Below are 72,089 nucleotides of genomic sequence, written 5' to 3' on the forward strand. Positions count from 1 at the left end.
GTGCTACAATGAGAGAGCAGAATGTCTGTAGTTTTTTGTAGGCTCCTAACACCTACTAACACATAAGGCAAATGGAAAAACCATCACACCTTGTTATAGTAACACTCACTTGGTAGTAATTTATCTACCCCCTTTGGGGCAAATCTAACTCAGTTTACTTACGCAAGTAGTCCCACTGACTTCTGTGGGATGACACAAATGAATAAGATGATTACCATATTGGTCATTGGAATTCTCCAGATAATCACCCTCAATTTATTCAAGGCGCTATTTACACAGAATCTAACCTTTTTATAAAAAAACATCAGCTCCCCCTCTCCCGTATTTTCAACTCAAATACTTTGAGTTTTTTTAAGAAAAAAGTTATTCACAAGATTCAGACAGGCAGAGGTTTCATGCTCCTGCACTTCACTTTGAAAGTACTCCAAAATGAAAGTGAGGCCTATCAGATAAAACTAATACCAAATGATACATGGATAAGTTCAGAGGATACTATCTTTTGGATTTAATAGTGGCTCTCTTTATAGAGCATGGAACATTCACTAATGATAAGTTTAGACTGGTGACAACTGAAAAAGGATGATTTTGGTGATAATCTGCAAGATCTATTCCTGCAGCAAACACTACCACCATCCAAATCCATCATCTCATTTTACTCATGCAAGTGATTGCATTGAAAGCAATGCAATACTCATCTTAGTCAGGTGAGCAGAATGTTCCATTGCATATACTCTGAAGTCCTTTGTTTTCCCCGTAGAATGTTTTTCAGTAATTTCAGTCCATAAAGTTTGTTCTGGAATCTTTCAACAAACTCTCTGTACTGTTCGCAAAAAGAAAAGGAGTACTTGTGGCACCTTAGAGACTAACCAATTTATTTGAGCATGAGCTTTCGTGAGCTTTCACGAAAGCTCATGCTCAAATAAATTGGTTAGTCTCTAAGGTGCCACAAGTACTCCTTTTCTTTTTGCGAATACAGACTAACACGGCTGATCTCTGTACTGTTGTCATCATAGGCTAATAGAATGGGATGTGGGAATGGGCCAATTAAGGGGTCAGGAATAATCAGTGGTTGCATGATTATCCTGAAACACTTAGCCCCATACCCACCATGAAAGTGTTGCACAAGGGTTCTAGTCCCTATTCCATCCATAGGATGGTGTCATATTCTCTTCCCCACAACCCCATTATAGTCACCACACCATCCTGATTACTTAATTATGAATCATACTCTCTAAACCCTGACAATAGTCTCCTTTCAATTTATTGGTGTTTCTTGAGTGGAGCTGGGTGAATTTTTTTCAGCTAAGAGTAAATTAACTGAAAAATGCATTTTTCGGGCACTGAAACTTTTTGTGAATGTAGGTCAAATTTAGTGAATAGTTTTATCTGAATTTTTTTTCAGCATGTTGAAGTGAACTGTTTAAAAAAAAATCCCTTCAAATCTTTGTTTCAAAACTAACACTTTGTTTAGTTTCAAAATATAGTTTGAAGCATTTCATTTGACCTGCAAGAAATGTTTTTTGCTTTAAGAAAAATTGAAAAGATTCAGTTTTGAATTGAAAGGAACCAATCCCCCCAATTCCCAAGTTCAGCCACTGAATCAAAAAACAAAACAAAACACTCAAGAGTAGAACTGAGATAATTGGTGTAATTCATACTTGTTAAAATTTAAGCAAAGTTGTGTGTATATATATGTGTGTGTGTGTGTGTGTACACACACACACACAACACACAAATTATATCTGTTAGCGAATGGGCATAAACGTTTGACACAAATGTTTTTGTATTTGCATCCTACTTAGGATGGAGCAGAGTGGAAAATATGAGGTGAAGATGGAGAAGCCAGTGGCAGAATCGAAGACTAATACAGAGGGACTATAAGAGAAAGCAGCAGTGAGGAGCAGAGGGAAGAAGGTATAGTATATTTGTACGGCACTTTTTTGTGCCATTCTCGTTCTTGGGAAGTGTAAATCACCACACGCTCATGTATTTTGTTTTTGACACTGCTGTAAAAATGTGTTTATTTTCAGAGAAGGTAAACAAAACTATTGGCACTGCTATATCTTTCATACTTATCTGCCAATAAAGTCAAACTGTCTTAGCACCATGAGTCCAGATGTACACGCATCAGTGAAGCAGAAATATTAGTGGTAATAAATTAGAAGTAGGATATAAAATTATTTCACTTTGATATACAAGAATGTCTTAATTTTAAGATCTGCAAGTGCAGATACCTTATTTTGCACACAGTTGCGAAGTGGTTCTGTGTAGGGCATGCAGTTTTACACGTGGCCCTAGGATTCTGCCCTTTTCAAAAGTCAGGTCCCAGACACATAGGACTTGTTGCTTTACATGTTGTGGTACTAAGTACAATATTGTAAATTCTTGTATCAGCAGGGCTAATATGGTTTATAGATTGTGAGATCTCTAGTAAACCGCCCATTCTATCTGCACTAATAGTGCAAGAAACCTTGCATGCTCTCCATTTTAGAAAACAAATTGCATTTCAACTACCAGATTAACACCGCTTATAAATAAATAAAAATCTTCAATTTACTGTTAATAGAAGACCAGCTGGCAGCCTACTATGGAGGTGCTGTATGTGCTGACGGAAATTGGTGATAGGTCACTGACTCATTTTTCATTTACTTTATGGATTTTTTTAGCATAAAAAACTCACAAGCAATGGTGCAGATGCCTTCTTCTGAATGTTATCTCACTCTTATAACAGAAATCTGTAATTAAAGTTTAATATGCAACACAGACTATCTACATCTCTCAGGAGACCTCTAGAAGGAAACTGGCAAATAATGATGCAAGTTTTCTAGAAGTATTTGAAGCCAATTCTATTAACTTTACATGGGAAATTGAAGAGGTACCTCTAGGGGTACCAGCCATGTGTTTCCTGTAGGTTTTTCATTTAATAAAATAGGACACATGGAACCTGTGGACTTGCCCAGTGGAAACTCTATGTTTCCACTGATTTGCCTTGAAGTTATAGCTCTGTTTACGGAGCTATCAGGAACTTCTCAGCATCACCATGTCATGTAAACCTGATGCAGGTTGACTTGCTGACTAGGCATTTAGAAAGTGTGCAAAGTTAACGGTGATAGCACCCCCTAGCTGGGTATATCAGTTAATGAAAGGGGGGAAGCTGAGACATGGACCATCTTGCAGTATGCTATCTTTCGTGTAAGAGCTAGTGATGTTACTTTCCATGGTAGGCCCTCTGAGGATAGAACAGCAGCACACGAGTTCTCCTTTAGTTCTATTGGTAGAGCTTTGCAGAGGCATATATAATTTATGCATTAACTCTGGATGCTGTCTGTAGCTGGATTTGTGCTGGAAATGGCCCACCTTGATTATCATACACATTGTAAGGAGAGTGGTCACTTTAGATAAGCTATTACCAGCAGGAGAGTGGGGTGGGAGGAGGTATTGTTTCATGGTCTCTGTGTATATAATGTCTTCTGCAGTTTCCACAGTATGCATCCGATGAAGTGAGCTGTAGCTCACGAAAGCTCATGCTCAAATAAATTGGTTAGTCTCTAAGGTGCCACAAGTACTCCTTTTCTTTGTGCGAATACAGACTAACACGGCTGTTACTCTGAAACCTGTCATTATGCAAGGCACTGCATTTAGCCGTATGGAGTGGAAATCTATCAACTGCATGAAAAAACTTGTACAGATACAGACAGACATCACCTTCCTCTCCAAATGCAAACAGATGGACATCGTACCAAAAGGACTGAAGGTAAAAAATCCATTACAATCTACATACCACAAAGACTATGCTGACAGCTTGTGCCACACGCTCTCAAAGAAACTGCGGAACCACCTGATCAACATCCTCTACAGCAAACAGGGAAAGATTAAGAATGAGCTCTCAAAACTGGATACTCTCATAAAAAAACAACCTTCCACATAAACTTCCTCGTGGCTGGACTTTACTAAAACTAGACAAGCCATTTACAACACACACTTTACTTCTCTGCAAAAGAAAAAGGACACTAAACTTTCTAAACTACTACATGCCACAAGGGGCCACAACAATGGTCCCCTCAACCCACCCAGCAATATTGTTAACCTATCCAACTATACTCTCAGCGCAGCAGAAGCAGCTGTCCTATCTCGGGGCCTCTCCTTCTGCCCCTCCACCCACACGAACATGATACAGTTCTGTGGTGACCTAGAATCCTATTTTCGACGTCTCCGACTCAAGGAATATTTCCAACATACCTCTGAACAACATACTAATCCACAGAGACCTCCCTACCAACACTACAAAAAGGAGGATTCTGGGTGGACTTCTCCTGAAGGTCGAAACAACAGACTGGACTTCTACACAGAGTGCTTCCGCCAATGTGCACGGGCTGAAATTGTGGAAAAGCAGCATCTCTTGCCCCATAACCTCAGCCGTGTGGAACACAATGCCATCCACAGCCTCAGAAACAACTCTGACATCATAATCAAAAAGGCTGACAAAGGAGGTGCTGTTGTCATCATGAATAGGTCGGAATATGAACAAGAGGCTGCTCGGCAGCTCTCCAACACCCCTTTCTACAAGCCATTACCCTCTGATCCCACTGAGAGTTACCAAAAGCAACTACAGCATTTGCTCAAGAAACTCCTTGAAAAAGCACAAGATCAAATCCGCACAGACACACCCCTGGAACCCTGACCTGGGATATTCTATCTACTACCCAAGATCCATAAACCTGGAAATCCTGGGCGCCCCATCATCTCAGGCATTGGCACCCTGACAGCAGGATTGTCTGGCTATGTAGACTCCCTCCTCAGGTCCTACGCTACCAGCACTCCCAGCTACCTTCGAGACACCACTGACTTCCTGAGGAAACTACAATCCATCGGTGATCTTCCTGATAACACCATCCTGGCCACTATGGATGTAGAAGCCCTCTACACCAACATTCCACACAAAGATGGACTACAAGCCGTCAGGAACAGTATCCCCGATAATGTCATGACTAACCTGGTGGCTGAACTTTGTGACTTTGTCCTTACCCATAACTATTTTACAGCTGGGGACAATGTATACCTTCAAATCAGCAGCACTGCTATGGTTACCCACATGGCCCCAAAGTATGCCAACATTTTTATGGCTGACTTAGAACAACGCTTTCTCAGCTCTCGTCCCCTAATGCCCCTACTCTACTTGCGCTATATTGATGCCATCTTCATCATCTGGACCCATGGAAAAGAAGCCCTTGAGGAATTCCACCATGATTTCAACAATTTCCATCCCACCATCAGCCTCAGCCTGGACCAGTCCACACAAGAGATACACTTCCTGGACACTACAGTGCTAATAAGCGATGGTCACATAAACACTACCCTATACCGAAAACCTACTGACCACTATTCCTACCTACATGCCTCCAGCTTTCACCCTGACCACACCACACGATCCATCGTCTACAGCCAAGCTCTGCGATACAACCGCATTTGCTCCAACCCCTCAGACAGAGACAAACACCTATAAGATCTCTATCAAGCATTCTTACAACTACAGTACTCACCTTCTGAAGTGAAGAAACAGATTGATAGAGCCAGAAGAGTTCCCAGAAGTCACCTACTACAGGACAGGCCTAACAAAGAAAATAACAGAACGCCACTAGCCGTCACTGTCAGCCCCCAACTAAAACCCCTCCAACGCATTATTAAGGATCTACAACCTATCCTGAAGGATGACCCAACACTCTCACAAATCTTGGGAGGCAGGCCAGTCCTTGCCTACAGACAGCCCCACAACCTGAAGCAAATACTCACCAGCAACCACATACCACACAACAGAACCACTAACCCAGGAACCTATCCTTGCAACAAAGCCCGTTGCCAACTGTGCCCACATATCTATTCAAGGGACAGTATCACAGGGCCTAATAACATCAGCCACACTATCAGAGGCTCGTTCACCTTCACATCCACCAATGTGATATATGCCATCATGTGCCAGCAATGCCCCTCTGCCATGTACATTGGTCAAACTGGACAGTCTCTACGTTAAAGAATAAATGGACACAAATCAGATGTCAAGAATTATAACATTCATAAACCAGTCGGAGAACACTTCAATCTCTCTGGTCACGCGATTACAGACATGAAAGTTGCTATATTACAACAAAAAAAACTTCAAATCCAGACTCCAGTGAGAAACTGTTGAATTGGAATTCATTTGCAAATTGGATACAATTAACTTAGGCTTGAATAGAGACTGCGAGTGGCTAAGTCATTATGCAAGGTAACCTATTTCCCCTTGTTTTTTCCTACACCCCTCCCCCAGACGTTCTTGTTAAACCCTGGATTTGTGCTGGAAATGGCCCACCTTGATTATCATACACATTGTAAGGAGAGTGATCACTTTAGATAAGCTATTACCAGCAGGAGAGTGGGGTTGGAGGAGGTATTTTTTTCATGCTTTGTGTGTATATAAAAAGACCTTCTAAACTTTCCACAGTATGCATCCGATGAAGTGAGCTGTAGCTCACGAAAGCTTATGCTCAAATAAATTGGTTAGTCTCTAAGGTGCCACAAGTACTCCTTTTCTTGTAGCTTTTAAGTCACTTACAAGTTGTCAAGGGGTAATGGGCTCTTTGTTGGAGCTGGTCATTTCCTTTCTTTCCTCCCCATGTCTCTTCCCTCCCCTCAATATCTTCCTGTGCTCTTAATTTCTTTATTCTCAGTTTGTTACATGGGACTTTTTCCTATACCATGAAGTGAGAACATTGATCCAGATTCTTTGTGCTGGAGAGAAAGGGAGGGCAAAAGCTGTTTTATATTGGCTTTACATTGCCATAATACTGGGATCAGTTAAGTCCCTGGCATTAGAACCAAGCAGAATTTTTCAGCCACTCTTTTTTGGCATAAAAATGCAGATTCAGGTCTACTGCAACAATTCATGTCATTTGCACCACATTGTTTTGGTTAAAAAAATAAAAATAAAAATGTTTCATTTTGACATTTTCAAAATAAAATGTTTTGAGTTTTTATTCAAAATGACTTGTGAAATGTCCTTCAATGTAATTAAAAAAACATTGAGAGCTTAAAATCAAAACGAAAGGTTTTTTCAGGTTGAACAAAATGTTTTGTTTGACTCAAAATGAAGTTTAACTTTTTTATTTGCTAACTTAAAAAAAAAATAGTTTCAGGTCCACCTTAATTTTGATTTTTTGAAACCACCAGCAAACTGAAAAATCAGTTATTCACACAGTTTTACCTGGCATAACTGAGTTAGAGATGTTCTAATTTTAAAACATAGTGGACACATTAGCCATGCCCTTTTTGCTGGGACCTGGTAACTGGAGTAGCATAGAGTAGAGCCTCTATGTCAGAGGTGGGCAAGCTACGGCCCGCGGGACCATCCTGCCCGACCCCTGAGCTCCTGGCCCAGGAGGCTAGCCCCCGGCCCCTCCCCTGCTGCCTCAGCTCACTGCCCTGCTGGTGCAATGCTCTGGGTGGTGGGGCTGCAAGCTCTTGCTGGGCAGTGTAGCTGCAGAGCCTGGCCTAACCTGGTGCTCTGTGCTGTGTGGCTGCCTGTCCTGGTGGAGCCATGCCGTCAGTCACTGGTGCTCCAAGCAGCGCGGTAAGGGGGCAGGTAGCGGGGTGGGGAGGGGTTGGATAAAGGGCAGGGGAGTTCGGGGGGTGGTCAGGGGCCAGTGGTGTGGATAGGAGTTCCCCTGGTCAGAGGGCGGGGAACAGGGGGGTTGAATGGGAGCAGGGTCCTGGGGAGGCAATCAGGAAGGAGAGGAGGGGTTGGATGAGGCAGCGGGTCCAGGGGCGGTCAGGGAGAAGGGGTGGTTCGATGGGGCAGGGAACCCAGGGGGCAGTCAGGAAGGAAAGGGGAGGTTGGATGGGGCAGGGGGTCGAGGGGAAGTCAGGGGACTGAGAGTGGGGGGGCATGGATGGTGCAGGGGGAGTCAGGGGGCCATCAGGGAGTGAGAAGCAGTGGGGGTCGGATAGGGAGCAGGGTCCAGGCCATGCCTGGCTGTTTGGGGAGGCACAGCCTCCCCTAACTGGTCCTCCATACAATTTCAGAAACTCGATGAGGCCCTCAGGCCAAAAAGTTTGCCCATCCCTGCTCTATATGCTGAATCTGCTTCACACAGGTAAGCTTGCTTGCTGGCTGCTTTCTGTTGCCAGAGCAGCTAAACTGTAGAAGAAAATGGGGTCCAGATTTATATAATTATATTAATCTCTTACTTTAGTATAAACAGTAGTCATATTTGTTGAACTATTTCTGTTTATTCTAGGAAGTGCATGACATAATACAACAAATCAAAAGGCCCGGTTTCTTAGGTTTAAGCATTTTATTCTGTATCAGCCCATGGAAACTGAGGAACGCTACTCATGATGGCTAAAAGATTTGCTGAAACTTGGCTGGGCAAGATGTTGCAATATGAATTCTTGGCTGTGGAGGATCAGTGAGTAGCTTGAAGCTTTAAATCAGTAAGTCTTTACACTCCCAAGTAGCCCAAGGAAGTTTCAGGTGCCAGCTGTAAATCCACACAAATCAATAGTCATTTTGATTAGTTCCATGCAAATTTGAGAAACTGCCAGGTTAGCAAGTAAATTTTTCTCCCGAAGGCCCCCAAGTACATGAGCTTAGGTAAGTTTAGCTGAAGTCAATGGAAAACGTAAAGCTTAAAAACACAATAAAAGCACACTTGTTACAGCTAAATTAATGACTGTAATCAGTACAGTCGATCTTTTGAGATCAACCAAAGTGATGGTAGAGGGCCCTATGCCATTCATGGTTGATACAGTGATGGTGTATATAAAGGATAGTCCAAAGAGAAAACTTCATTGTTTTTAAATTTGACAGATACAGTTTTTCATAAAAATAGTTGCTTTCATTCTGAAGGGTAATTAAGTGCTTTACAGATTAATACATATTTCAAATCTAAGAAGTTTTCATGAATGCTGTATTAACATTCAGAAGTTGAGTTGGTTGAAAATGTCTAATTTAGGAAGAAAATTGAAAGAAATGTGTATGTTTTCTGTTCCTTTTATTAATTTTCCATGAAATGTTTAGTCATTTAAAAAACTTTGGAGTTCAAAAAAATTATGTTTGTTGGGAGAAAATTATTTTCCCCATCAAAATAATTTCCCTCCCCCTCCCTGCAAAAAAAATCTCAGAATTTATCATTGGAAAAAATGAATTGTCTTTATAATTCATTCATTTTTGAGGGGATCAACAAGCATGTGGACAAGGGATATCCAGTGGATATAGTGTATTTAGATTTTCAGAAAGCCTTTGACAAGATCCCTCATGAAAGGCTCTCAAGCAAGTAAGCTGTCATGGGATAAAAGGGAAAGTCCTCTCATGGATTGGTAACTGGTTAAAAGATAGGAAACAAAGGGTAGGAATAAATGGTCAGTTTTCAGAATGAAGAGAGGTAAAAATAGTGGTGTCCCTCAGGGGTCTGTACTGGGACCAGTCCTAATTCAACATATTCATAAGTGATCTGGAAAAAGGGGTAAACAGTGAGGTGGCAAAATTTGCAGATGATATAGTAGTACTCAAGATAGTTCCAGGCAGACTGCGAAAAGCTACAAAAGGATCTCTCAAAACTGGGTGACTGGGCAACAAAATGGCAGATGAAATTCAATGTTGATAAATGCAAATTAATGCACATTGGAAAACATAATCCCAACTATACATATAAAATGATAGGGTCTAAATTAGCTACCACCACTCAAGATAGAGATCTTGGAGTCATTGTGGATAGTTCCCTGAAAAAATCCACTCAATGCACAGCGGCAGTCAAAAAAGCAAACAATGTTGGGCATCATTAAGAAAGGGATAGATAATAAGACAGAAAATATCATATTGCCTCTATATAAATCCATGGTATGCCTGCATCTTGAATACTGTATGCAGATGTGGTCGCCCCATCTCAAAAAAGATATATTGGAATTGGAAAAGATTCAGAAAAGGGCAACAGAAATGATTAGGGGTATGGAATGGCTTCCGTATGAGGAAAGAGTAATAAGACTGGGACTTTTCAGCTTGGAAAAGAGATGACTAAGGGGGGGATATGATTGAGTTCTAAAAAATAATGACTGGTGTGGATAAAGTAAATAAGGAAGTGTTATTTACTCCTTCTCATAACACAAGAACTAAGGTCACCAAATGAAATTAATAGGCAGCAGGTTTAAAACAAACAAAAGGGAGTATTTCTTCACACAAGACACTGTCAACCTGTGGAACACTTTGCCAGAGGACGTTGTGAAGGCCAAGACTATAACAGAGTTCAAAAAAGAACTAGATACATTCATGGAGGATAGGTCCATTAATGGCTACTGGCCAGGATGGGCAGGGATGGTGTCCCTAGCCTATATTTGCCAGAAGCTGGGTTTGAGGAGCAGGGAATGGATCACTTGATGATGACCTGTTCTGCAGCACCTTCATTTCTCTGTAAGTGGCCTCCAACAGCATGTGAACCACTTATGATTAATCTGTCCCACCTTGTTTTTTAGCTTGGCCACTGGTTACCTTCTCCAGACCTGAAGAAGAACTCTGAGTAGTTCAAAAACTTGTACCTTTCATCAACAGAAGTTGGTCCAATAAAAGATATTACCTCACCTACCTGGGCCTGTCCATATCCTGGGACCAACTTGGCTGCTACAATAACACTGTTTAGGAAAAGTGACAGCTTAGCAGTTAGAATATTGTATACAGCTCAGAACAGAGCCAGAATAGTCACTCCCATGCAAGATTCCCCAAAGTGCCATGCTAATGTTCCTCAATCCTAAAATAAAGGAACCACCCCAAGGCATGTGAGGGTAGCTCATTCCCACGTCCAGTTAATCATTTCTCTTTTTACCGAGACTGGCAATAAAGATGCCAGTTGTAAGGGTGGTTTCTTGTGATGATCAGGAATGGCACTGAAAATGGCCACTGAGGCAGTCAATTCATTATACACAAACCATTGAAGGTCATAATTATGGATGGTGAGGCTGGAAAGTACCTTCTGTTGTGTAGTCTAACTCGCAACAATTCTACTTCTGTACATAAATTCACTGATATCCAGTCTTTCCTACAACACTACTAGGCCAATGTAAGTCTATTATAGAGTATTCTGAGAATAAAGTCGCTGCAGCTCTACAGCTTAATAGGGTGATCATTTAGTAAGAAGTGAACATATATAAGAAACAGAGGGTAGTATACTGGAGAGTTTGTTGATTAAGGAAGACCACAAATGCTGAGCTTTTAAATCTGAAATAGAGACAAATCCAAGTTATTTCTTTGCACTGCATTGCACATTATTTCCAGATAAACTGTATTACTATGCAAGTCATTCTTTGCTCACCAATGACCTGGTTCGGATTCAGACCTGTAATCTGCTGTATAAAGTGTTGCAGAAACATCCAGCCCCACCCATCTCGTCCATTTGAAAGAACTGATCTTTCAGCATACACCTATGTACGGAGGCATTAAGGATGATTACAGAGATTAATTCAGGGTGAATTACTTCCATGGTCTTTATATGATAATCTATACTCTTCCTCGCCCCCCCCCCCAAATCCAGCAAAATGCTAATTCAAATGTAAACAAGTTAATGAAGTGTGCATAGTTGTATTGTGCACCATTATTGACCCACCTGCAGAGGACATACTATATACTGACTGCTTGATTTGGAGTGGATTAGCAAAGGGAAATACTAGAAATGGCCTGAAGCTTTTGCCTAGCATTTTCCCCTTCATTTTATTGTTTTATATTCCTATTTATTTTTCTACTTCAGTAATGATAGTTCTGAATACTGATGAAACAATACTTGGTGCAACCTCAGGCTGTCAGCGATGCTGGAAGAATAGCAAGTTTAGGTGCCCCCTATCTTAGTTTGGGTTTATCTGATTATCGGCATGTATGTGTGGCAACCACAGAGCCACAGGTGATTAGGAAGTTCTGTGCAATACTCTGCATCTCAAATTTTAATGTAAAAGAAAGCTACTAAAATGGGAAAACATAATATTTTGAAATAGTTAATGCGCCAGAATTGATCTTTGCTTTGTGCTGGCATTACAAAAATGAGTGATTTTAAGAATATTAGCCTATAAAATATCTCATTTCATTGTTCTTTCTAACTCAAGGAGCCTGGCTAATCACTACCTAGATTAATTTACACTGTGAGCCTTCAAGCTGGTGTAATTATCTCATTCTTCAAATTTGTACAAGGGCACAGCTGAAAGCATTAAAAGGTCACAGGAACCTGCAATATGTGGTGTTTTTCCATGACACATTTTTTGGTGATTTTTACATTGTCACCTAGCAATATTATTGCTGAGAAAAAACAGCTTTGCAGCTATTGTCTGCTTCTCAAGGACAGGATTATGAAGAGATGTATTTCCAGAAGGATGTACTGAGGGTACAGAAAAAAGCCATTTAAACAGAAACACCAAGTATTATCTAAAGCAGAGGTCTCAAACATGCAGCCCGTGGGCCGCATGCAGCCTGCGGGATTATTTTCTGCAGCCCGCCAGCTCCCCCGTGCCCCCAGCATTTACCTAGAGCGGCTCTGGCCCAGTGCGCACCGGGGGCAGGGCAGGCACCGGCGGGGGAGGAGGGGAAGAGGCACAGGGGTCTGTGTGTTGCCCTGGCCGCTCCTCCAGGTACCACCCTGAAGCTCCCATTGGCCTGGAACGGGGAACAGTGCGCGCTGGGCCAGACCCGCCCCCCAAACTCCTCCTGCAGCCGCACCCCCTGCCCTGAGCCCCCTGACGCACCCCGACGCCCTGTCCTGAGCCCCCACCGCAGCCCGCACACCTCCTGCACCCCAACCCTCTGCCCTGAGCCCCCTGCTGCACCCCGCACCCCTCCTGCACCCGAGCCGCCTGCCATACCCCGCACCAGATTTCAGGGAAGGGGTTGGAATGGGGGCAGGGAAGGGGTGGGAAGAGGTGGGGCAGGGGTGGGGCCTCACAGAAGGGGTGGAGTGGGGGTGAGGCCGGGGCAGCGGTGGGGGGTTAAGTGGTGCAGCCCTTGGGCCAATGTACTCATCCTTATGTGGCCCTTGTGGTCATTTGAGTTTGAGACCCCTGATCTAAAGCTTGTCTCTCATGCTGCTCTATTTTTATTGGCAATCGTTCAGTAAAGATAGGGCTAGGACATTAACATTGTTTTTTTTACCATACTGATGAAAATTGATTAACAGAACTACTTTGATTCGAAGTCCTTTGGGGCTTGGACTGTATTTTTGCTCTGCACAGCATCTAGCACATGGTTAAGGTCCATGTCTGGGACTCCTAGATGCTACTGCAGTACAAAATAATAAACTCAATGCCTATTACATATATAATCCATCAAAGTTTTCCTTGGAAAATTAGTAGGTAGTGGTTCAATGGCTAGATTTCCCCCTCACTTATATACCAGTTAGAGCTGGTCAAAAATTTTACAAAAAGAATGCAAATCTGTTAGAAAGATTCACACTTGTTGAAACCAGAATTTCCTGCAGAAATGCATCAATTTCAACAACATTTTGGTTAAAGAAATTGAAAAAGGCATTTCAACGTTTTTGGAACATTGATTTTTTTTTTGTTCCAAAATTAGTTTCATTTTTTTTATTGTATATTATGAAAAACAAGTCAAAGGTGAAACAAAACATTGATCCAGAACAGCTTTCTTTTCTTTTTTTAAAAAGTGTTTTGTGGGAAATTTCATTGGTTTCATTTTAGAAAGAAGCCAAATTTCAGAATCATAGAACTCTCTCTGAAGCAGAAATTATAGTTTCTTCACACCTCTATGTCCCAGTCCTGCAAAGACTTATACACATACTTAACTCGTTTGAGTAGTTTTAGAAGTCAAGTCTTTGCTAAGGTTACACCAATGATAAAGTCTCCTCTGGAAGTGGAATCCCCATATGGTTGTTTACATCCTGAATCTGTCCCCTTTACAACATGTCCACCCCACAAAGGGGGCAGCTCATACCAGAGCATCTGGTCCATTATCTTTAAAATTCTGTTGATAGTTCAGAAATTTTTTTCTTGTCTTTTTTATACAGCACATTCATTATGCTACATTGTCTAAGAACTCCACTCAGTATGACATATAAACGTTTTGGAACAGCAGCTAGTGCTGTTCCAAAAGGAGACTGGTTGATTTGTGCACACAAATGAAAGTCAATAATATTGTTTACGAGGAAAAAAAAAAACAGGTTCCCATGCTGAGAGAAAGCATTTCCTGTATAAACTGAAACAACAGTTGTGAGCCTCCTGCTGGCAGGCACCATTTTGTAGAGATTGCAACATCTAAGGGACTGTAATTGTGGGAAGCTGGCAAACAGTCTGCCTATGAGTTATCATACTGTGGGTGTCAGGAATGATGTCACACTTCGGCAAAACAACATTCTCCAGCTGGAGGCTCCTAAATGCCAATTTGAATTATGAATTTTATTTTCAAATAGAGCTCACAGTTTACACAAGCGAGATGCATTTTTTTGCCATGATAGATATTCAGAGTGTTGCACAGTACAAATTGGTTGCACACTTTTTTTAAAAAGAAAATTATTAAATCAAATTAAAGCTTTTTTCTTCATGTTGTACATAACTGTTTCCATTAGCCTTTTATATGCAATTTATTTCAAGCTCTCCCCAAACCAATTCCCTCCACTGAGGACACTGGATGAAATTCTGTGGCCTGTGCACTGTAAAGGAGGTCACACAAAGACTATCAGTCCTTTCTGATCTAACATCTATTAAACTATTGTCCATTGGGATTGTTTAGATTCTTTAACTTTATAATACAGTTACTATACTATATTGAATACGAATGATTTTGTCATTGAAACATTGGTTTAATCATGTATCTTGTACTTTGCCAGATCATGAGGTCCTTGCTGATCTTCCATGGTTTTTACACAGCCCTTACTCTGGCATTATGCATTCTTTGATTCATTAGGTAGAGAAGGTACAGGTAGAATAAGAACTGACTAAGCACTTCAGGATTTGGTCCATTATTTTCTGTTTGCACCTGACAGAAGGATATTTTATCATCTTTCACTATTCTCACCCTAATCCTTCTCTTACTCCTCTGCTCCTTTCCCCTCCTCCCCTTGTTGTACTACATTTGATTGAGAACCTGATCCTGCAACATGTCAATACCCTCAATTTCCACTGCTCTCAGTTCTCATGGAGTTGAATCAGTACCTCACAGGATTGAGCCCTTAGATTAGAAGATTCTCTTGGCAGGGAGCTGTCTTTTAAAAATGTGTCTGAAGCACCATGTACACCTATCAGTGGCACTGCAGAAATAATAAATAAGAGCTTACAAGGTATTATTCTTTCCTGATGCATTTCAGTTACTCATAATTAATCAGAAAGTGTCTGTCTTCAAGTTGCTATTTTAAATGAAATCAATTTCTTCTTGTTACTGTAGGCTGGCGTGACATAAAACAGGCTATAGGTAGGGAACTTTTTAGACATGTTAGTTAATAGCACTTTCTAGTTCTTGTATAATTTGAGCATGCAAGATATTTTTATGATTTTCATGCTGTACCCTGGTACTTTTTTCCTTTAAATTACTGAATGAGTGTTTCTCACCCACAGGTAATTTGAATGCATTAACAAACTACTTTTTTTTTTTTAAATTGTTCCTTTAAGTGAATACAGAGAAATGCAGTCAAAGATAAGAACCAACCCACTACAAAGTAAACCAAATAGTTGAACAAAATGGTGACTTAAAATTTCAAATCTGCATTACAAAGTGGAGAAATACTTGAATGTAAGAACAGAGATGTATGCAATAATATGCTGTCAAAAATCTCTCCTAGAACTCGCTTCATTTAATTCTTTTATAACACACTGACAGGCATGATGTATCAGTTAGTACTTTAAAATATTCTTCAATAAGGCAGAAAAGTGATAAACAGTTCTTTTGACCCTGGCACCCAGAATAATTACAGTTATCTGCACTATTTAGCCTGAAAAGAATCGGACACTGTTCATGGTCTGTTACTTCAGCTCTGCTGTTTGATAGTCTATATGTACAAGTCATTGAAGGTCACTCAGCCTTAGAGCACTTCAAATGCACTTAGTTAGCCTTTACTGAATATTAAAGTGCAAGTGCCTCAGTTTTATTGCCACCACGCCTTTGGAAGAGTACTCTCTCAGCTGCTGAAGGATGAAAAATCATTTTACTTTAAATCTACTGTGGATAAAGATTTGAATAAATCCAGTTGCTTGGCTTGGACTGTAAATATGAAATACCTGCTAGGCTGTCAATGATTTGAAAATTATGCTGGGGGAGCTAGAAGTCGAAGTAAATACTTTGATTGATCAAACCAATTTTCCTAGCCCTACTAGACATACTTAAGACTTATTGTGAAACAATTTTATCTTGAAAATAACCAAACTACCACATATAGGATTCTACTCAATATTTCAGATGGCTAATTGGTGTATTTCATAGCTATTTAGGTCAGAAGGGACCATTATGATCATCTAGTCTGACCTCCTGCACAACGCAGGCCACAGAATTTCACCCACGACTCCTGCAAAAAAACCTCTCACCTGTGTCTGTGCTATTGAAGTCCTCAAATCGTGGTTTAAAGACTTCAAGGAGCAGAGAATCCTCCAGCAAGTGACCCGTGCCTAATGCTACAGAGGAAGGCGAAAAACCTCCAGGGCCTCTTCCAATCTACTCTAGAGGAAAATGCCTTCCTGATCCCTATTTAAATCAGACTAAAATAATCAATTAATTTTTATACATCAGTGTTAGTAGTGCATTTCACTATTCATCTTCAATTAATTTTCTTCATGCATTTGTTATAACATTACTAGTTTTCATATCTCAAATCCTTTAAAAAGTAAAGAGCATCAAGAATTATATATTCTAAAAAAAAATCGATATCAAGGTAACAGATCAAAGTCACATATTTCATTTTTACAACTGAACAACAAGATTGCATATTCTTCAGTTTAGCACAAATAAATCTTCCTTCAGTAAAGAGTGGTATAAAGAGCTGTAGGATGGGGATGAGGGCTTTCCCTCAATTTGGTCTAATTTATTTTAAATGGAAAATTTTCAGGCCCATTATATAGATTCTCTTTATCAAATATCTATATTCATTGGGAGTTATGAGACTCCCCAAAATAAAAAGGTGTGGTTCATTTAAACCTCAAGATTTCTCCCAAAGTGGGATTTTCAAGAATGCTCAATCTTGGCTGAAGTCTGCTCCCACTGAAGCTCGCAGTGGGAGCTTTATCATTGACGTCAGTTGGAGCAGAGTTAAGGCACACCAAGTGCTTTTGAAAATTCCATTCTGGATGCTAATTATTAGTGATAGATCTTCCAAATAAACAGCAGACTAGACTGTGTGTCTTGGGGAAGGGGTTATGCATGGAGTTTCGGGGTGGGAGCAAAAGGTGGGACTCCAACACACAACACTCCTTCATCACATATTTCATCTAATTGTCACAAGTTTCTTGACCCTTCTTCAAGAGCAGAGGTGATAGAAAAGTCATTTGCTAACCACTCCTATATCTTTAGGCCATCCATTCTCTCAGTCCAACAGACCTGATGGCTTGCAGACTTTGCTTCCTTGGGGCAAAGTAAGGGCAACCTGTGCTACAATCCAGCCATAAGATAGTTTGAAGTACCAACAGGATAGTTCTTCCCCGTATTCAGTATTTTGGCACATCAGGTTTCAGTCACTGCTGGAAATCAAGAGTGGAAGGTTTTCTTAATTTGAGAAACTTCAGAAAGATTGTGTTTAATTCTAAGAGATTAAAAAGGTTCCGTGCTGAAGAGGAGGTTCGTAATTTAGCTGAACAGGTTCTGTGATGATTACTACTTATCCAAATCTTTGGGCATCTCTGCTCCCTCCACATCTCATTTTTGTGCACCTAAACCCATTCAAATCACTATCATCCATTATTACAACTCCCTCTTTCCCAGCCCTTCGTTCCTCAACACCCAGTCTGACCACTCCACTCCTAAAGTCCTTCATGCCTTAACATTTTTGGTCATAACCAAATGCATCTCAGGAGATGGACTGAAATTGGAGCTCACTTGCAGCAGACAATTTTAATTTTAATAACTTCAGTGAAATTCCCCTCTCTTGTAGTGGTGTTTAGAGAGAACAGGATTCAGCCTTATATTTTTCCACACTTTCTGAATCAATTTTCTATTCCTGCCTGTTCATGTTGTTCTTACACATAGCCATCCTCTGACACATTGTAGATATTCTGTTTATAACAGCATAAACTAGAGAACCATTATGATCTAGACCTTCAGTGATGTATTCCTCCTCCTCCTCGCTCCCTCTCCCCCCCCGCCTCCCCCCCCCGAGTTGGCTGGAATAGTAGAGTGTGTAAGTCAAGGTACAATTTCACCCTGTGTGGTAGTTAACCTCAGATGGGAATATAAGAGAATTCTACTTCAGTAATCAGCCATTTTAAGGGAAGAAAAGAACTGCAAGTAATTCATGGAAAAAGGTCTATATTTTTATAAGTGTGACAGCATGAATCTTCACATGCAGTTATAACTCATCCAAGTACTGTACCCTATTTTACAAACAAACTATAGTTTTAATATTAAACAGCTTTAGCCATGGTTTTAGTTAAATAGCATGATGGGATAACATGATTTTAGTAATTAATTGATCTTTAAATATTCATGGTAAATAGGCCCAATGGCCTATGATGGGATGTTAGATGGGGTGGGATCTGAGTTACTACAGAAAATTCTTTTCTGGGTATCTGGCTGGTGAATCTTGCCCATATGCTCAGGGTTTAGCTGATCACCATATTTGGGGTCAGGAAGGAATTTTCCTCCAGGGCAGATTGGAAGAGGCCCTGGAGGTTTTTCGCCTTCCTCTGTAGCATGGGGCATGGGTCACTTGCTGGAGGATTCTCTGCTCCTTGAAGTCTTTAAGCCACGATTTGAGGACTTCAATAGCTCAGACATAGGTGAGAGGTTTTTTGCAGGAGTGGGTGAGTGAGATTCTGTGGCCTGCGTTGTGCAGGAGGTCGGACTAGACGATCATAATGGTCCCTTCTGACCTTAGTATCTATGAATCTACAAACTAATGGACTAAGTGTCTAAGACCATTTTTGAGGGAGCCTGTGGAAAACTTCAGGAAAGAATTAATGGAGACCAAGGGCTTGTCTGCACTCTAACTCCCCATGTTTATGCTGCAGGTGTGAACTAAAAAAAATCCTAGTTCAGTTTAACATAGTCCTCTTCAAACAGGACTACATTAATTGGAATTAGGAACCTTTTAGTTTCTGTCCACAGCATCCACATGGGGGAGTTACAGTGCAGCATTTTGGTGCGCACTGTTATTCACACCCCAATAGTCCATACTGCATGTCAATATAGACCTAGCTTAAGAGGAACATTGGGAAGTTAAGTTCATATAAGTTCATGAAAATTTGGAGCCCAATCAGTAGAGATAAATAGGAACAGAGCCCAATAAAATGAGTGGCACAAGGAAACTCCATTCATAAAAAATAAATAAGCACCAGTGATATAATCAATAGAAGCTACTGTACAAGAATAACCAAGGGACCTGGTACTATAGAGAACTTTATTATTTTCAGATTAGAATTAACTGTGTTCTGTAAATGAAAAGCAAATAACCAATGTGACTGGGTAAATGGAACAAACCTTTGTTAATAAAAATTCGAGGTCACATGGCCATCTATCCTACCTGCATAGAGTAGGACTTCTCTGCCTTATCATTAACTAGAAAAAGCTCTATTTTCTATTAAAACTGTCCCAAACACAGCTGCCTAAGAATACACTCTTTTGTATACTGGCTATTTCACTCACTGATGTCACAAACCCTAATATCTCCAGCATGTTCCACATCTCCTCATGTGGTCTTACCTACTGTTAACTCTTTAGATATCTAAACAAGCTGGTCAACATTTCCTGGAAGATTTTCCCAACAAAAAATTGGATGTTGTGAAAAAGCATTTCATGGGAAACTGATGAGAATTTTTAATAAGAAATTTCAGAATGAAACAAAGATTGTGTTGAATTGAAATGTGTTGGCTTTCAAAAAGATGAAACATTTCCAGAATTTCAAGTTTATTTTCACTTTCCTCCACCCTTTATTCTGCTTTTGCCATGAAATGCAACAAAATGATTGGTGTCTAGCTCCAACCCCCCTCCCACATCCCTCCCACCCATTTTCTGTGTTTTCCTCCCTTTTGCCACTGTAAACTTTTCAAAGAATGCTCAAGTTGGGTAACATTTGAATGGAAAAATGTTGGAGATAGCCTAAATTACATTTGTTCTATTATATTTAGTGGGGGCAGGGGAAAACTTTAAATAAAAAACCCAAATTTTTGAAAATTTCAAAACAATTTTTAGCCACAAGAATGTCATATGAGAAGTTTCAAGTGAAAGTTTTTGCTCAAAATTCCATCCACACCCACTTTTTGATCAAATCCAACATCCAGCTTAGGGTAAAATCCTGGATGCATTGAATCAATGACTAAGTCTCCCATTGACTTCAATGGGGCCAGGATTTTGCCCTGATTCCTGCCACCCCAGGTTGAAATTGTGCTTTATACTGCAGCTAATTTTCTGTAACCAACAATGTGTATACAATATCATTTCTAGAAACAGTGTTATAATTCAAATGGTTCAGTTCTGCCCCAATTTACAGAGGTAAATAGTGGTAGTCTATGCTTATTATAAGATAAGCACAAATTACAATGCTCCTTCTGAACAGAACACTGGGTGAAAACCTTGTACTTATGGTGTCTGGATCTAGACATTAGTCAGCATTTCACCCATGACAACTACTACAGCCAGCTAGACAGTAGTCAGAGAATACTATATAAAGAATTTCACCGTTTCTAATTTTTTTTCATAAAATACCTTTGATTCAACCTTTTTTTGCTATGCAACCATAACAAACATTTTGCAGCGAACCGTAACTTCAGGGACCTCTCTTGAAACTAATTGCAGTTTTACCACTAAATTCATAGGGAGGAGGTCACCAGCCTCTATTTGTAGAACGTTGTATATCCAAGCTTCATTGATTGTCTGTCACAAACTTCATTCTGACAATCTAGTCCACAACAATCTTTTTAACCCATTTCTGAAGCTACTATGACTGAAGACTCCCTTGCCTTACTACCTCAACCAGACTGTTTCTCTACCCTGGCTGCTGCAAGGCATTACAGTGTTCTCAAAATTATGATCCACTCTTATATATTTTGACAATCCTTAAGAGGTTTCTTGCTCTCTGATGGCAGAGGGTAGAATGTGCACACTGTACCATTTTGCAGTTAAAATGACATTTTTTTATATGTTGTATACTACTTTGTTAACCTAAAGACACACTTAACCTATGATTTAGGATTAAGAGACTATTTTGTTAGGAGCTAGGGTTAGCAGAAAATAGCCTACCATGTGCTGTATCACTCATAAGGTTTGTTTTCTTGGAGCTCCTGAAATATTAGCTACAAACTCTGTCAACAGCAATCATGGTTATTGCTAGCATCCTAGACATACAGGCCTTTCATTTTACTGAGAGACTTCTCATATACCAGGCAGTGCTGCAATCATTGCTGCTGGAGATTTCCATTCTGTTGTGTCACATCATGCTGTGTTTTGAAACTGTTAATGAACATGCACAATATAAAATTACACTAATATCTTGCAAATTATAATTAGGTTATTTTTATATGAAGAATATGTGCCATCCCTTTTATCTGTCACAGATTAGGAAACATCATTCTAATTATGACAAGCTAGTCATTGATTTATAGGCCCAGACTCTCTTAGAATGTGTCACAATGACATGTGCTGTCCCCGAGTTCTAGAAACAGCTTGATGATGTCCTAGCTCCAAAGGGAAATATGGGACTGATTCAAAGCACTCTGACATTAATGGGAGTCTTTCTATTGACTGGAGTGTGCTTTGGAACAGACCCTTTGTGAAAAACTGCTGCATAGTTATCCCTTGGGCCAGCATATTCATTGCCTTGAGAACAAGCATGCTAGACATACCTATAATGTCTAAAATCTTTTGGAACATAGCTCTATGGACAAGCACCTTCTCTCTTCCTGTAGAGTGCAGTTACTACCTCAGTTTCCCTCTAGCATGTAGCCAATCTGCAAAAAAATCACAGAGGAAAAGAACGTTCCACAAAAATAGGAGCACCTTGGGGCTTTCTGCAGCCCAGTCAAAAAAAGAGGGGGCAGGGGAGAAATAAAAGAAGGTAACTTACTTCTCTCATCTCCCACCACAGGAAAAAAAACAGTTGTCTGTAAATGAAGACTAATCCACCAAGCACCTGGCTCTTCCACTTGCTGGATCCTCCAGCTTGACAGCCTTGAACTCTTTCACCAGGCCACTCAGAAAGAAATGCTTTTTTTCTTCCTTCAAACAGTACTAACTGAAAAACAAGCCTTTTTATAATGGATCACAATTGCCTCCAGCTGGTCCACTTCCTTTCTCTTCCTGATGAAATTAAGCCCTATTAATCTCCAGGTGCATGGGGTTTCTACACTCTAACCCAGGCACTTCATAGTACAACAGCATTGGCACATGCTTAGCTTCTCAAATGCATAAACAATTCCACTCTTTGGTTTACACATAGTCTGACAATCCCTCCCACCCAAAGTGATCCCATGTCATCTACACTATACCCCTCCACTTCAAAATCTATACAACCCTATAGAATGTAGTTTAAGTGATTGGTAATAAGCCAGTAATCGTACCAGACAGTAACCTGAAACTGGGTGACCTCAATATGGCAATGTTTTTTCAGTAGTGGCAGACTGAATTTGTTTTGATATTACTGAAGCCCTTCTCAAAACTCCCAAACTAACTTTTAGAATGTTCAAAAACAGTTTTGACTAGTTTATGACCTTTACCTATGGTACTCATCATGGTAGATTCTAACCATCTTACATACATACATTTATTCTCAGAATATCCACATGATGCAGGGAACAGAGATGAGCAAATGGCTGATTTTTTTGGTTCACTGGCAGTCTTATATGTTAGCTCATTGGTTAGGGCATTCAACAGGGATACAGGAGAGTGGGGTCCAGTTCTCCCCTTTGGCTGATGTAGCACAAAGATTTGAACCTGGCTTTCCATATTTCAGGGCAGTGCCCTGGGAATCATGGGGAAGGTAGTTATCAATCTCCCTTGTTGAAGCTGTTCCATTGCACATAGATAATTACTTAATCATTGGGCCGGACAGTGAGAGTGTGCGAATGACTCCAAAGCTTGGTGGTTAGGGTGCTCCCCTAGGAGACTAAAGTTTATGTTCCTCTGCCAATGACTATTTAATGTATACAAAGTAGAACAGCTTCTACTAGGAAAACCTCTACTAGCATATGCTATAGCCCAGTGGCTGAAGCTCTAGCCTATAATATAGGAGAGCCAAGTTCAAATCCCTTGGTCATTTCAATGAAACATGAAGCTGGGGTTTCCTCATCCCATGAGAGTATACTAGGCTAAAATTTATTGGGGGTAGACCTCCTTTTCCATCACCACTCCACATGAATGGCACCCAGCTCCCCTTGCAAACTTAGCCCAAAACTATTTGGTGAATTCAATAACAGTTTTGGGTTGACTGTAATTGTATTTTTTAGCAAGTAAATTACTCTTCTGATTAAACAGGCACTTTAGCTGAAGAATGACTGTTGCAAGGGCACTAGAGGCTGGGTAAGTGTGATAACTACCAGGCTAGACAGTCATTTTCTCTCTCCCTCACCTTCTCTCATTTTCTCTGGCCCAATGACTCTTTAAGTATGTATCCAGAATAGAACAGCTTCAATAGGAGAGATCAAGGGACCCCCCCCCAATATCAGAACAACCTGTAGCCCAGTGGCTAGGTACTCTCCTGAGAAGTGATAGATCCCTGGTCAAATCCCTTCTCCCCCAGCCCCAATGGAGAGGGGACTTGAACTGGGGGGTCTCAACTCCAAGGTGTGTACCCTAACTACTGGACTAAAAGTCATGAGGGAGGCCTTGCTGAAGCTGCAGGCAAAAAACAGTGCAGGCCCCTAACTCTACTAGATGTTTGTAGCTGAGAATCCCAAGCAGATGGAGTGACGTCCCTCCAGCCCACTCCCTGAAAAGGGATCAGGGTTAGGACACACTCCTCTCCTTGGCACCTGCCTTTGGCTGGCTTAGGTAATGAGTTGCCTATTCTGCTGTTTTTTTTATGAATTCAGTTCTTAGGAACATCTCTCTTTCTCCATTCATTGTATAGGAAGCTGAGTGCCTAATTCAGCCTTTGTGAAGCTTTCCTGAAGTGAATTCTTCTTCTTTATGTGTAAGCACTAAGTCATCAGTTTTGTCCTCATGTACATGCAAAAATCACACATCAGTGTGGATCAAAGACATATTGTTGGTCAATGCTACATTTTAATAAAATGTAGAGCACTGAATTTACATGGTACTGGTTGCCAGTGTCACCAAAATAATTTTAATCAGCTTCATCAATCAGCTGACATTTAGTTTGGCTGAGTGAATTGAGATATTTCTGAACTGACTTCCATGATCTTTCTGTAAGCTAACAGTTGGCTTGCAACTGATGAAGCTGAGAAATCAGTCAATTGTGGTTAAAATTGGAACCATACACTGGAAGCACATTTCAACTTGTGTTTCTCTTATGTTTGGAGTTGTTATGAGAGTTTCAAGGTCTTTAAAATTTTTGTAGAGTTTTTGGTTAACTCTTGATTTAATACTGGACTTTGGTTTAATACTGGTTTCAGAGTAGCAGCCGTGTTAGTCTGTATTCGCAAAAAGAAAAGGAGTACTTGTGGCACCTTAGAGACTAACAAATTTATTTGAGCATAAGCTTTCGTGAGCTACAGCTCACTTCATCGGATGCACTCAGTGGAAAATACAGTGGGGAGATTTATATACACAGAGAACATGAAATAATGGGTGTTACCATACACACTGTAACGAGAGTGATCACTTAAGGAGAGCTATTACCAGCAGGAGAGCGGGGGTGGGGTGCGAGAACCTTTTGTAGTGATGATCAAGGTGGGCCATTTCCAGCAGTTGACAAGAACATCTGAGGAACAGTGGGGTTGAGGGGTAAACATGGGGGAAATAGTTTTACTTTGTGTAATGACCCATCCACTCCCAGTCTCTATTCAAGCCTAAGTTAATTGTATCCAGTTTGCAAATTAATTCCAATTCAGCAGTCTCTCGCTGGAGTCTGTTTTTGAAGTTTCTTTGTTAAAGTATTGCCATTTTTAGGTCTGTAATCGAGTGACCAGAGAGATTGAAGTGCTCTCCAACTGATTTTTGAATGTTATAATTCTTGACGTCTGATTTGTGCCCATTTATTCTTTTACATAGAGACTGTCCAGTTTGGCCAATGTACATCGCAGAGGGGCATTGCTGGCACATGAGGGCATATATCACATTGGTAGATGTGCAGGTGAACGAGCCACTGATATTGTGGCTGATGTGATTTGGGCCCCATGATGGTGTCCCCTGAATAGATATGTGGGCACAGTTGGCAACGGACTTTGTTGCAAGGATAGGTTCCTGGGTTAGTGGTTCCGTTGTGTGGTGTGTGGTTGCTGGTGAGTATTTGCTTCAGTTTGGGGGAATGTCTGTAAGCAAGGAGTGGCCTGTCTCCCAAGATCTGTGAGACTGATGGGTCATCCTTCAGGATAGGTTGTAGATCCTTGATGATGCATTGGAGAGGTTTTAGTTGGGGGCTGAAGGTGATGGCTAGTGGCGTTCTGTTATTTTCTTTGTTGGGTCTGTCCTGTAGTAGATGACTTCTGGGTACTCTTCTGGCTCTGTCAATCTGTTTCTTCACTTCAGCAGGTGAGTACTGTAGTTGTAAGAATGCTTGATAGAGATCTTGTAGGTGTTTGTCTCTGTCTGAGGGGTTGGAGCAAATGCAGTTGTATCGTAGAGCTTGGCTGCAGACAATGGATCATGTGCTGTGGTCTGGATGAAAGCTGGAGGCATGTAGGTAGGAATAGCGGTCAGTAGGTTTCCGGTATAGGGTGGTGTTTATGTGACCATCGCTTATTAGCACAGTAGTGTCCAGGAAGTGGATCTCTTATGTCGTCTGGTCCAGGCTGAGGCTGATGGTGGGATGGAAATTGTTGAAATCATGGTGGAATTCCTCAAGGGCTTCTTTTCCATGGGTCCAGATGATGAAGATGTCATCAGTGTAGCGCAAGTAAAGTAGGGGCATTAGGGGACGAGAGCTGAGGAAGCGTTGTTCTAAGTCAGCCATAAAAATGTTGGCATGCTGTGGGGCCATGCGGGTACCCATAGCAGTGCCGCTGATTTGAAGGTATACATTGTCCCCAAATGTGAAATAGTTATGGGTGAGGACAAAGTCACAAAGTTCAGCCACTAAGTTTGCCGTGACATTATCGGGGATACTGTTCCTGATGGCTTGTACAGTATCCCCAATAATGTCATGGCAAACCTGGTGGCTGAACTTTGTGATGCCATACTCCAACCAGCAGAAGTTGCTCCACTTCTTGTTGGAAGTCTAGTTTCCTCCTTTTTAATCAGCCATGTTTTAAGTTATTTCATTTTAGCACCTTGAAAATATACTTTTTGGTACTTCACTCTGTCTCTATTCACCCTAGAGAAAATGGCATAGGATTGCAGAATTTAAAAAATGCACAATACTCTCTGGCATACTGAAATATTTAACTGGTCACTTGGTTTTATATCATCACAATGATTTTTGTAGAACAGTATAGAATGTGGCAGAATGAAGAAAGGGAACAGCTTACCTCTGGTCTGTTGATTACATGTGAAAACACTTGCTTTCATATTTTGCTTACATAATCCCCTGTATTCCTCTCACCCAAGACTCTGATAAGGAAAAGACTACAATTAAGATGGCAGCTGGAGGCCCTTTTACCCCCTCCCCCAATCATGATGGAATTAAAGTCAGAGGCTTCAAAAGGACATCCAAAGAATAATGGACTCCATAATATCTGGCCTCATCCTATCCCTTTGTGAAAAGAGCACATGATACTTGTGTGGGCACTGGGTAGGGGGAGGAAAGAAGAGAAAGGCTCATTAGAATGGAAGATGCTAGGCACACCCTAGGTCTCCCTGCAAACAGGGAATCAGAAGTCCTCTTGCACAGAGAGAGAGAAGATGGATCAGTACCTATCAAAAGAGAAGGAAGGAAACAGCCAACAGGCTGCAGAGCAGAAAGAGTAGGAGAAACAGAGACAGGTGAAGCTCACCCAGGCACACACAAATCCCTTTCATAAAAGTAGGAGACCCTGCTTGCTGGATCATTTCCCAGCCAGGGAACAAAGAAGCCAGAGGGTGATACAGGGGAGAGCTTCCCAGCCCTGGCTATCAAGAGCCAGCAGATAGCTGGAGGATTATAGCCCTCCTGGCCTGATAAGAACAAACTGTGAGTTTGCTGTGAGTCCCTCCTATAATAATTAGATTAGTTTGAAATGAACAAACCCTCTCAACTTTTTGAGTTTCACCCATCACTAACTGCTTTGTGACTTACGACACTTGGGCAGTTGAAACCCATTCATACTGACAGGCAGCTGACAACGGTGACAACAAGCACAGCAAGGCAAAAAGGCATATACATTTGTTCAATGGCAGTCGCTCATATGTGCTGTTCTCTCTGGGGACTGCCGTGCAGACCTGTAATTTTTTAAACTCAAACAAGTTACAGACTGTCTGCACTTTCCCTGCTTGTTGTGGCAGAAATAATAAGACCTTTAAGAATGGGCAATAGCTTGAAAAATGTTCTATATATTTCTGGGTTGATTAATCAATACTTAATTATTTAGATGCTCTAAATGGCTATCTTTGGCTGGCACTCACACAAAATGTGTTATCATCTGTCAATAAAGGCCAGCAAATCAGATCTTCAGTATGAAGCAGGGTATTAAAGCATGGTAAAAGCGCTTACCTCATTTGCTGCACCTCACCATTTCATTTAATCAAAGGTGTTTATGTCACAGTTAATGTGATAAGGGACAGCAGAGACCTCAACAGCAGGCTATAGACAGCATGGTCTGATAACTATAGCAAACAGACAATAAATGCTTCTTTGCAGAAACCATTTTTAAAAGCACTAATAAAAATAATTTTAGGCCTTTGCAGCAATTAGTTAATTGGCTCAAACCTATTTTACTTCAGGAGTAAAATGTGGATTCCCACTGTTAATGCATTACCATTTGTTTTATTACAGTTAGTTTGCAATAATTTTGAACTGGAGCACTTCTACAGTTAGATGGCCACTGAGCTTTCTCTAAAAGCAGTTGTATAAAAAACTCAAGTCTTTAGCTCTATTCTGCAAAAGTCACATGAAAATGTGGTTATTTTTGGATGTGACAAAAAGGCCTGTTTATCCAAGCTGTGGCCCATGAGGACATCAGTTGGTGGCTTCTCCATGTTGCTGTAAGCATGGGTATGGTGTTGATAAAGTTCATGATGTTGACACTTGTCTGTTCTGTGTCTGTAGTGCAAGCCTACCTTCAGTATGTCAGGTTGAAGTCCCTTTTCCAGTTCCTCAGAACCTGCTGCTGAGGTTCTGGCTGCACTTTGCCTTATAACTACTCCAAATGTACATCCTATATATGGCGGTACAAAGTTGTGAGACCTCCTCTTCAACCTCCCCCAAGCACTGGCCAAAATGGCCATCTCACAGTCCAGGAGGAAAAAGAGGCTTGATGAGCAGGTCCTATGTAAGTGTGAGACCTGATTCCATGCTCTGGTCATTTCACATCTTTGGGCAGAGTTCCTCTCAGCAGTGTCCACTGACTCCTTCCCAGAGCACTGGATGTTGTCCAGATTCTCTGCTCAATGCCCATCCAGTTTCCATGTTTTACGACTTTGACCTCACTCCTGTTCCTGTTTTCTCATTGGTTGTCCCCTGTGTTTAGTTGATACCTGGCTCTGTTGCCTACTCCCAATTTAGGGGATGGACCTTTTGTTCTGATGAGCTCAGTCTACCCTTCCAGGATGTGAAATAGGTCAATCTGAGGAGAGGCTGGACATTTAGTGTCAGATTTTCAACATCTGGTGCACACAGTTGCATGCATACATTTGTACCTGTTTAATTTATGGATACAAACACAAGATGCATATATGCTGGTCAGGTAGATGAGCAATTAGTCGCTTGATTGGTTTCATCCATGCTCAGATACCTGACTTGAATGCACACATTTGGTATTTGAGGCATGCTAGGCACACACACCATTGTATGCATGTAATTAATTCTGATTTAGGGATAGAAATCAGAGAACATGTACAGACAGACTTCTTAAAATGTGGATCATGATACCTCTTTCAGAAAATACTTTGGGGATAATAACACCTTCTTTTGTGCTTTGAGATCTATAGATGAAAAGCACTGATAAGAACTCAGTGTTATTACTAGTTTTATTACAGTATTGCTTAGATGCCTCATATGAGACTGGATTCCCATTGTACAAGGCACTATGTAAACACCTAAGAAGAAATGGCCCTTGTCCTAAGAACAACATCTCCAGAACTGAACCCTAAGGAAAGAGATGCCTCTAAATAAAGGATGTGTGAAGAAAGTAGACTCTCTGACATTTTTGGTTGTGGCTATTTCAGTTCTAATTCTCTCATGTGTTGTCATAAAAGGCAGAAATCGTGACACCTATAGTGGAGTGGTGAATTGTGAACAACTACTGAGTAAATATTTTAATAACCTTTTTTGGTATTATTATAACTGCAGCAGCCTGATTGGATTTGTACATAATACAGAAGATATAAAATGTAATACTGAAAATTTGAGAGTACTCTGAACAAAGAAAAATGAAGTTTTCCTTTTGTAGACTTGTACTCTGGCAGAAAAACTTTACACTTCTGTCTGCTCATTAAGATAGACTGCAATAATTAAAAGGATTCATAGGCTTGAATGATAAATTTTAGTAATAAGTGCACTGGGACTTCCTATGACCTTATCAAGTGGGGTTAGCCAGTCATTAATTCAGATAACAAAATTTATTATCATAATCTTTTGCTTATGCTATTGTTGGGCCAACCATTTATCCTAATTTTCATATGCAGATTGAGATGCCATCATTTCATTAATTTTAATACTTAATCCCAGAAAGATTAACACTTTGCCTTAAACTTCCAAACAATATATATTTGTAACTATCCATTAGTGAATTATCCTAATATTAGCAAGGGTGAATTATAACGAATAGAAATTATTAATTTAAATATGCCAGTTATAAAGTAGTAACCAATTAATGCATAATACTGGCTATATACATTTCCTCTAACCCATTTTTTTTTTAAATTCCTATGACTGCTGAGGTGGATGAAATCATTCCAGTAAGCATATTGTTCTAGAATTCACAGCACTGCATGGGTATGGTGGAGAGGAGCAGGAACCATAAAAGGCATTTTAGAGGCTTTGTCTTGCATCTTTAATTAGAGTACTGCATTTGGAACATTATCTGTACTGGCCAAGGGATAGTGTGAAGGAGCTTCAAAGGTCATCCTTTCCCTTCATTTGGAAGAGTCTTTAAAGTAAGAGAAATAAATGGAGACAAACTGAGAGCATAAAATTAATTGTAAAAGCTTGCTAACCTCTAATAATAGTTTAGTATCTTATAAATTGCAGGCAAAGTATTTAAAATTCATATACTTGCAATGATATATGGAGCGGAAACCATTCATTAATACTGCAAAAATAATGGAATCACAGAACTGGAAGAGCATTTAAACCTGCCTTGTTGTATTACTAGATGGGGTTTAAGACCATATTGATCACATTCATTCACGGTCTGCATTGAACCACTTCATCATCTTGAGTTCTAGTATTGTTATTAACTCAGTGAAGTGCGCTTTTCATCTTATGTATGTTGGATATAGGTGATTGCAGAGGAACAAATCTTATTTTACTAGGAGAATTTAGATGCCCAAGTAGGAATTAAGCACTCAGCAAGAAAATGTAGAGAAGAACCTCAGTACATCAGGACTAGTGTATGTTAACTTACTAAAATGGTCAAACAGAGTCTAAATAGTAGCCTCAGCTACAAAAATTGTAAAGTTATTAAAGGATTATTGCCTAGATTAATATGAAAAGCTAAATGCATCCCTGGTGTAGCTCCAATGACGTTCACAGAGTCACACCTGGAAACTTTGCCTTCTGACTGTTCGTAAGAGGACAGCAAGTAATTGAACAGTTTAAAGTTAGCCTAACAGGAGTTTGCTACTGATTTGTACTTGTATATCCATTATAATTAAGAAAACATGAAGATCCTATTTTAAATTGAATTATTTCACCAAGAAAGTGTCTGTGGGCCCAATTCTGTCCTCTCATACACCAGTATACATCACTTGTAAGTCACTAAAATCAGTAGTTTTATTCTGGATTTACAGTGGTATAATAGAGCAGAATTTGACCCATTGACTTAACTGGAAATATAGCAGGCAGCAATTTGGCCCATGGTGCCAGTCATCTCAATGAATCAATTTAGCAGGACATATAATTGAGGAGTAGGTTTTATGCATAGTATATAGACCATGTCTGTAGCTCTTGGAAACCAGAAAAAAATTGTGGAAGTTTAAGGTAGTAGATTTGTATGGGGAGACTTTGGCAAACCAGTAAAGTTCCTGAAACCACTATGGCTTATTGCTAAAAGCAGCCAAGTCAGCAGGCTGTAAATTGGCCATTCAGCAGTCTCAGTTTAACCAAGGCAGGAGGGGAGGGGTTTTTTTTGGGTGCCACAGATAGGGCAGCCTGACCCTGCATCCTTCCTGATAAGAATTGTGTTGAAGTTGCTGACACATGCATTTTAGAAGAGCAGGATGTGCCCCAGGAATGTCTATTGGGGCCTCAAGGCTGCAAACTCTGGAAAAACCCACACCTGGTTAATCGTTAATCAGAAGGAACCTCTTGCTTGACCATTGAAAGTGCTTACTTAACAAGTTTGCTTTAAGGGACATGTCATTCTATTACTAATGCATAAATAAAGGGAAAAAGTTTGAGGTGGGGGGACTCTTCAGGACTGGGCTCTCCCTCTGGATGCATCTTGTGTTCCCCACCGGCAGACGGGCTGCCGCTGTGCCACTTGAGAGCCACACTCAGCTTTGGTAATTGTCAAGGGTTGGGGGTGTTTTACTAACCTGTTGCCGACGTGTGTATAAGTGCTTGAGATTAAGTAAAGTTTAGCTTTAAGTGAAAGCACTCTTGTGTTGTCCTGTTTGTGCCAGCCATCTATCCGTCGTGTCTACCCTGATTTATTTCCTGACACCACGTCACACAGAGTAAAAGTTACCAAGAGCTTCGGGTTGAAAGAACCCTGGGTAACAGATTTAGACCAACTTTTTTCTTTGTGACTTATTTAAAACCTATGTTGTTTTCCTGTGGGAAATGGTGTTCTAAGTTTGAGTAATTACTACCATGTTCTGACCTACCTTCTTCTGTCATTAGCCATCTGTGAAGTAGCACAGGCTTTTCCATATTAACTGCACTGAATTTTGCTCAAGTTTTCCCAACTTTAAAATGATTTCTTCTGATCTCCGTGTTTCTTTCCAGACCATTTCTCAATCCTGTCAACTCCTCTATCACAGATTTATCAGAATATGACTCAACTAGTGGAAACGAGGGTTTGTAGAACATTTCTGACTTGGAGACCGGCACTAGCTTCTGTGACCCTAATCTAAGTATGCTCTTGTTATATTTCATTTTCACTTTGACTTCTTTTTATCATGCATGTTCATTCTTCATTCTATGTTAGCATTATTCCAGCAAACTTGAAATCAACTGTCATTGTTCTTTCATTTGGAAAAAAAAAAATCTTTATCACCTAGCGATGATTTGGTCAGCGATCAGCCAATTCATATGGTCTATTCATCTGTAAGGCCCTGGAGGAATATGGGGTGACTAAGTAGGTCTCTAAATATGTCTAAATAGTTATCTGTATTTTTCTGTTCTTGAATAAAATATGTAGACATGAGAAGAGAAATGTGAGTATATGAAATATGTACCGTATATTGTGGAAGCACAGATCTGTGTGGATTTGTGCTGGAAATGGCCCACCTTGATTATCATGCATATTGTAGGGAGAGTGGTCACTTTGGATAAGCTATTACCAGCAGGAGAGTCAGTTTGTGTGTGTGGTTTTTGGAGGGGGGTGAGGGAGTGAGAGAACCTGGATTTGTGCAGGAAATGGCCCACCTTGATTATCATACACATTGTGAAGAGAGTGGTCACTTTGGATGGGCTATTACCAGCAGGAGAGTGAGTTTGTGTGTGGGGGGTGGGGTGGGGGGGCAGAGGGTGAGAAACCTGGATTTGTGCTGGAAATGGCCCAACTTGATGATCACTTTAGATAAGCTATTACCAGCAGGACAGTGGGGTGGGAGGAGGTATTGTTTCATGGTCTCTGTGTGTATATAATGTCTTCTGCAGTTTCCACGGTATGCATCCGATGAAGTGAGCTGTAGCTCACGAAAGCTCATGCTCAAATAAATTGGTTAGTCTCTAAGGTGCCACAAGTACTCCTTTTCTTAGATCTGTGTGGGTGATTGTGAATCTGGGTGCATGGAGTACAGGCTCACAATGTAGCAACAACAAGAATATTAGAATTATCTTGTGATGTGTATTAGTAGAGCAGCTGTCCTTAAAAAAAAAAAACATTTAAGGAACTACTCTAACAAGGTTTACTGGATCACATGCTGTGCTTCATTATCTATTAGCAGTAGCATTTGAGTAATAATTCAACAGGCCATACAGCGTAGGTACCTTAATCATGGGTTTAAATTCTAGGTTTTGGTGAGAGAGAAAGAAGCCTAATGACATTAAACTTCCAGAATAATAGGCTCAAATCAGGAGGCAGAGCTGCTACTTTCATTTTCCTCCTCCCTATCCCTGAGTCACTGCTCTTTTCGTTTACTGGGTATGAGATGATTTTAAATGGATAAACAAAGGAATTTAAGATGCTCAATGTCTCCATGCCTAGCATAGTCTTAAATTCTTGTTATCCTAATAACAGCTTTTGCTAATTCAATCATTAGTTCAGTTGTGGAAGACATGAAAAATTAGAAGAGGATAACGAGCTCCTGGCATTGTTTAAATCACACCTTTCAGCTTTGCATCCAACACTGATGCTGGAGCACAGTGTTCTTAACAAGTGTTTCTATGATGGACAATGAGAAGAGTCAGTATCCAGAAGTCTCACCGGTTAAAGAGCAAAACAGAAGTGGAGTGAGAGTTTTGCCAGGTCTGTCTCCATGCCTTTTTTCCTGGTCCGGACTCATTTTCTTAAAGGGAACCAGGAGGAAGGAAAAAAACAATGTATTGAAAAAGCTGAACGTGACCTAGAATCACAAACAGTGAGCCAGTTAAAATTATAAACTGTTTATGTTGTTATTCTGGAGTTATGATGTTCTGCATTGCTTTTGTTTATACCTTATTTCTTTAAATCAGGTAACATGCCTGCAATGAAGGAATATTTCAGAAAAGGGAAAAAAATCCTTCACAATAGTCGGCCAACATAGCCCCAGCTTCTGAGAGCTACACGATTCATTACTTTCAACACTTCAGAGTTTTGAGACATTCTGAATACAGACCAATGGGTAAGGATACAAGTTGTAGGCAGTAGGACACAACAGGAATGATGGGATATCGTCATCTTGGGTGTATTTTAGTAAAGCTCAGCTTTGTCTTCCTTTTTTCAGGAGGAAAGATAAGAACCAGTTCGAGCCTTACTCCTTTTCTTGAACCAAACTTCCCTATCCTAATTTCTTCCTCCTCCCACAATTCCTTCTGCCTTTAACAGGCATCCCCTCTACCTTTGCTGTTATTCTCATCGTACTGTCTGAGGCTTACTGTGCTCTAGTTATCTATGTTATTTAACTCTCACAAGATACATCTTTGTATTTCCTTGGATCGGAAGCATTATAGGCACCTGCAGCAGTGATAGGTCACAGCATATACTCCAGTGGAACACTTCATATAATTTATAGCTTATAAGTCTCTTACAAGTTTCACCTATTTCAGGGTAGCTAGTGACACTCTCTCTCTCTGAAATCTTGGCCCCATTGAAGTCAATGTTTTTTTTGCCATTAACTTCAGGGGGGCCAGGCTTTCACCCAGAATGTCAGGCATTTTGAAATACAGTAGGCTTATATCATGGTAACACATTCTGTGATATTGGTTGGTAATGTAATGTCATGCCATGATTATAATTATTTAATACTATATACCAATATAGTATAACACCAAAGTTAAACAGCAACTTGCAGTACACATATTGACAGGTAAAGTAATATAGTGACTGGGTGCCATAGACAATTCCAGTTAAAAATAGGGGTGAGTTGTACAGTGGGTTAGTTGTATATTTAAGCACATGTCCTGCCCAGCTTGTTCAGACTGTTCTAAACTGACTGGCATGTGTGTGACATTAGAGAATCCTGTCACTTGAACACTGGGCTTGGAGGTTCAGCGATAACTATGTAAGCCATTTTAATGCATCTGTGTTTTAAACTTTTCAAGAATGGTTTGTTTGTTTGTTTGTGGTTTTTAAAATTGCTTATGCTTCTGGTTTGGGGGCTTAATTAAAGAAGTGCTAATCCATCTGCAAATAATTTGGGTGGTGATAAACTTCAGGTGTTAATTGCTTGTGTGAATACTTCCCATTTACGCTCCTTGAATTTGGTAAAACAAATATAGGAGGAAGTACACAATATCCAGTTATCTTTGCAACACTTGAGGGATGAAGGAGGAAACTGCACACACACACAAAATTGTATTAGTTACCTTTCACCTGGGTCTCATTGCCTCTCTCTTTGTTTTCTCTGCCCGTTCTGGGAGCCCATCTCTGAAATGTATTTGATGTCATGGTGTATTTATTATGCATTTTTTATTCAGCAAAATACCCCTATGAGAAGCATTACTTTTTTTTTTTCATGCGTGTCTTTTTGGATGAATGTAAACATCAAACCACACACACAAACAGAAAACACTTGAATGCCACTGAAGTGAAAAAGGGCAAACTGGTTTGTCCAGACATGGATATTAAAGACCTTAAAAAGAGTGTGGCTTCCTCATGGAGTGAATCCTTCCAACCAAATTCTGCATAATACTCATACATTTATGCAAACTCTTCCTTGAAAACTCTCTCTCTCTCTAGCCATTGATTTCAAAAGGGTCAGGATTTCACCCACGGTGAATAAAACATTTTCCCTGGAGGTACTGATGGCTCAGAAGATAGGTAATGGCAAAGAGAACCTTTGATCTCCTGTTCACCAATTCAAACCCAGCTCATATGGGTATGTGGCAGACAGCTGATCTAGTCAGATGGCCGTTTCATTGATTTGAAATAAATTGAGTGCTCTCATTCCCATTCCCATTAGTATGACAAATTAACCACCCCCACACAGTCAATAATCCTGTTAGCAGTCAGAGCAGAGGAACAAGGGGTCTGGAGGCTTTTCAGTCCACTTTTGGCTTGCATGGTTTGCCAGAATTTGGGACATTGCATTCAATTGGATGAGACATCCATCAGAGGAGACAGGTATATTCTCGGTGTAATCTCATTCATTGTTCATGAAAAATGCACACAAAGTCTTGTTTCCCTGAACACAGCAGAAACAAACAAGAGCAGGCAGTTTCCTTGTTCAGGCATCTTCAAGCGTGCAACTCTGTGCTCAAGGAGCTCTCTCTCTCTCCCTTTGCTTCCTTTCAGGGCATGCTCACAACTCCTTTTGCTGGCTTGCCCCTCCAACATATAATGCCTGCAAAAAATATCCTAGGCCCCATTCATTTGCAACCAGAGAAGACGGTTAATTCACCTAGTTTAGCTTTGGCCTGTCATGTAATTTATTCCCTGTCATGGCCACCCCCATTGTCTATAGTTGTTTTCACTATATAGAGCGGATTGATAGGTCCTTCTGTTGAACCTAGAAGACAGTGCTTGGTGCACCAATTAGCTTTAATGAATTATGTAACTGTCTTTGGATCCAACACATATACCCGGATGGCAGCCATGTACCTCTCAGGATAATAGCCTATTTTAAAAAAATGGTACATGTACATTAATTCGGACTCTTCTATGGGACATGATAGCGTGTGTGAAGGGAAACACCCTCACTCTAGTAGAGAGGAGATTAATGAGCTCTTCTGGGCTCATTCAGCACTGACCAGATGTATCTGTGAGGCTTGCTCTGCCTGGAGGGTGGAAGCTTAAAAGGGGGAAATCCTGGCAAGAAAGGGGAGGGGAATAGGAAGAAGACTGCTGACCACAAAGACAAATCAGCCGAGAGAGACAGTCTCAGGCCTCATTGCCCTAAAACAGCCTGGACCATCTATAAAACAAAGTGCTCCAAGAGGAGGGGCTGGATATAGACCAGGGTCGGGCAAACTTTTTGGCCTGAGGGCTGCATCGGGTTTCTGAAATTGTGGGCCGGTTAGCAGGCATGGCCCTGCCCCCTATCGAATCCCCCCGCTTCTTCCCCCTTGACGGCCCCCCTGGGACTCCTGCCCCATCCAACCCCCCTGTTCCCTGATGGCCCCCCCTGCTCTCGGTCCCCTGACTGCCCCCGGACCCCCTGCCCCAACTCCCCCCTTCCTTCCTGATGGCCTCCAGGGACCCCTGCTCCATCCAACCACCCCTTCTCCCTGACTGCCCCCGGATACCTCGTCCCTAACCGCCCCCCACCCCTAACTGCCCCCACCACCCCATTCAACCCCCCCTCCTTCCTAACTGCTCCCCTGGGACCCCTGCCCCATTCACTTACCCTGCTCCCTGTCCCCTGACCGCCCCCCCCGCCCCATCCAACCCCTCCTCTCCTTCCTGACTGCCCCCCTTCAACCCCCGTTCCCTGCCCTCTGACTGCTCTGACCCCTATCCACGCCCCTGACTACCCCCCAAACTCCCCTGCCCTCTATCCAACATGCCCCTGCTCCCTGCCCCCTTACCGTGCTGCCTGGAGCACCTGTGGCTGGCAGCACGGCTGCACCAGGACAGGCAGCCACTCTGCGCCATGCAGCACAGAGCACCGGGTCAGGCAAGCTCTGCATCCCCGCCACCCAGAGCATTGTGCCACGCGGTGGTGTGGCTGCGGGGGAGGAGGGACAGCCTCCCTGGCCAGCAGCTCGGGGCTGGGCAGGATGGATGGATGGGGCCTGCGGGCCATAGTTTGCCCACCTCTGATATAGACCCTAATTAAAGAGACTATACCCAATGATAAGCCAAGCCCCAAAAGACTGCCTAAGAGACAGATCACCTTTGCTTTGCTTTTCCTCTGATTCCCCGCTCTCTCTCTCTGGGGAAAAAGAGAAAAAGGACCTCTCTTTAGTTGGTTTGTTTTGTTTGGAGAACCCCTTCTATACTGCGACTGGGGGGAGGGCATTCTAAACTACTTGAAATGGGGTCTGGTGGGGAGTTAGTGATACTCCAACCTCCCTCCACGCAAGGCATGCTGGACCTGATACAAGTGTTGTTTGTTTGTTTTTGGTTTTTTTTTAAACAAAGGCCCTAGAGGGGAGAGAGCTCATCAGCCTTGGGCAAGATGGAACTGAAATGGTAGTTTAAGTGGCTAGTGGAGGTGTAGCAACCTACTCAGCAGCAGCAGTTCCATGGGCCACCCAACAGCAAGTTGAGACCACACAACAGCAACAGCTCCTGGCCCTGAAGCAGGAGTTTCAAAAAGAAATGATGTGACAGATAGTGTAAGCCCTGTGTCCCCAGGGAGTCCCAGCGAGACACACTTCTGCAGAGAGTGTTATCCCACTAGTGCCTGTAAAGCTAATAGATACAGAGCCAGATGATGAACCGAGGCCTTTTTAATTACACTTGAGAAGGTGGCACTAGAATCCTGGTGGCCCCTGGAACAATGGGATTTGATATTTGGCCCCATACTTGATGGGTCCAGCACAGGTGGCCTATTGTAACCAGCACTTGAAACAGGCAAAAAACTACAAACAGGTAAAGTCTGCCATTTTGGACTATTTGGACATTTCTGAAGAGACCAACCATCAACGATTTGATCCAAGAGCTACCCCAAGGGGCCCAGACCCCCAATAGTAGTGCAGTGTTTGGACTTAGCTTCACCCAGAAGAATGATCAGAGGTCCAAGACCGTTGTGATGGAGCAATTTATAATGCTATTACCCTATAAAAGGCTTGTGTATTATGGCACTGCCCTGGGATATTAGCAGATGCAGTGAGGCTAATGGAGGATTTTGTAGAAGCCAAAGTGTCACTAGAGGCATAATCCCCCAAGCCCTTGGCAGGGCAGGAAATGGACTGGATGACAACCCCTCTGAGGGTTATAACCCTGAGGATGTCCTCTTAGATTATCAGACTGCCTCTGAGACTGGGGGTAGTCTAAGGGAGGCAAAGGGATTGGGTGCAAATACACCACCACCAGGGGGACTGCCAGGCACCTCACACAACTGCAGTAGGACTTGCAAATGAAGTCCAGCCACTGCTACACAACGGGGCTCATCCCCTCCTAGGAAAGATGCCAAAAGTGCCAGCCCAATATCTTGCTACTTACATGGGCAGACTGAACACAAAGAGGGAGTGCCCTCTTATGGAATGTGAATATGTGCAGGGCTGGACAGCAGAACCTGTGCATGGAAAAAATCTTCCCCCAAGTTGATGGTACCAGTGGTGGTCCAAAGGAAGATGGTTCCAGGACTCCTGGACTCCAGCTGTAGCCAGATGGTGGTTCAGACCTCCATAGTAGGAGATGATAGCCACCCCTAAGAATATGATCTATCTGTAGTGTATACACGGCGATGTCAAAATGTACCTCAGCCAGCATTTACAGTGCGGGCACATATCACAGTGATAACAGTAGCCATTGACAAAAAATTGGCCTACTCTATAGTCATAGGCTGGCACTGGCCCTATTCCTGGCAAGTCATTAACGGACAGGCCTGTGTAGCAAATGAGGATCTGGTCCAATTATTGCAGCCGATTTCCAAAAGCTTGATAAGACTTGGGGAATCTGAAGACCCTGAGAAGGGAATATCCTGGCAACTTGGTCATTGACCTCCACAGGGAAAGAAGAGATAAGCAGTCAGGACTGGAAGTTCTCCTACAGGATGGGAACTTTGTGCAAGAACAGAGAAATGACCCTATGTTAAGCCATGCATATGGACAACTGACCTCCGTAAATTGGGAGGTAACATCCTCAGTAGGGTGAGCTGTATCCACTTTGTTCTCAAGAAAGAACACCTGTATCAAATCAAAAGGGATCAACAAACCAGGATGGTGACGACCCAACTGCTGGTATTGCAGCTCACATATCACACATGACATCCCATCTGCTGGACACCTGGGAGGAAAGAAGACATCGTCATGGGTATTAGCCTAATTCTACTGGTCAGGTATGCATGAGGCTGTGAGAGAATACTGTTCTTCCTGCCCAGAGTACCAGCTAGCTAGCAACAAAGAGATTCTGAGGACACCCTTGGTCTTTCTGCCCTTGACTGAGACACTGTTCAAGAGAATCAGAATGGACATGATCAGGTTCCCAGAAAAAAAATATATCAGGGCATCAGTACATATTAATTACCATTGACTATGCGACCGGGTACCCGGAGGCTGTTCCTCTTTATTCTGCAAAATCTACAGCAATAGCCCCAAAGCCCTTGAAGCTTTTCTCATGTGTGGGGTTTCCTCACAACACACTAACAGATCAAGGGACTAACTTCACCTCTCAGCTAATTAATAAATTATGCTCTCTTCTGAAGGTCAAGTCCCTAAAAACCTTGCAGTAACACCTGCAGACCAGTGGCCTAATAGAGCAGTTTAATAAGATTCTGAAGGGAATGTTAAGAAGAGATACTAGAGCAGCTGGGACTGGCAAAGCACCTGAGCACTATTGAACTGACAAAATGTTATTTGCAGAGCCCTTTATTTCCCTTATCATAAAACACTCCCCTCCAGCATTCTCCACCTCCTTGAGGCATTTTCAATTCAGTACTTGTCTTTTGGCTCCCATGGAGCTGCCATGACTTTCCAGTGGCTATAGGATCCTCAGTGCACACCATCAAAAAGCTGCAGCTTACATAGATGACATGGTCTATAATCCTCCCTGAGAAGACTACCAGCAGCACTTCAAGGCAGTATTAAAAGCTCTCTGAGCTGCAGGTCTTATGGGTAACCCTGCAAAATGTAGACTAGCCATGGTGGAAGTAACCTATTTGGAGTACCACATAGGCCTTATGAAACCTGTGGCTGACAAGATAGAGGCTCTAGTGGCCCAATTCCCCAGACAAAGAGACAAGTGAAATATTTTCTCTGCTGGCAGGGTATTATCAGATGCTTTTCCTCAGTTTTGCCTCAGTCGCGGCTCCCCCTTACAGACCTCAAAGAAAGCAACAACTCCAAGAAGATCCAGCGGAATGATAAATGCAAGGAAGCTTTTCGTGTACTGAAAGCATGGCTATGCTAGGAGCCCATGCTGTTGAGCCCTGATTTTCCCCGTGAATTCATACTGCACACAGACACCTCAGACGTTGGAATTAGTGCCATGCTCTCAAGACTTCAGAGGAGAAGAAAATTCATTCTTATATCTGAGTAGTAAGCTATTCCCTAAAGAAGAGGCCTACTCAAGTATTGAAAAGGAGCCAATACCAATCAAAGGGTCCATGGATTCCCTCAGCTATTACTTGTTGGATAGCCCCTTCTCTTTGATCACAGATTATACTCCCTTAAGCTGCAGTCACACCCCATGAAAGATGCAAATCTGTGTATAGAGCGATGATATTGTCTGCTACAGATCTATGGGTTCAGAGTGCAATGGCAGGCAGGAAAGGACCATGCTAACGCTGATTTCTTTTCGTGAGAAATTGGCAATGGAAGCAACCTGCCCCAAGGCCGTCTTTCCAACTTGAGGGGTGGTGTATCTGAAGGGACACACCAGGAGAGGAGACTAACCAGCTCTTCTGGGCTCTTTCTACTCTAATTGGGCACACCTTTAAGGCTTGCTGTGCCAGGAGGAGGGGATCTTAAAAGGGAAAGACCTGCCACAGGAAGGGGTGGTGAACAGGAAAAAGGCTGCTGTACCTGAGACTGCTGACCATAAAGATAGCTCAGCCAAGAGGAAGACAGTCACAGGCCTCACTCCCCTAAAAATGCATGGGCCAGCTATAAAGCATGGTGCTTCAAGAAGATGGGCTGGAAGTAGGTCGTAATTAGAGACACTATAACAGCTGGCAAGCCAAGCCACAAAGGGGTGACCCCAAAATACTGCCTAGAAACAGACCTTTGCTGTTCTTTTATTCTGATTCCCCTCTCCCTCTCTCCAGGGAAAGGGAGAGAAACAGTTTTCCAAACAAGAGAGGTCACTACCTGTGCTACAACCAGGGGAAGGACACTATAAATAACTTGAAATGGAGTCTGTTGGGGACTCAGGAGAGCTGCAACCCCCACATTATGTACAAAAATTACAAGAAGGGACATTGATTTTCTGCAGTGGAGTGTTTGTCGTTTTGAAAATAGTGTAACTGAGCAGAATTGAGAGCAGAATTTTTAATGAAATTAAATAATTACAATTACAGATACTTTTATTACATTAAAAAGAATTACAGTGGGCAACCATAAAACAAGTTGCACCAGCATGAAAAATTCTACTAGTTTGTGAAATGGAACAGGGAAATTCATTAGAATTAATAGGAACATTTCAAAATGGTCAAACTCAAGGGTGCTAATTGCATTGTTAATTAATGAAAACTATTATTTTGTTCTCTTAATACCTAACATCAATTTCTCAGTTTTATATTTGAATCAGTGAGAAGGATCCAGCCTTCTCCTTAGTTCTCTCAATCTTCTGAAAGAGTTGCAAATTCCATTACCTTGTTCTCAAAGGCATACACAATCATCTTACTGTACTATTCTACTTTGTGGTCTTGAGGGATTTTTCCCTTTCCAGCGATGAACCTTCTTTACTGTTTATGAGAACAAAAATTCTTTGGTTCACCCTCCTGACATTTTTTTGCTTTGTACGATGGTGTATTGCTACATTCCCTCCTCCTTGTACCATGGCCCAATACCCAACAGTCTGATCCTTAGAGCGAGGCCTGGTCTACACAATACAGATTTCTGTGGCACAGCCATGTTGGTCAGGGTTGTGAAGAAAAGGCAGGATTCCTGAGCAACCCAGTTGTGTTGGCAGAGCCTCTGGTGTAAATGTGGTTATACTAGGAAAATTGTCCTTTTTACCAGTATAACTTGTTTCCCTCATAGGGGCCTGTTTTACAATGCAGAGTTCCCACTATAGCTGTGTCCACACTAAGAGTAATGGTTTCAAGTTGTAGTGGGGGAGGTTTAGGTTGGATATTAGGAAAATCTTTTTCACTGGGAGGGTGGTGAAGCATTGGAATGGGTTACCTAGGGAGGTGGTGGAATCTCCTTCCTTAGAGGTTTTTAAGGTCAGGCTTGACAAAGCCCTGGCTGGGATGATTTAGTTGGAGATTGGTCCTGCTTTGAGCAGGGGGTTGGACTAGGTGACCTCCTGAGGTCCCTTCCAACCCTGATATTCTATGATTCTAAGAGCACTTATCAAGTATACTACACTGGTATTCCTATGTCTGTAAAGTGGCCCTAGAACTGTTACATAGTAAATGATTAAATTCCTTTTCATTTTTTATTCTTTGCAATTATTGTTCTTAGAACTGTTTCCAGAGATTACATGCTAGACATACAGATTTAAAGGTTAAAACCAAAGTTTTGACAGTTCATATCTGGGAGTACCCAGTAATAAGTTGTATAGGAGAGGTCATCATTTTCTTAATAAATTCCAAATAATCCCTAACCTGGTCACAGCCATCACATTACTGGGACCCTGGCACCTTCCCTTTATATGAGGTGAATGGTGACTAGAAAAAGGGGGGGTTGGATGCCCACTGTACCTGATTTAGAGCCCCCAAAACTCATTACTCATCGGGTAACTTTTCGTCAAATAATTTTCCAGTCTATTTTATCCACTAACTGTACCCTTTCCATACCTGCACTGGACATCTGTCATGAGTTGTACTTACCAAGCTGCAACATTATAACCTAACCCTCCTGCTCTCTCCCCAACCCCAGACCTGCTGTGAGGAAGGCAACCCCCGCCCCCACCTCAGCTAATGTGGCAGTGAGGATAAAATTCCTGCCCAGCACTCCGAGGAAAAGAACAACTAGCATAAGGCCCACAGTAGGAGAGAACCCAGTCCTTTTGCCAGATTCAAGGCTGATACCAGTAAAAAAGAGCCTTCCTGGGGCTACATACCCCAGTCTTCTGATTAGCAGGAAAGGCAGTACAGTGACCTTCTTTTGACCAGGCTCCAAATGGATCCTGCCCATCCCTTAAACCCCCCCATTCCCACCCTTTGTAAGGGAGCTGTTAAAGGGGCAGCACTGCTCTTTTTTTTCAGCAAGCCAGACAAAGGCCTGCCACCTCCACACATAGGTTGCAGTGGGCATATTCTATGAGCAAAACATATATGTGGGATTCACCACTTCTTCAACTCCTCCAACATACAAATCTCCCCATACTCTACTAGAAGACATTCACTGCTATCTGCTTTATTGCCTGAAGAACAATTCAGGTTCAGAGAAATATTTTCAAAAGCTAAGTGTTATTTTTTCCATAAGATGTTAGTGTCGCCAAGAGGCAAAGGAAAGAAAATCAAAGTTTGCTGCAGGAATGCAGGAGGGTGAAAGTAAAGACATGCAGAATTTTGGTAACTCTGATCTTAGCATAAGAACAAAATGTTTTCACATTTTCTCCTAAGGAAGAGAAGGAGAGCAAATGTATTGATCATTGGGATTAATCTGAGTGTCTTGGAAAGTATTATTATTTGTATTATGGTGGTACCTAGAAGCCCAATCACGGACCAGGACCCCATTGTGTTGGGCACCATAGAAATACAGGACAAAACGATGGTCTCTGTCTCCAAGAGCTTACAATCTAAGTAATGTAGCAATAACTATTAATAGAGTATATTTTAAAACGTAGGTTTCAGAGTAGCAGACATGTTAGTCTGTATTCGCAAAAAGAAAAGGAGTTCTTGTGGCACCTTAGAGACTAACAAATTTGTTAGTCTCTAAGGTGCCACAAGTGCTCCTTTTTTAAAAAATGTAGCGTTTTCTCTATAAATTCTGATTTGCCACAACTACATGTGTTGAGTGATACCTTGCTCCATGAATCAGGGAACTACATATGGTGTCAGGTACTGTTCCACATGACTAGGGATGGCAGAATTGGGTCCATGGTTACCAAGGAAACTCCTAGAGAATTTTTGGTAATGTAGTGAACAAGAGTGGCAACAAAAAACTACATGCAGGACCAGGATATCTGAAATTCAATTTACTTTTTTCAGAAGAAGCTTGAAGTTGTATAGACAGCAAGCAGAATGAGGCTCAGATGGAGGATAAGATTGCTCTTTTTAAGAGCAGATAAATGTTTCCATGAAAAATTGTTGTTAATCAAATGTACCGTTTTTGCTATAAGCACTGTGTGATATATTCATGCATATAATAACTTTATAGTGTCTTACATGCTATTGTACAAGGTGGTGCAGTATAATCTCTGGTCTGACACTATCTGACAATTTCCTCCACCACTTAGCTTTAAAATGTTTGACTATTAATAGAGCAGGTATTGCATCAGAAGAGTATGTCTCAGTGGAGGACAGATTTACTTAGGATGCACTCTAGTGCACTACCCAGGGATGTACATTTCTTACTGTGACGGTGCACCCCATAAGGCTTTATGGAAATATGTTTATGAATGTATATATGACATAAAGAAAAGGAGGACTTGTGGCACCTTAGAGTCTAACAAATTGATTTGAGCATAAGCTTTTGTGAGCTACAGCTCACTTCATTGGATGCATTCAGTGGAAAATACAGTGGGGAGATTTATATACAAAGAGAACATGAAACAATGGGTGTTACCATACACACCGTAAGGAGAATGATCACTTAAGGTGAGCTATTACCAGCAGGAGAGCAGGGGGAAGGGGAAACCTTTTGTAGTGATAATCCAGGTGGGCCATTTCAAGCAGTTGACAAGAACATCTGAGGAATAGTGGAGGGTGGATGGGGGGAATAAACATTGGAAAATAGTTTACTTTGTGTAATGACCCATTCCCAGTCTCTATTCAAGCCTAAGTTAATTGTATCCAGTTTGCAAATTAATTCCAATTCAGCAGTCTCTCATTGGAGTCTGTTTTTGAAGTCTTTTTGTTGTAATATTGTGACTTTTAGGTCTGTAATCAAGTGACCAAAGAGATTGAAGTGTTCTACAACTGGTTTTTGAATGTTTTAAATCTTGACGTCTCATTTGTGTCCATTTATTCTTTTACATAGAGACTGTCCAGTTTGGCCAATGTACATGGCAGAGGGGCATTGCTGGCACAAGAGGGCATATATCACATTGGTAGATGCACAGGTGAACGAGCCTCTGATAGTGTGGCTGATGTGATTAGGCCCTATGATGCTGTCCCCTGAATAGATATGTGGACATAGTTGGCAATGGGCTTTGTTGCAAGGATAGGTTTCTGGGTTAGTGGTTCTGTTGTGTGGTGTGTGGTTGCTGGTGAGTATTTGCTTCAGGTTGGGGGGCTGTCTGTAAGCAAGGACTGGCCTGTCTCCCAAGATCTGTCAGAGTGATGGGTCGTCCCTCAGGATAGGTTGTAGATCCTTGATGATGCGCTGGAGAGGTTTTAGTTGGGGGCTGAAGGTGATGGCTAGTGACGTTCTGTTATTTTCTTTGTTGGGCCTGTCCTGTAGCAGGTGACTTCTGGGTACTCTTCTGGCTCTGTCAATCTGTTTCTTCACTTCTGCAGGTGGGTATTGTAGTTGTAAGAGTGCTTGATAGAGATCTTGTAGGTGTTTGTCTCTGTCTGAGGGGTTGGAGCAAATGCAGCTGTATCATAGAGCTTGGCTGTAGACAATGGATCATGTGGTGTGGTCTGGATGAAAGCTGGAGGCATGTAGGTAGGAATAGTGGTCAGTAGGTTTCCGGTATAGGGTGGTGTTTATGTGACCATCACTTATTAGCACAGTAGTGTCCAGGAAGTGGATCTCTTGTGTGGACTGGTCCAGTCTGAGGTTGATGGTGGGATGGAAATTGTTGAAATCATGGTGGAATTCCTCAAGAGCTTCTTTTCCATGGGTCCAGATGATGAAGATGTCATCATTGTAGCGCAAGTAGAGTACGGCGCATTAGGGGATAAGAGCTGAGGAAGTGTTGTTCTAAGTCAGCCATAAAAATGTTGGCATACTGTGGGGCCATGCGGGTACCCATAGCAGTGCCGCTGATTTGAAGGTATACATTGTCCCCAAATGTGAAATAGTTATGGGTGAGGACAAAGTCACAAAGTTCAGCCACCAGGTTTGCCATGACATTATCGGGGATACTGTTCCTGATGGCTTGTAGTCCATCTTTGTGTGGAATGTTGGTGTAGAGGGCTTTTACATCCATAGTGACCAGGATGGTGTTTTCAGAAAGATCACCGATGGATTGTAGTTTCCTCAGGAAGTCAGTGGTGTCTCAAAGATAGCTGGGAGTGCTGGTAGCATAGGGCCTGAGGAGGGAGTCTACATAGCCAGACAATCCTGCTGCCAGGGTGCCAATGCCTGAGATGATGGGGTGTCCAGGACTTCCAGGTTTATGGATCTTGAGTAGCAGATAGAATACCCCAGGTCGGGGTTCCAGGGGTGTGGTCTGTGCAGATTTGTTCTTGTGCTTTTTCAGGGAGTTTCTTGAGTGAATGTTGTAGTTTCTTTTGATAACCCTCAGTGGGATCAGAGGGTAATGGCTTGTAGAAAGTGGTGTTGGAGAGCGGCCTAGCAGCCTATTGTTCATATTCCGACCTATTCATAATGATAACAGCACCTCCTTTGTCAGCCTTTTTGATTATGATGTCAGAGTTGTTTCTGAGGCTGTGGATGGCATAGTGTTCTGCATGGCTGAGGTTATGGGGCAAGTGATGCTGCTTTTCCACAATTTCAGCCCGTGAACATTGGCGGAAGCACTCTATGTAGAAGTCCAGTCTGTTGTTTCGACCTTCAGGAGGAGTCCACCCAGAATCCTTCTTTTTGTAGTCTTGGTAGGAAGGTCTCTGTGGGTTAGTATGTTGTTCAGAGGTGTGTTGGAAATATTCCTTGAGTCAGAGATGTCGAAAATAGGATTTTAGGTCACCACAGAACTGTATCATGTTCATGGGGGTGGAGGGGCAGAAGGAGAGGCCCCGAGATAGGACAGATTCTTCTGCTGGGCTAAGAGTATAGTTGGATAGATTAACAATATTGCTGGGTGGATTAAGGGAACCACTGTTGTGGCCCCTTGTGGCATGTAGTAGTTTAGATAGTTTAGTGTCCTTTTTCTTTTGCAGAGAAGTAAAGTGTGTGTTGTAAATGGCTTGTCTAGTTTTTGTAAAGTCCAGCCACGAGGAAGTTTGTGTGGAAGGTTGGTTTTTTATGAGCGTATCCATTTTTGAGAGCTCATTCTTAATCTTTCCCTGTTTGCTGTAGAGGATCTTGATCAGGTGGTTCCGCAGTTTCTTTGAGAGCGTGTGGCACAAGCTGTCAGCATAGTCTTTGTGGTATGTAGATTGTAATGGATTTTTTTCCTTTAGTCCTTTTGATATGATGTCCATCTGTTTGCATTTGGAAAGGAAGATGATGTCTGTCTGTATCTGTACGAGTTTTTTCATGAAGTTGATAGATTTCCATTCTATATGGCTAAATTCAGTGCCTTGCATAATGACAGGTTTCAGAGTAGCAGCCGTGTTAGTCTGTATTCACAAAAAGAAAAGGAGGACTTGTGGCACCTTAGAGACTAACCAATTTATTTGAGCATAAGCTTTCGTGAGCTACAGCTCACTTCATCGGATGCATATATGTTTTATGCTACATATGCCATGTAACATATCTATATAAAGGTTATGATCTACTGAATCTATTCATCCTATTTGTATGTGTGTGTCATTGTAGTATTCAAAGTTATGAATATTGGCTGTATACTTGTTTGATTTTTAATAGCCTTAGCAAGGCATTTGGTCAGCTTCTTTAGAAAGGAATTTGCAAGTTAAGTGCCCAATCAAGAAGTACTTAACGCATAATAGATCTTGGAAGGCTCCAATCCAAATAAAAAGTCTACATGAGGACTGATCACAGCCATAAAACATAGTGATGACTGTAGTTTGGGGAAGACATGAATTACCCATTGCCACTTACAGATTTAAAATGTGTCTTGATCCACTTGGACGTTTTAGAGGGAAAAACAGATTGACACTACATTAACAGTTGATTAACTACAATATCCTCCAACAGGTGGAATGATAGTTTATGGGGAAGAAGTGATCCCCATGTCCAATTCTTAGAGTTGGGATTTACAGATAAGCTGACATTGAGTTAGGAAATACCTCAGAAGGTTTAGTAATTTTTTAAAATTCTTCCATAAGCCAAACAGAGACAAATATTTTTTCTTTTGATCTGAATAGATTCCCCCCCCCCCAATTCTTCTTTTGTTCAAATGAGCTCCTTTCAGCTTTGAAGGGCAGGTTTCTCAGGGCTGAAATTGTGGAAAAGCAGCATCACTTGCCCCATAACCTCAGCCATGCGGAACGCAATGCCATCCACAGCCTCAGAAACAACTCTGACATCATAATCAAAAAGGCTGACAAAGGAGGTGCTGTTGTCATCATGAATAGGTCGGAATATGAACAAGAGGCTGCTCGGCAGCTCTCCAACACGAGTTTCTACAAGCCATTACCCTATGATCCCACTGAGAGTTACCAAAAGCAACTACAGCATTTGCTCAAGAAACTTCCTGAAAAAGCACAAGATCAAATCCGCACAGACACACCCCTGGAACCCCGACCTGGGATATTCTATCTACTACCCAAGATCCATAAACCTGGAAATCCTGGGCGCCCCATCATCTCAGGCATTGGCACCCTGACAGCAGGATTGTCTGGCTATGTAGACTCCCTCCTCAGGCCCTACGCTACCAGCACTCCCAGCTACCTTCGAGACACCACTGACTTCCTGAGGAAACTTCAATCCATCGGTGATCTTCCTGATAACACCATCCTGGCTACTATGGATGTAGAAGCCCTCTACACCAACATTCCACACAAAGATGGACTACAAGCCGTCAAGAACACTATCCCCGATAATGTCACGGCTAACCTGGTGGCTGAACTTTGTGACTTTGTCCTTACCCATAACTATTTCACATTTGGGGACAATGTATACCTTCAGATCAGCGGCACTGCTATGGGTACCCGCATGGCCCCACAGTATGCCAACATTTTTATGGCTGATTTAGAACAACGCTTCCTCAGCTCTCGTCCCCTAAAGCCCCTACTCTACTTGCGCTATATTGATGACATCTTCATCATCTGGACCCATGGAAAAGAAGCCCTTGAGGAATTCCACCATGATTTCAACAATTTCCATCCCACCACCAACCTCAGCCTGGTCCAGTCCACACAAGAGATCCACTTCCTGGACACTACAGTGCTAATAAACAATGGCCACATAAACACCACCCTATACCGTAAACCTACTGACCGCTATTCCTACCTGCATGCCTCCAGCTTTCACCCTGACCACACCACACGATCCATCGTCTACAGCCAAGCTCTGCGATACAACCGCATTTGCTCCAACCCCTCAGACAGAGACAAACACCTACAAGATCTCTGTCAAGCTTTCTTACAACTACAATACCCACCTGCAGAAGTAAAGAAACAGATTGATAGAGCCAGAAGAGTTCCCAGAAGTTACCTACTACAGGACAGGCCTAACAAAGAAAATAACAGAACACCACTAGCCGTCACCTTCAGCCCCCAACTAAAACCCCTCCAACGCATTATTAAGGATCTACAACCTATCCTAAAGGATGACCCAACACTCTCACAAGTCTTGGGAGACAGGCCAGTCCTTGCCTACAGACAGCCCCGCAACCTGAAGCAAATACTCACCAACAACCACATACCACACAACAGAACCACTAACCCAGGAACTTATCCTTGCAACAAAGCCCGTTGCCAATTGTGCCCACATATCTATTCAGGGGACACCATCACAGGGCCTAATAACATCAGCCACACTATCAGAGGCTCGTTCACCTGCACATCCACCAATGTGATCTATGCCATCATGTGCCAGCAATGCCCCTCTGCCATGTACATTGGTCAAACTGGACAGTCTCTACGTAAAAGAATAAATGGACACAAATCAGATGTCAAGAATTATAACATTCATAAACCAGTCGGAGAACACTTCAATCTCTCTGGTCACGCAATCACAGACATGAAGGTCGCTATCTTAAAACAAAAAAACTTCAAATCCAGACTCCAGCGAGAAACTGCTGAATTGGAATTCATTTGCAAATTGGATACTATTAATTTAGGCTTAAATAGAGACTGGGAGTGGCTAAGTCATTATGCAAGGTAGCCTGTTTCCTCTTGTTTTTTCCTACCCCCCCCCCCCCCAGATGTTCTGGTTTAACTTGGATTTAAACCTGGAGAATGGTCAGTTTAGATGAGCTATTACCAGCAGGAGAGTGAGTTTGTGTGTGTATGGGGGTGGGGGGGATGTGAGAAAACCTTGATCTATGCAGGAAATAGCCCGACTTGATTATGTAAAGAGTTGTCACTTTGGATGGGCTAGCACCAGCAGGAGAGTGAATTTGTGTGGGGGGGTGGAGGGTGAGAAAACCTGGATTTGTGCTGGAAATGGCCCACCTGTTGATCACTTTAGATAAGCTATTACCAGCAGGACAGTGGGGTGGGAGGAGGTATTGTTTCATGATTTCTGTGTGTATATAAAGTCTGCTGCAGTTTCCACGGTAAACATCTGATGAAGTGAGCTGTAGCTCACGAAAGCTCATGCTCAAATAAATTGGTTAGTCTCTAAGGTGCCACAAGTCCTCCTTTTCTTTTTGCGAATACAGACTAACACGGCTGTTCCTCTGAAAGGTTTCTCAGTGTAACTTGGTACATTTTCCCACCTTGAAATCACTAGGTGACACTGATGGGGCTCAGTGTGATATGTGCAAAACAGAGAAAGGAATTACAAAAAATGATTCTCTGGCTTCAAGAACCATGTAGGAGAGTTTGCAAGAGTATGTATGTGTACAGAACACACATATATTAGCTTGGCTGTAAGATTCAAAAAGAGCTTTAATGTGTTTGTATGTCAGGTAGCTTTGCTGGGACTGAACCAAAAAGTGCCTTTGGTAGGCTCTAAATAGTAGCACTTGCAGTGCTGTTATAACACATTTTCTTACACAGAAAGTAGAAGAACAGAAAATGACATAAGACCATGTGGGTGGAACTAAAGCTCTGCTCCCAAAATACCAGAAAGTCACAGTCTCATTCAAGATATACTAATCAGGGATTAAAATGGAGTCACTGGGACAACTGAACGGAGCAAGGGCTGCAGGCTTAGGCCCTAGACTGGGTAGCAGACCTTATATTAAACAAAATTTAGCAAAAAGCATTTAGCAAAATAGGGATGGACCTGCCCATCACAAAGCAGTAACACTCCTTTGTTGCCATTCCATGTGTGGGGGTGGGGGGAGTAACTCTGTCTCTGGCAGCTATTTTAGAGAGTAATGCCAACTTCCAGAGTGGGACTGGCAGCCAACCTGCAAGTTTCTTTCTTTCTTGTATTAGATTAAGTCAAACATTCAGCCTGAAGGAGACCATAGCTTTATTTCTAATTCACTGTCTCATACTTTACTTTCTAATACAGAAACTAAAATTTTATTATCTCATACATGCCAATACAGTTCTGTATGTTAATTAATTCAAGTTCCTAAACATAACTATAATTTTACATTGGCTAGTTGCAAAAGCATAGAAAGATGAAAATATGGTCCTCTGAAGGTTTTGTATCCTGAAGGTCATATGTTCAACAGTAGTAGTTATCACTCACTTTGAGATAGAATTGTTATTTTAAAATTACCAACTTTTTGTTCTCTGCAGCACATAAGAGATTTACTCAGCTATTGCACTGGATGTTAACATCTGTTCTTTGTTTGATAAGATATAATATATGTACATAATATCTAATGTATACTGGACACACTAAGTAAATCAGCAAAAACGACGAGGAGTCCTTGTGGCACTTTAGAGACTAACAAATTTATCTGGGCATAAGCTTTCATGGGCTAAAATCCACTTCATAAGATGCATGGAGTGGAACATACAGTAGGGAGGTATAAATATGCAGCATATGAAAAGATGGGAGTTGCCTTACCAAGTGGGGGTCAGTGCTAACAAGCGAATTCAATTTAAGTTGGAAGTAGGCAATTCTCAATATCTGGTATACAGTACCACATCATTGTGAGCCAGAACAATAAGCTTCAGTGAAGCTTTCCCTCTTGATTCCCCCCAGCAAAGCTCTTTGTTTACAGAGCTCCTATATGCTGAGTTTGTGCTGAATTTCAAGTAGGTGTGTCCTCTGTCAAAATAAATGATAAATCACAGGGCTAGAATTGTGACAGGGGACAGTTGTATAGTTAAGACACAGGAGAGGGCTCAGGAGATCTGGGTTCAATTTTCAGCTTTGTCACAGACTTTTTGTAGGAATCTAGCCAACTCAATAAATCTCTGTACCTCAGTCTTCTGGCCATACAGCAAGTAAAATTATGCTTCCTTTGTTTGTCTCATCTGTCTAGGGCTAGATTGTAGCTTTGTCTCAGGCTCTGAGCAAGGGTCAGAAGTTATTGTGCTAGTCAAGCACCAGATTTTGACTCAACATTTTGCCCTTTTCCACCAAGGGAAAAGGAATCTTTGGCTGTACTGTACCTGGAACAGACTACTTCTCCCCTGCACTGTCTCAGCTGCTCGGATCAGCACACTGGAGGAGGAATAGAGCATTGGCTTTACCCATGCCCCAGCCACCTGGGTAGGATGGGGAGTAGCATTCCAGTGCAGGCTTCTATCTGCTCGCACTGTGGCCATCAATAAGGGCAGTCCAGGCAGTGGCATACAGGGATGTTGTATGCATCCTCCTTTGAAAGCTCAACATTTTCTTACAGCCAATAGGAAAGCTAAGTTTTATAATAGTGAAACCAAATCGATTGTTTAAAGCTCTTCTTTGTTTCCTGCAGCAAACCCCAGAGACTCAGGCAGCTGAAGGTCACTTTGAAGAAACTTAAGTCTGAAAACTGTGTGCTTCAGTTATTTGTGGTGTTTTAAAATTACTCAGTGAAGTTTTGTTCTGTCCTTAAAAAAAGTTTTTACTGGCTGGTAGCCTGAAACTGATCACACTCAGACTGCTCATTTCCATACATGACAATTTCAGTCTCCAAAGAGTGAATAGACGCTGTGCATATCTGTTTCCTTATGCCTCCTAATTGATTTTCTTATCGGGGAGGCTGAGACTTATTTTGCTGAAGATCTAGAAATGAATCACTAGGCTTTTGAAAGTTTTGATAAGCCAGCTATACTCTGATCCTGGGCCAAGTAAGAGCCTCCTACAGTCTTTGACCACAGATAATATTCTAACTCAGATGGGTCTGTGCATAGGGACTCAAGATTCAATAAGAACATGATATCACAAACAGATTAATTGGTGAGCTCTCCTGAAATCATATGCCAGAAATATCAGTCATTTATTAGTCTTACATTAAAACAGTTTGAAAGAATTATATAATTACTATTTACTATACTGCGGTCAAGAATTTTACATTATTTCTAGTAAGATCTCATTTTTCAGTGGCTGATAATTCACTCTGTGTAAAACTGAAGATCAGATTTGCAGGCTACTCAGTGAATCTCTCTTAGGTTTCAGTAAAATAGACTTGCACCTCCTCAGTTTCATGTTCAAGCAAATCCTAAATCTCAAAGCGACACTCAACATTGAAACATCACCTAGTATCATATCACAACATTAAATCTGTGCCAGCTGGATCAAAACAGCCTCATAGGGAATATTTTGAGGGCCATGGGTCGAGTTTCAAGTATGCAATGAAACACATTTGAGGGGATTTAGATTTCATAACTAAAATGGTACAAAACTTGTGATCAGATAACATTTAAAAACAAACAAACAAACCCGACACCACCCTCTGCAGGACGCAACTTGATATTCAAAAACTCCACCCAGATACACAAATTTTCTCCCAAATTAAAGCAAATTGCTGGTTTAAGAGGTCAACCAATTGCAATTTTTCAAATGGGATTCTGTTTGTTATGACAAAATATTTTAATGATTTGACTAGAGCATGAGGGACCACTACCGTCTAGTAGACAGACTACACTGGGGTTCTAGGTGGTTCCAGATTTGTTACAATGCAAAGAAGCTAGGGTTTAATTAATGAACCTAATGTGGAATTGAATTGACATACCAATGCAACTTTGTCCCACAGTATGTTCTCATCCCACTGGGATTCCAATCCCCAGACCAGTAGGAGACTTGCTAGTCATTGTGGCCAACTTCGGAATGTGAAATTCCTCAAGTTCTCCCCCTCTTCAAACAAAACTTACAAAGGGAGCTCATAAAACTGGGTGACTGGGCAACAAAATGGCAGATGAAATTCAATGTTGATAAAATGCAAAGTAATGCACATTGGAAAACATAATCCTAACTATACTTACAAAATGATGGGGTCTAAGTTAGTTTTTACCACTCAGGAAACAGATCTTGGAGACATAGTGCGTAGTTCTCTGAAAACATCTGCTCAATGTGCAGTGGCAGTCAAAAAAGCTAACAGAATGTTAGGAACCATTACGGAGAGATAAGAAGACAGAAAATATCATAATGCCACTATATAAATCCATGCTACGCCCACACCTTGAATACTGCATGAAGTTCTGGTCACCCCATCTCAAAAAAAGATATATTAGAATTGGAAAAGAGTACGGAGAAGGGCAACAAAAATGTTTAAGGGTATGGAACAACTTCTCTATGAGGAGAGATTAAAAAGACTGGGACTTTTCAGCTTGGACAAGAGATGACAGAGAGGGGACATGATAAAGGTCTATAAAATCATGACAGGTGTGGAGAAAGTGTTATTTACTCCTTCAGATAACACAAGAACCAGCGGTCACCCAATGAAGTTAACAGGCAGCAGGTTTAAAACAAACAAGAGGAAATACATGTTCACACAATAAACCGTCAAGCTATGGAAGTCGTTGATGGGGGATATTGTGAAGGCCAAAACTATAACGGGGTTTTAAAAAAAGCACTAGATAAGTTCATGGACGATAGGTCCATCAGTGTTTATTAGCCAATATGGGCAGGGATGCAACTTCATGCTTTCAGTGTCACTAGCCTCTGAGTGCTTGAAGCTGGGGGTAGATGACAGGGGATGGATGACTCAATGCTTGCTTGTTCTATTCATTTTCTCATGAAGCATCTGGCATTGGCCACCGTCAGAAGACAGGATACTGAGTTAGACTGACCTTTAGTCTGAGTCAGCATGGCCGTTCTTACAGTCAAAGACTTTAAACAAAATGACCAAAATATTTAATTTGGAAAACGCCACCTGCGCATGCACAATCAATTTTTAATTAGGAGGTGTGGTAACGGGAAAGCAGGTGGGGCACTGAAGGAAGAATTTTTGTAGATTTAATATCCAGCTTTGCAGCTCCTAAAGGGCTGTGGAGAGGAATACATTATATAGATCACTTATTTTTATTATGGTAGTGCTTAGAGGCCTGATAGGGAATTGTGGCCCCATTGTGCTGGGCACTATACACACCTATAACAAAAGACAGTCCTTGCCTTAGGTTCCAGCTGTTCTAGTATTCTGAGATGCCTTTGCATGCCATTTTTTTTAAATCAGATATCACCCCTACCTATGTTGACCAAACATTACAGCTAATAGCTAATGTCTTTCACACTTCTAGGGCCGAATTCTGGTCTCAGTTAAACTAAGCAGTCCCATTGATGTCAATGGATTTAGATGATGTAACTGAAGGTACACCTGGTCCTTAGGTGCCGAATGAATAAAGCACAGTCCTGTTTAAGGATTAGGGATTTCTCCCAAGATCCCCAGTGGGTTAAATGACAAATCCTCCTACCACTTTGAATTTTTCGGTGCGGGGAGTTGGATGAGGGATGTGGATAATTCCATCTCTAACACTTATTTGGACAGTATTTCTGCTCTGTGGCGGCCAGCACATCCCTTGGCCCGCGCTGCTTCCCACAGCCCCTATTGGCCTGGAACGGCAAACCACAGACAGTGGGAGCTGCGATCGGCTGAACCTGTGAACGCTGCAGGTAAACAATCCATCCCGGTCTGCCAGTGGCTTTCCTTGACGGGCCGCGTGCCAAAGGTTGCCGACCCCTGCTCTAACATCTTTTTGACTGCTGGAGGTGATGTGGCCACAGCGTTCCATTTTTGCACATGATAATTCTTCTCTTTGCTCCAAAGTTGTGGAAGATTTTGGCTCAAGCTGAGAAACAAGTCAAGGCTATTATACTTCTTGTTGTTTTGGGGATTGTGTAGAAATCCCCTATCCCTCACAATGATAGACATGCTTATAACTCCTTTGGGGTGGATGAAAAACTAGCCCCAGTTTGGGTTAAGCAAATACACGAAGTGACAGTGCTTGCAAGTTTCATGGTTTCCCTGAATCACTCTAGGGATAAATAAACTGTGGAATAGTTTCTGGGATTACTTTGTCTTGATGGGCTATCCATAGCTTCTCCTCTGGGTAAACTTCAGGTTTTGCCAGGATGTTATGTTCTCTGATGCAGATCATTTGTCATGATGGATTATATGATGTAAAAGTTGTATTTTTCCCTTCTGTGTTTAAATTTGTGATAAGAGAAATCATGTTGATTTCATGTTATGAAGCATCAGTAATTTAAATCTCTACATTAAAACTCCTGAATAATTGATGGCTTTCTGTTTATAGTTTGTGACAAAAACTTCTGATTGTATAACACTTTATAGAACATATCACTGCTTCATAAATAAAATGATTTAAAAACAAGATTTTGTTGGAGAAAAAATGTAGTTACATTTTACCTGATGTTAAAGGATGAACGTAACAGTTATATAGTTCCTTTAATCTTTCTGGTCCTTTACAAATTTGTAGGGATAGATTGCCACTTTTACTCATGCTGAGTATTAACTGACAACATGAGTTGTCCCATAATGATATGGGACTATAGTGTGCATTTTCTTATAGTCTACTACATGGGGCAGTGTATCTGTACACCACCCCAGGAGCACCATGTGCAAGGAACCATGCCTTGTAGTGGACAAGGTAGGTATCTACCATGGGCTGATCCCAGTAGCAGATTAATAACCTGCTTGTGCTTGCAACTCTGGCCATTTCCCATCCCTGCCTACTTACATGTGGAGGGATAAGTATTCAGTGCCCTATCTATCCTTAACTTCTCCCACCCACTTCAGTAGTGGAGTTGTTGGCGGTGGCTGTGAAGGGGCATAAGGGATGGTCTTATTCTCCCTTTATGAGCATTCATGTCCATATAGGCCCAAGATCTAGCCCTTATATGGGACCATTCATATGTAAGTAAGGATCACAGAAACTAATCAAAGACCAGAAGGGACCATTTAGTCTGACCTCTTGATGACACACGCCATAAAACTTACCCCAAATAATTCTATAATGGAGTTCTTTATACACCACTGGGGCACCTATATGTGGAGAAGTCTGGGGAAAACACTGCTTGGTCTGATGCCTCTCTCCCTCATTTGCTCTGAAGACCCCCTCTGATGCTAAAAGTTACAGTGCTTCCTCTTTGTGACTTGGTTGCTTCCTCTTTGTGGCTTGATCTTTTTGCCAGGTCACAATAGTTTTCTCCTTCTAGGGTATCAGTAACTCACTGGACAATTTGTCTCAGGCAGTCTTCCAGTCTGTATCACTTCCCTAGTGGCTGGTAGGACAACCCATCCCACCCACTACTCTGTGTTCCAGTCCAAGAACCCTACAACTAGCAGTAAAAGTCTGTTCCTACTCTGTCACTATCAGGCTTCTGCTCCACCACTCTTCTGGGTAAACCCTTTCTTCAGGGCTAGGATCCCAGAGCTTCTACTCGCCCCCTCAGTCTCCTTTCCTCTCAAAGTCCAAAGAAACGACTGCAGGTTTTCATGCTGCAGGCCCTGTGCCTCTCACTTCCTCGCTTTATACAAGATCCCTACCTATTCCTGCTCATCTGGGCTCCATCCTTAATAAGTGCTTGCTTATCAAACTTAACTTTCCCTCAGGTGTGGCCTATCAGGTTATTGAACCCTCTCAGACCCCTTTAAACCTTTCCATGCTAGTGGGGTGTGAGCCTAGAGCATATCTTTTAGCAAAAACATCCAATCTTGTTTTAAAAATTGTCAGTGTTGGAGAATCCACCACAACCCTTGGTAAATTGTTCCAATGGTTAATTACTGTTAAAAATATATGCCTTATTTCTAGTCTGACAGTGCAGAAGCCAGAGACCAGGATACAGAATTCTCCTAACCTTACTTTGAGTAGCAATTTACAAGTAGCAACTTTGAAATAAATGGCACTATCTGCAGAATAAGAGGTAGATTTTCAGAGCAGACTAAAGGATTTAAGAATACAAATCCTATTGAATTACATGAGTAAGGAATGTTGAATGTGATGGCCCACTAGAATGTGATGCATTCATTTTTGGAAGACGGAAGTAGCTAAGTAATGGGAGCATGCTAACTTCTCTAATTGCTGCTGTTGCTTCTTTGGCCAGTGTCCACTTACAGCAGGGTAGGCAAACTTTTTGGCCTGAGGGCCACATCAGGGTTCCAAAACTGTATGGAGGGCCAGGTAGGGAAGGCTGTGCCTCCCCAAACAGCCTGGCCCCTGCCCCCTATCTGTGCCCTCCCACTTCCCGCCCCCTGACTGCCCCCCTCAGAACTCCCAACACTTCAACCCCACCCCGCTCCTTGTCCCCTGACCTCTCCCTCCTGGGACCGCACCCTCTATCCAAGCCCCCCTGCTCCCTGTCCCCTGACTGCCCCAATCCCTATCTACATCCCTGCCCCCTGGTGGGTCCCCTGGGACCCTACCCCCTATCCAACCCCCCCTTTAAAGCCCCTTTCAGAATGCGGCCCTGTGAACATGGGCGGAGGACTCAGGAGGAGCAGGGGAAGCTGCGCAGCTGGAGATAAGTGGCAGTTTCCCCTTCAAAGCACCGCTTCTCTCCGGCTGGCTGCATAGCCACCTGGTGCGCCTCCTGAGTCCTCTGCCCATATTCGCAGCGCTCCGGCCACCCACACTACCCGCCTGCTCCCCTGAGGCTGCAGGTGAGCCTCCCTCCCTGCTCTCCCCTGCCCCCACAGTGCAGCCTCCTTCCGCGCTGGCGGTATGGTGAGCTGAGGCTGCAGGGGAGGGTGGACAGCAGAGGAGGGACTGGGGGCTAGCCTCCCTGGTGGAGAGCTCAAGGGCCAGGCAGGATGGTACCGTGGGCTGGATGTGGCCCGTGGACCATGGTTTGCCAACCTCTGACCTACAGTCTCAGTAACAGTCCAAGTCCGGTATCCCGCAAATGTTTACCGAGGTCTCTAACCCTTGACTGAGGATTCTGTGAAAGAAATCTGGGAGAAGCATTTTCAGCATTCCACTCTATAAAGTAAAGAATGTTTTAAAACAAAGAAAGAAAAGGGAAAAGAAAATAAGTGTTTTGCTGATCCACCACAATAGCTACCAATGGTGGCAACAACTAATAAACAGAGAGAAGAATAAAGAGGTCAATGGTTGAGCTTTTTAGTGCAGTCTAGGTCATATAAATTCATTAATTTGAATGGAAATTATGTAATATGAACCTAATTGCCCTTGACGGCTTTGGAAATTTCAACCAGTATCACTGTCTGATATATATATCATCAGTTCAATGATAGATTTATGATGACTTTTCAGAACACTTAAATGAAATTTGAATAATATAGTAATTTAGACAAGAGCATTCTTGTTTCAAATGATTTTTAATTGGGAGGTAACCACAAGAATACAACCAATTAATGAATACTATAAGTAGGTTAGTGAAAACTTTCACCCCTTTTTTCTACCCAAACTTCCTCCTTCCCTACTCCCAAGTAACTACTTCAGTAATAATGAAAAACCTATCACCAATAAATATTGATACCATTCAGTGCTCTCTGCTAGAATAACTGCATCTGAAAATGCAAGTGTATACATCCAGAGAAGTGGACCATTACAGTTTCTCTAAAAATGTGTTACTTTGGAAATATGGACAAGGACAACATTTTCAAAAGTGACTGTTGATCTTGGGTGCCTTTTTTTGAATGTCGCAACCAAGACACATTTCAAACTTCTGATTTTTCAGAAAGTGCTTAGCGTTCACCTTCTGAAAAGCAGGCCCCTTTAAGATGTCTCAAATTGCACACCCCAAAGTTTCACACTCCAAATCACTACTCATTTTCTGAAAATGTTGGCCATTCCAGCTTCAGTAAAATTCAGATATGGTAGGTAGAATATTTTACCATATTTTTGTAGCATCCAAATTTACTGTGTAATTTACCACCTCGAAATAACACAACCTTTTTGTACAACAGTATATTACATGCACATAAAAATAGAATATAAGTGAGCAAAGGTGTCTGGGGTTGTTGGGGATAGTTTGAATTTTGAAGACATCTGACCGATATATTTGGAACTAGGAGAATATCCTTTTTCCACCTTACATTTGTGGCTGAACACTACTGCATAAACAGAATATGTACTCTACTTGTCAACATCATAAGGGTGAGAGAAATGGTAACAACGGGGATACATATGCCAGTGCTAATTGAGATCATGATGTAATAGAATCAACTTTTGATTCTATATGGAGTGGTGCCAGTCAGATCAATAACAAGTGATTGGATGTTGTGTCAAAGTGAATGATATTCCGATGTTTTTCCATCATAATAAAGTATGGATGAATGACAGATTCAACCTCCTTTTACTGATGTGATTATACAGTGTCTGAAAAACAGCCAACAAAAGTGTGACTGGGAATACTTAACCAATGACCCACAGCTATATTTCCATTTGACAGGCAGTTGAATGTGTCAAGAAGGCATTTGTTGGCATCCTGGGGGTTGAGATGTGAAAATGGAGTATGACACAAGAAACAGAATTGTGTTGAGGGTACACACTGACACCCAAAGGTAGGCAGGATGGGGAGTTGGCTTTTCTAGCATATCCAATAATACTGTAGCCATGGAAATGGCCTAAAAAGATTTACCCTTGAAGGCTCTGACGTTCTGTATGCATCATACCTGCTTCGTTTCTAGCCTGCACAATAAATTATGCTGTTCAATTATTCAATGTTTGTTCTTTTAATTAGTTCTGTGGTTCTGTGTCCTTGATTACATAATTCAATACACTCTGATACTGAAGGGAGTCATGCCATATAGAACCATTCACATTGGAAAGTTCAATAAGACTATCATGAAAAAACAATACTTGGCATTTTTCTGCAGAGTGGAAGAGAAGAGCTAGAACTGACTGATTTTCAACAAGTTCCTATTAAAGCAAGGTTAAAAAAAGACAGTTATAGGACTGGCTGTCTCTGAAGTATTTCACTTGGCAAACATTTTCATAAACTGAAGAGTTATAATAATAACAAAAGGGTTGTGATAACAAATAATTCACCAATTTAACACTTAACTTCCCACGTAATGAGAGTTGAAGGAGAATTAGAGTTTGCCTACACAGGGACATCCAGAAAAATAAATCCAAACTAATAAAATAAGTGAATTTGAAGTGGATTAATTAAGCCGCATTAAATCTCTGTATGGACAATGTTATTCAAAATTAAAGCACGTAAATTAAGTTAAACCTAACTCAAGCCTCTGATTCTGAATGAGGATATTCACACAGGAGTTAAATGTGGCTTAATTAATTCATTTCACAGTCACACCTTTTGTTATTTTGGATTAATTTCCCTGGATGTCCCCACATGGACAAGCCCTTAGGAACTGATTTTTCAACTAGAAAGAGACTAGGAATGAATTATGCAACCCTCAAGAAAGGAGGAAGCTGTCAGGGGAGAGCCTAAATTCAGGGACTGAGGCCTTGTCTACACTACAAACATAAGTCGATGGAAGTCGCTTTACGTCATCTTAATAATGTATGTGTCTATACTACCACGACCCTTCCACCTTACGTCAGCTTAATTACTCCACCTCCAAGAGATGTGTAGGGATTAATTCAATGTTGATAGGTTGACAGAGAGGCAGTGTAGACACAGTGTTGTTTCAGTTGACTAAACTGGCCTTCAGGAGCTATCCCACAATGCTGTGCTGTGACCAGGCTGTTGATCGTTTTCAACTCCACTGCACAGCAGCCAGGTACACAGGAAACAGCCCTTCTCCTGTTAAAACCCTGGGAACTTTTGAATTCTCATTTCCTGTTTCATCAGCAGGGCGAGCTCGCCAGCCCAGCTGATCATGGCTGTTGAATGCTCCAAATGCAATGCAGCTTGGTGTACACAGGAAGTGGTCAATCTTATTGTTGTGTGGGGAGAAGAGTTTGTGCAGTCACAGATCCAAGCTAGCTGCAAAAATTTAGTATTTACTAGATGATCACACTGGGCATGGGGAAAAAAGGGCTACACTCGAGACACGCAGCAGTGCCTGTGAAAATACCCTGTTTTGACATTTTCTAAATGAAAAGTCTGATTAGTCTTGTTTGAAACAACTTTTCATTTTGAAATTTAAGGTAGAGTAAAAACAAAATGGACAAAATCAAATGAAACATTTCCAAATGATTAAAATGAATTATTTTGATTGACCAGAAACATTTTTTATTGGCTTAATGAAAATTCTCAAAATTTCTAATTTAAATTTCAAAATTTTTGTCTAATTTTGGGAAGATAAAATTTGGAACAGCCTTAAAAATTTTCCTGGGATGGGAAAACCATTTCTCTGAAAACATCTGCTCAATGTGCAGCAGTAGGCAAAAAAGCTAAAAATATTAGGAACCATTAGGAAAGGGAAAGATAATAAGATAGCAAATCTCATAATACCACTATATACATCTATGGTATGCCCCCAACTTGAATATGCATGCAGTTCTGGTCACCCCATCTCAAAAAAGATGCATTAGAATTGAAAAGGGTTCAGAAAGGGGTAACAAAAAGGATTAGGACCATGGAACAGCTTCCATATGGAGGAGAGATTAAAAAGACTGGGACTGTTTAGCTTGGAAAAGAGATGACTGATGGGAGGATATGATATAGATGTATAAAATCATGAATTGTGTGACAAAAGTGAATAATGAAGTGTTATTTACTCCCTCACATAACACAAGAACCAGGATTCACCCAATGAAATTAATAGGCAGCAGGTTTATAACAAACGTAAGGAAGTACTTCACACAATGGACAGTGAACCTGTGGAACTCATTGTTAGGGGATATTCTGAAGGCCAAAAGTATAACTAGATTCAAAAAAGAATTAGACAATTTCATGGAGGATAGGTCCATCAATGGCTATTAGCCAAGAGGGTCAGGTATGCAGTCCCATGCTCTGGGTGTCTTAGCCTCGGATTGCCAGAAGCAGGGAACGGATGTATCACTCAATATTTGCCCTGTTCTGTTCATTTCCTCTGAAGCATCTGGCACTGACCATTGTTGGAAGACAGGATACTGGGCTTATCCATGGTCTTACCCAGTATGGCCATTCTTTTGTATTAGCCTATTACAAACTATTTATAAATGTACCCTTAATATAAAGTGTCTGAGTGATTTGTGTAATACAAACACAAAAGAGCAACTAAAAAACCAAACAAAAAACCCAACCTACATGTTGTAAGAAGCAGCCAAAAAAATTAAGTCTTTTACACAACTTGAGCTGGCTCTCCCACTTGGTTTGTACTGGAACCCAGCATACTAATGGTAAACTACTTTGCCACTCAAGTGGAAGGATTAGTTTGAAGGCCATCTGAACACTGGGTAGGCTCCTAATGTATCATTATTTCAATTACAGAAATATCTGTGCTAAAAATCTTTGTGCAGATCCACTGTGAAAACTCGTAGAGTTCAGCAGTCTGCAACATCTTCCCTTCGTTACCTGGGGTGCACTGTCAAAGGGTTGCACAGAAAGTCTGTTATAGACACTTATTTAGGGCCAAACCTAACTATTATTATATACAACGGATGATATACACAGTGCACCTACATTTTTTATTTAGCTGCATTTCACTGAGCACACAGCAGTTTTTATTATGTGCCAGTGAAATAATTATGTAAACAAATCTGGTTTTTAATCTCAGAATCATCCCTACTGCAGCCGAGAGCAGTGCCATCATGAGACAGGTGTACATTAAATGAGCAGGTGAAAAATAAATATGACTGTGAAGAGCCGGAGGATGTTTGTCTCATTGTGAGGTATATGCAGATATGTGCATGCATCTGTGTCATATTGGTTTAGTTTTTACAAGCAGTTCTATGGGGACTAGATATGCAAGGGGAAAATTCCTAAGGAGAAGGGGAGAGGACACACAGAAGATTTGAGTTCTTGGAAGTTCACAAATTAAAAGCCTTTCACTTGGTAGAGCTGTCTCTTCCTTCTGAATCTAAAGTAGCTCATTAAGGTAGTGACAAGAAGTGAGTCTAAAAATAAAGTTCAAAAATTGTGCCCTCAAGCTGGTGGGAACAAATGAATTTAGTGAAATAATGGAGAGACAAGGTGAGTGAGGTAGTATCTTGTATTGAGCTAACTTCTGTTGGTGAGAGAGACACAAGCTTTTGAGCTTAAACAGAGCTCTTCTTCAGGTGAAATAATGTCAGGTAATTCTGAAAAGAGGCTGCTTGTCCAGACTTAATTCTCAGAAATGATCTGAGCTGGCGAGGGATCAGAGTGACAGAGAATTTAAGCCCCAAAACAGCCCTGTGAAAAGCCTGGGGTTTTGCTAAGGATTTAATTTGTTTTACAGTGCAATACTTCTAAGATGAATAAGGAAGACATTTAATGTAGGGAGAATGGGTAGAAGCATTTCTAAAATGCATCTCCAAACATGTAACCTTATATCTGCAATAAAGGATCTGCTCCCTGCAAAATAAAATGTAATCCCAACTGCAGTGGCTGCATTGGGGAGTATCTGACATTCCTAACAGCATTGGGGAAGCTGAGATACATCCACTAAACACTACATCTGAGAAAGTTTTTGTTTTCAGTCTTCTAAGTTTTCTAAGTATAAAACTGAGAAACAAATCTCCACTGATGATAAAGGCAGCTATATTTCTGGTATCCTCAAAAGGGGGGATTTTTAATGACTTTGATGTAATACATTTACTAAGGGATCAAAAATAGTGATGCCTTTTTTTTGGCATTGATTCAGGATAGACATTCTATGGAGATGGTCACAGAAACCTGTAGGAAACAGAAAACTCAGAGAAAAAGTCGCTTTATAATGGCAGGGAGAATCTTATATGAAGTGAGGAAGAATCCCTATTTTCAGCAAGAAGCTTAGCCTAAACTTCTCTGAGTGCCAGATATTGCCCCCAATGAAGTCAATGGTTATATGATCAGGCCCTGATTAGAAAGGCTGCTTCCCTTAAGTCTAGCCACTTAAGACTCCTATGATCCTAAGTGTCTAAAAGTGAGGCAGCTATGTTAATTTCCCACAACCATCTAAACCCTAAATATAACATAGTTCCCCCCCCATGTGAAGTTCCAGATTCCATCAGTAGTGCTTATTAATAAATCCATCCATGAAAGATGCATTATAGAAACAATGGTTAATTTACTGACTATCTCAGGGGTTCTCAAACTTTTGTACTGGTGACCCCTTTCACACAGAAAGCCTCTGAGTGTGACGCCCTTTATAAATTAAAAACACTTTTTAATAATTTAACACCACTATAAATGCTGGAGGCGAAGCAGGGTTTGGGGTGGAGGCCGACAGCTCACAGCCCCCCATGTAATAACCTCATGACCCCTGAGCAGACACGACCCCCAGTTTGAGAACCCCTGCTGTAGCTCTATATCCAGCAGAGAGGGACCATGAATGGGAAGGTTCTAATCAGCCTAAAAATAACAGTTAATAGCAATTTTCATATTCATAGCACTTTTGAAACATTAGCTATTCAATTAGTAACTCACATTTCTGCTTTTCAAAATGTAGCACCCCAAGCAGACAAATTCTGGCTGCCTGGAGCAGATAAACGGTGGGGAGCAAAAGTGTGCAAGGACCTTTTCCCCACCCCATCCTGTGCACTTTCAGCCTAGCGCTTCCACTTTGATTCTTCACTGCCTTAAACCTTGTGTTGTTAATTGCAACTGTGCAAAGTAAATGCAAAGTGTGTATAAAACAGCCACACTTCTTGGCCAATGATCCCTTCAGATAAAAGTGAAGCGATACCCTCAGTGTGAGAGCATCATTAGTCTCCATGTTCATTCCTTGGCCTCTCTTCAGAATCTGCCAAATGGGTTCCAATATTCAAAGACAAATTAACTATAGAAACTTGAAGCCTTGAACTCAGCATAGGCCTGAGATACAAGAAATATTGGATTCCAAGGATCCACCATGTTTTTCTGTCAAAGACAAGACTAGTAAGAAGTCTGTCTTGACAGTGAACCCTAGCCCAAATCACAGAAGATCTCAAATTAATCCTCAATTGCTGGGAATCAGGATTTTCCAAAGAACTGCACTAATGCTAGTATTGCAAGTGTTCACTAGTTTAGGCTTTCAGTGTTATTTAATTAGCTCCTTTATAAATGTCACCAATTTATTTTCCTTAAGACAATTGTTTTTTGCTCATGTTTAGATAAAAATAATTAGATTTTTTTTTCACATTTTGCAACAAAAATTGCTGTCTGGGCTAAGAACCTTTTTTGCTGGCTTCTAACCTTATCACTAAGGGCTTGATGCAAAGTCCCCTGAAGTTAAAGAGAAGGCTCCCATTGATTGCAGTGTTCAGAGGTTATAGATTCTTGAAAGTGGGATTTAGCATTTATTAGAATTATTTAACACCCTTAATTGTAGCATCTGGACATCAATGCTATGGTATTGATTTGGAGTTAGTGGGTGAACATTCTGAAATTAAATATGTTAAATTTAAATTTAATCTTAATGAATTATCATGAACATTATTTAAATTTTTTTTGTTATTTCACTAATAGATGAGTTTTTTTTTAAAAAAAACCTGAACAATTATGTAAACTTACTGGTGTTATTTTGTTTTTATTTGTTTTGTTTTGTTGAAAGGCACAGGTTTTTAGAAGACACATGAATGGAGATCTGGTCAGAGATCCAGACAAGTTGGCTACATGATGACAGAAAGTGGCCAGACAGGTAAGAGGACTGTAATGGTCTCCATTCAGGGTCTGGTTGGGAAGCATGGCCTAGTGGTCATGGCCACAATGCCAGACTGCCACGGGGATTGTGGGGAGGGGAACCTGGGCCCTCCCACTCCACTGGCCTTCAACCCAGGGCCCTTTGGGCTACCAGTAACCTGGCAACCAAGGCTACTTAAAGATGTCCTCCCTGGGCCTCTTCCTCTCGTTTCCCCCTGGGGTGACCTCAGTCCAAGGCTTTTGCCCAGTGGAAAAATCCAAATCAAAAGAAACAAGACGGAGTTGCCACTGTCCAGGGCCACAGAATACCAATGTGGATACCAGTCTAATAGGTCATACTGGTGGGAGAATGCCTGTGCCTAATCGGGTGAAGAAAGTGAGTGAGGCCAAACAGCAAAAATTAAGATGTTTGTACACCAATGCGAGGAGCCTAGGTAACAAAATGGAGGAACTAGAGCTACTGGTGCAGGAAGTGAAACCAGATATTATAGGGATAAGAGCAAAATGGTGGAATAGTCGTCACGACTGGAGTACGGGTATTGAGGGTATGTGCTGTTTAGGAAAGACAGAAATAAAGGTAAAGGTGGTGGAGTAGCACTGTATATCAATGATGAGGTAGAATGTAAAGAAATAAGAAGCGATGGAATGGATAAGACAGTGTGTCTGGGCAAAAATCACATTGGGGAAGAAAGCTCCTAGAGCCTCCCCTGGGATAGTGCTTGGGGTGTGCTATAGATTGCCGGGATCTAATCTGGATATGGATAGAGCCCTCTTTAATGTTATTAATGAAGTAAATACTAATGGGAACTGCGAGATCATGGGAGACTTTAACTTCCCAGATATAGACTGGAGGACAAGTGCTAGTAATAATAATAGGGCTCAGATTTTCCTAGATGTGATAGCTGATGGATTCCTTCATCAAGTAGTTGCTGAACCAACAAGAAGAGAAGCCATTTTAGATTTAGTTTTGGTGAGTAGTGAGGACCTCATAGAAGAAATGGTTGTAGGGGACAACCTTGGCTCGAGTGATCATGAGCTAATTCAGTTCAAACTGAATGGAAGGATAAACAAAAATAAACCTGTGACTAGGGTTTTTGATTTCAAAAGGGCTAATTTTAAAAAAAAATAAGGAAATTGGTTAAGTAAGTGGATTGGACTGAAGCACTTATGGATCTAAAGGTGGAGGACGCCAGGGATTACTTCAAGTCAAAGTTGCAGAAGCTATCAGAAGCCTGCATCACAAGAAAGGGGAAAAAATTCATAGGCAGGAGTTGTAGACCAAGCTGGATGAGCAAGCATCTCAGAGAGGTGATTAAGAAAAAGCAGAAAGTATACAAGCAGTGGAAGATGGGAGGGATCAGCAAAGAAAGCTACCTTATTGAGGTCAGAACATGTAGGGATAAAGTGAGAAAGGCTAAAAGTCATGTAAAGTTGAACCTTGCAAAGGGAATTAAAACCAATAGTAAAAGGTTCTATAGCCATATAAATAAGGAGAAAAAAAGGAAAGAAGAGGTGGGACCGCTAAACACTGAGGATGGAGTGGAGGTTAAGGATAATCTAGGCTTGGCCCAATATCTAAACAAATATTTTGCCTCAGTCTTTAATTAGGCTAATGAGGATCTTAGGGATAATGGTAGCATGACAAATGGGAATGAGGATATGGAGGTAGAAATTACCATGTCTGAGGTAGAAGCCAAACTCAAACAGATTAATGGGACTAAATCGGGGAGCCCAGATAATCTTCATCCGAGTATATTAAAGGAACTGGTACATGACATTGAATGCAAGAATTTTTAATGAATCTGTAAACTCAGGGGTTGTACCTTATGACTGGAGAATTGCTAACATAGTTCCTATTTTTAAGAAAGGAAAAAAATGTGATCCGGATGTTAGTTTGACATCTGTAGTATGCAAGATCTTGGAAAAAATTGAAGGAGAAAGTAGTTAAGGACATTGAGGTCAATGGTAACTGGGACAAAATACAACATGGTTTTACAAAAGGTAGATTGCGCCAAACCAACCTGATCTCCTTCTTTGAGAAAGTAACAGATTTTTTAGACAAAGGAAACAGTGGATCTAATTTACCTCGATTTTAGTAAGGCGTTTGATACAGTGTCACATGGGAAATTATTAGTTAAATTGGAAAAGATGGGGATCAATAGGAAAATTGAAAGGTGGATACAGAACTGGTTAAAGGGGAGACTACAACGGGACACACTGAAAGGTGAACTGTCAGGCTGGAGGGAGGTTACCAGTGGAGTTCCTCAGGGATCGGTTTTGGGACCAATCTTTTTATTACTGACCTCAGCACAAAAACTGGGAGTGTGCTAATAAAGTTTCCAAATGACACAAAGCTGGGAGGTATTGCCAATTCAGAGAAGGACTGGGCTATCATACAGGAAGATCTGGATGACCTTGTAAACTGGAGTAATAGTAATAGGATGAAATTTAATAGTGGAAAGTGCAAGGTCGTGCATTTAGGGATTAATATCAAGAATTTTAGTTATAAGCATCAATTGGAAGTAACAGAGGAGGAGAAGGACCTTGGAGTATTGGTTTACCACAGGATGACTATGAGCCGCCAAACGTGATATGGCCGTGAAAAAAGCTAATGCAGTCTTGGGATGCATCGGGCGAGGTATTTCCAGTAGAGATAAGGAGGTGTTAGTACCGTTATACAAGGCACTGATGAGATCTCATCTGGAATACTGTGTGGTGTTCTGGTCTCCCATGTTTAAGAAGGGTGAATTCAAACTGGAATATGTACAGAGAAGGGCTACTAGGATGATCCGAGGACTGGAAAACCTGTTGTATGAATGGAGACTCAAGGAGCTTGGCTTGTTTAGCCTAACCAAAAGAAGGCTGAGGGGAGATATGATTGCTTTCTACAAATATATCAGAGGGAGAAATACCAGGGAGGGAGAGGAATTATTTAAGCTCAGTACCAATGTGGACACAAGAACAAATGGATATAAACTGGCCATCAGGAAATTTAGACTTGAAATTAGACAAAGGTTTTTAAACCATCAGAGGAGTGAAGTTCTGGAACAGCCTTCCAAGGGAAGCAGGGGGGGGGGGGAAAGACCTATCTGGCTTCAAGATTAAGCTTGATAAATTTATGGAGGAGATGGTATGATGGGATAACATGATTTTGGCAATTAATTGATCATTGACTATTAGTGGTAAATAGGCCCAATGGCCTGTGATGGGATGTTAAATGGGGTGGGATCTGAGTTAGTACAGAGAATTCTTTCCTGGGTATCTGGCTGGTGAATCTTGCCCATATGCTCAGGATTCAGCTGATCTCCATATTTGAGGTCGGGAAGGAATTTTCCTCCAGGGCAGATTGGCAGAGGCCCTGGGGTTTTTCGCCTTCCCCTACAGCATGGGTCACTTGCTGGAGGATTCTCTGCACCTTGAAGTCTTTAAACCATGATTTGAGGACTTCAATAGCTCAGACAAAGGTGAGAGGTTTATTCCAGGAGTGGGTGGGTGAGATTCTGTGGCCTGTGTTGTGCAGGAGGTCAGACTAGACGATCATAATGGTCCCTTCTGACCTTAAAGTCTATGAGGATACTTCCCTCTCTGCTTGTCTCTGTGGAGGATCCTCTCTTCCCTCACAAAGGGCCCCTTTGGGCAGCTGCATCAGAGCCTTTAGGTCTTGCTCTGCTCTGCTCACCAACTGAGCTAATTCACTGTCTTTTCATTCCTCCAGCTGATGGAGCATTTGCTGCAGGTGTCGTGGGGCAGGGCTGGCTGAGCTCAAAATGAGCCCTTAAGCCCTTGTTGCTCAGTGTGGGGTTTGTACACCCCATCACAAGGGCAAACAAATAAAAAAAGAAGCCAAGGGATAACAACAAGGAAGATGGGAGCAATCCATTGTATCAAAGATAACAAGAAGACCAAGGAGGATCA

This window comes from Lepidochelys kempii, chromosome 11 (assembly GCF_965140285.1).
Source record: "Lepidochelys kempii isolate rLepKem1 chromosome 11, rLepKem1.hap1, whole genome shotgun sequence".
Classification (NCBI taxonomy): Eukaryota; Metazoa; Chordata; order Testudines; family Cheloniidae; genus Lepidochelys; species Lepidochelys kempii.